This window comes from Sturnira hondurensis, unplaced genomic scaffold (genome assembly GCF_014824575.4).
Source record: "Sturnira hondurensis isolate 20B ecotype Veracruz unplaced genomic scaffold, ASM1482457v3 Scaffold0014384, whole genome shotgun sequence".
Lineage (NCBI taxonomy): Eukaryota > Metazoa > Chordata > Mammalia > Chiroptera > Phyllostomidae > Sturnira > Sturnira hondurensis.
In genome coordinates, this window is record NW_028087015.1 from 37,945,563 (window position 1) to 38,017,651 (window position 72,089).

The 72,089-nt window shown below is 40.9% G+C and overlaps 1 protein-coding gene across 1 annotated transcript; it reads right to left on the bottom strand.

The window, feature by feature from the left end:
- Window positions 1–200: 200 nt before the first annotated feature.
- Window positions 201–43,420, bottom strand: RANBP3L (RAN binding protein 3 like). Its single transcript, XM_037063188.1, has 14 exons — window positions 42,861–43,420; window positions 26,531–26,589; window positions 25,647–25,686; window positions 24,110–24,187; window positions 20,865–20,936; window positions 19,880–20,007; window positions 17,067–17,170; window positions 16,083–16,167; window positions 9,622–9,724; window positions 9,141–9,271; window positions 7,585–7,705; window positions 5,777–5,919; window positions 2,652–2,841; window positions 201–1,097 (listed from the first exon to the last, which is right to left on the bottom strand). Exons 1-14 carry the CDS (start codon window positions 42,952–42,954, stop codon window positions 1,054–1,056), a joined length of 1,392 nt encoding a protein of 463 aa, XP_036919083.1. The 5' UTR covers window positions 42,955–43,420; the 3' UTR covers window positions 201–1,053.
- Window positions 43,421–72,089: the final 28,669 nt, after the last annotated feature.

The following is a 72,089-nucleotide window of genomic DNA, read 5'->3' on the forward strand; positions in this document are numbered from 1 at the left end:
ATGTTCTTCCCTCTCTCCTCCCTCTATTCCCCTCTCTCTAAAAATAAATAAATAAAATCTTTTAAAACAAAGTCATTTTGAAGCCAAGGGGTGATCAAACTGGATTGAAAAATGAAATATAGCTCTAAGCACTGAGACCAATTTGGTTGTGTAAAGTATTGTCTCTGAAACAAAAATCAAGAGGAGCATCCAAACTGTCACACAATTGTTGAAACTACTATTGAGTTTTTAAAGAAAAATTGCATTGGTATATTTGTTTAAAAAAGGTCTCTAGAACCATACCAGGTAGAATATTAATAACAATTTAATTACATAAATAAAGCAAAGAACAAGTCAAAATATTTCAGTTTTTGTATACTTACGGTTTTGGTGCATAGATAATGTATTTTGTTCATTCCTTCAACAACTGTTGGAGGGAGACCATGAGGCAAGCACATACAAGATGCAATGGGTACAAGTCCAAGGGCAAAAGCTATCTTTAAAGGAATACATGAACATATGATCTTATAGTATTAGGAAATCCAAAGGCTAAATGAAAGTACACACTTCCCAGAAGACATATATGATTTAATGAAATGTTATTGTGTGATTATAATGGTTTGCAAAGAAATGACTGGATTTTGTAAAAAAAAAAAAAAAAAAAGTTGTTTCATGGCCACACAATGTAGGACTTAAAAAAATTTTAAAAATAGTTATTAAATCCAGCAACTTCTAATTTTAACTACTATATCCATCCATGTGGTGCATAGTGCAAATTACTTATCAAGGCTTATTCTGAATTAACTTCTTCAAAACTGACAAATTTTGAATGCCCAAAGTCCATATATTTCTTAAATTGTCATTTCTCCACAACGCACAATGATCAAAATGCAAAACTTCTGAATTATTAGACTAGAGAAAAACTTTAACTGCAACAAATTATATTTCATGAACTTTTCTACTGAGACTTTTCAAGGGGTGAATAGGATCTTCTCGCTTAATTCGTTAGGATGGCCGAGTGGGTTCGGTTCACGACCAATCTCTGTGGAGATGCCGTTCTACAGCAGGCGTCGCTCATGAACAGGCAACCGACTGCCGGTGGGTCCACCTGGAAGGATCTGTGATACAGATTGAAACTATTTTATTATACAACATTACATTCACCTAATATTGAATTCAACTGAACAGGGCTACTTAAGAATATGCTTAATGTGGAAATGAAATAGGTAGAATTCATATTTTTGCGAGCAACATCTGGAAATGTTGCTAATTTCAAACATAACATTTTCGAATAAACCCTTTCTTAAATCATGGGCAACAAAGTTTTAAATATTAGACTTTTTATTGCTTTCATAACAGTTTAGCCTTTGTAGGCAACACCTGTTGCAGAAGGTACTAAGTGAAAGAGGGGAAGGAGAATGGGGTTCGTATGATTGATATTTACTTTGCATTATTTCTATTGCTTTTCATCTTATCTGAAGATAGTTGCATACTTAAAAATATAGATTGCATAAAGAGGTCATTTATTGATGAGACTTTTGCTATTTAATGCTTCTTTCAAGTATACATTTTTAGTGGATACCAACTCATTTTCTAATAGACCGCATTTTATTGTCGACAGTATAAACTTTATAATAATATAAAAGATAACTGTGTACATTTCATACATTTCAAAGAGTAAGAAGCCATTTTTTAGTGATAAGAAAAATCACATTCACCTAGTTCTCTGACTCGCCGAGTCAAGGGTTTTATGGTCCCAATCTGCACGTTTGGCACATTTTGCTCTTGGTTAACATTTTAGTATTAGGCAAAGGAAGATGTTTCGTCAAGTACTGCACATGATTTTTTTTATGGATTGTTAAATTATGTACGGTAAAAGTAGCTTTAAGATTTCAAATGATCGAAAGTTGGAAAATTGCTTACTCTCACAGTCTTTGTAAGTATATCATTCAGTCCTCTGCAGAGCAAAAGTCAAGGCTAGATAAAATTAGCACTGAAAATATTTGCTGACTCTATTAGAATACCCACATCTATATTACAAAGCTCATTGTGTCCTTGACAATGTTCTTCTCCAAAAAATAATGATGAACTTTAATTCTAAATCCACTCATCAGGACAAACACCGAAACTGAAAAGAATGTTTACTACCCGTTCCACTTCAACCTTGTTCGGCCCATGAATCCTGACACAGTGAAAGGGATCGTCTGTTTCGTACCAAAGAACGTCTTTGGAAAATAAAGCAGTCAGATTCCAAAAAGAAAATAAAGAGGTTTTTTGATATTTCAAGGCAGATTTCCCTAGGGGCTCCATTACAAGTATTTATAATTTATGGCCAACGATAATGAGAACAAATGAAAAGAAATATGAATAAATGGTTAGTCTCAGGGTAGCAATTAATACTTGAAATTGTAAAATGGTCTTTTATACAATTTCTATGGAGATGATATGCAGGCGTCACGATGAGGCTGACTTTTGGTAAAATCCTAACAAAGGCCCAAATAGAAGACAGATTTTCAAACCTGCTCTTGAGACCCAAACACCCTGAGCTCTCACCTCCTCTCCGACACAGGGCAGATCCACTCTTTAAAAATCTACTTCAGGTATTAGAGTTGTGCTTCAGACTTCTTTCTTAAACCCTGAGGTCTTTACCCGACCCAAAGAAACGTCCTTACCTGATCTAGTTTTAGCGGCCTGGATGGAATCATCCTCGTCCTCATCACAGCTTTCGCAGTTCAATTGTGGGAGGGCTGTTTCCGGAGGGCCTTCCACTGGGTTTGCGCCTTTCGGCTTATCCAGGCTCCGGAGAGCGACCAGGCGGTGGTGGATCGCTGCGTACAGAGATGCTGTGTCTTTGGCGTTGGACTGCGAGAAGAAAATGAAGTTGTTAAGACTATGAATAACTTAACAATAGCCACATTTTAAGGATTTTTTTTTTGCCTTTCACTCCGAATAAGGAAGGAATTACATGGAATAAATCTAATATCTCAAAGGGTAAAATGTCAATTTATCTTGAACAAAACTGAATCCCGAACTGGATAATTTTGTAAGACATCCCAATTAGTGTACTTCAAACTGAGAAAATGAAAGTTTTTGATTTAAAATTTCTATTTGAGTTTAACTTTGTGAAGACCACCCTTCTTCCGCCAATTTCGCCCCATAGAAAACTGTAGAATCTGGGGGATGGGAGGAGACTTCCACTCCTTTATCTAGCACAGGCGTTTAGGCTTGTCTGACTTGGTACACTGCTCCTTGGCAAATTGTCCGGCATCAGGAATCCCAGGCTGCTGTCATCTAACTCGGTGTTCTTTAGGGTAACACAGCAGTACTTACAGTTTTGTGTCTCTTCACAATTTCAAAGAAAATCTGGGACATTTTTGCCCTTTGCTAATTCTCCAGAGAGTTATCAAATATTTTAAAACCCCAAAACTGAGGGTTAACAACTATATACCAACTTTTGGGAGAAGGATCTAAAAGTATATTTTTTCATTTGCATGTTCTTAAGTTGCCTTAAGTATCTGTGGATAAAAAACTTAAATATAAGTGCAATAAAACATTTTTGTTTCTCATATTGCATATGATATTACAGAGTAGTTGTTGAGTAAATACTTGTTGACTAATTTAATTTTGCAAAGATGTAATTTTTCTTTAGTAAGCCAATCAATAACAAATATTGAAAGAATATTTCTAATTGAAATATGAATACTATTCTGCTTCCTTAACTTTTTTACCTTAAATTTTAGATATGCCTTTCACTAGTTAAAGTATTTATTTCCTCTTGACAAATTCACTCAGATATTTTCATTTACGAAATTCAGAACAAGAAGTTAAAAATAAAATAATATATTTTTTCAATAATAAATTTGCAATTTAAAAAAATATATAATTCTGAGGAAGCACCATAAGAAAATGCTGGTGAGAATGAAAACTGGTTCAGTCTTTGGGGAGAGAAATTTGTCAAGATATGTACACAGAGAGTTTCTTGAAGCTTTTTTAAAGGATTTATAATAATGAAATAGAGTACATTACCTAAGTATTTAACAAAGTGGGATTAATGGAATGAATTAGGATGCATAATACAATAGAATTCTTTTCACCTGTTAAAAGAATTTTGAAGCATGAACTACTATTTAATGACACAAAACACTGATTTTCACTGATAAGTGAAAAAGCTTACACATATGTATTTTATAGTCAAATATTAGCTATCTAATCTTCTCAACCAGTTTATAGAGTATATTATTATTATCTTCATTTGGCAGATGAGTAAATCAGGTTAAGGAAGGATAAATAACTTGCTTGAAGGTCACACAGTTATGTACCATTTGTAATATACATACTATATATGTGTGTGTGTATGTGTGTGTGTGTATACACACACACACATACATACAGTCTGGACCAAAATGTTAATAGTGACCATCTCTCAGAGTGGAATTTGGGGTAATTTTTATTTGCGTTTGATTTGCTGATCTCTAAAAAGTGTCCTATAATTTTAAAAGGCATTATGGGTCCAATATTGCACAGCAGAATCTAACTGTAGTTAACAGTCTCATTTCAGTCTGTCTCAGGCAGGCTGCTTGACTCATTCATTCAAAGGCAGTGACCTGGGCTGACAGGGTATCATCGCCCTAAATGATAATCAGGTTTTGGGCATCATCTTATTCTAACATCTTAATACTCTACATCATTTGCACCTAAAAGTGCACTTACTGGTAATTAATAAAATCTTTGGTTTTTCATCAGTGGTCACTTGTCAACGTTTTTGCTTTTGTTTTTTAATTTCCATTACTCTATGGAAGCCAATATCCTCGTATTGTTACCTTTTGCCTAAGTCACTTGGGTACTCAGTTTTCTCCAGCCTTCCAGATCTCAGCCCACAGGGGAGACCCAGCCTTTTTTTCCGACCTGGTTCCTGACAGCGCTCTCTCTGGTGCCTGGATATCTTGTGTTTAAGGTCAAGCCCTCCTGTTGCAGGGAACAGCCAGAGCTGTGTTCCCATCCTGTTACCTTGGAGACTGACTCATGTCCAGAATTGGAATTTGCTGCTGGATTGGTTAATTTGCTAGCCCTGTGATTTTCCATTTCTCACTATTCCTTTCCAGTGATCTCAAAGCCTTCTCAATTCAGCATTCAGTGTAAGCATCAGACTGTGGATTCTGCTAGCTTCTTAGGAGCCAGTCTTGACACTAGTCTCTTCAAGATTTTTGACATAATTTCAATTAGCAAAGAAAAATGTAGAGGCTTGATGGCATATGTTGGGAACAAGAAAAATAGTCTCAGCCCCAAGGAGCCTGCGCCCCTAGCAAACATCCTGTAAGTTGATTGCCATCTGTTTAGTTTCAAAATTTTCCTTTCAGTTGAGTCAGACCCCACCCTGTTCCCCACTCTCGGGCTCTGTGAGCCAACAGCTAACTGCCACATCTGCTTCTGTGCAAAGCTTGCTTGCTTGCCTCTATATAAGGACTTAGCTGTAAGCGCTGGGCACAACTCTCGTTTGCAGCCCTTGCGGGTACCGTGTCTCCGGACGCTTTGAGAGTTCGCACCTGCGCAGGTTAAACTTGGCCAATAAAGTAACATCTTTGAAACCCTGAAAGTCTCCAACATTTGTTCTCGAGGGTGGTGGGTGCAACATTTGGAGGCCCCAGCGAGATCTCCCTCGGCGGAGCTTCAGATCGGAGACCAAATGGCAGCCCGGTCTGGATAAGCGTTTGGTGGGGATCCTCTTTGGGTGTTGGTGCTCTAGAGTCAATAACCCCTGAGGGTGGGTAATCCTCTATCACTGAAATTTATTACTTACCTGAATTAAAAACACTTTGATGCTACAGTCTTCTAAATCAGTAGCTGTTATTCGTAAATTTTGGTGGTTCGCTCGTTGAATCTCCATTTGAGCCCAGAGTTTGCTGTTGAGAATGAGCCTCAGGCTGCCTTGATTGCGCATAACTAAAATAGGAAGGTAAATTCATCAGGCCACGGAACAATTGCTTTCTCAGCCTTCCAGGGGAATTTCCCATTGTTGAAAGCAAAGTAAATCTTGTAGTTGTTTTTCAGATTGTATTTTCACTCCTAAATTTGACTCAATTATAACTTGTTTTTTCAAACTGGGCTTTATTGTGTTAAAAGATTTTTGTTTGTTTGTTTTGGTGAAAATGCTGGGGTTATATATTTTAATTCTAATATTAAAAATAATTAAAATTTTAGAACTCCTTTGAGGACCTAGTGGTCTGAAGAATTCATCCAGGCATTGTTTGCAACATAGAAAACTGAACCAAATCTTTAAGCGGAAATGGAGTTATTTAAATAGAGGATGGTGCAGCCATTCAAGGTATTATGAATCCATTGAAAATACAGAAATAATGATTGCTGCAGAAAGGTAATCATGGTATACTGTGTGAAAAGAAGAAATCAGGTTGCAAAGCAGTAGAAATGTCACAAAACGCATTTTTCAATGTATGTGTTCATTTATGTGTATAGAGAACAAAGCCTAGAGGAATATATTGTTAAAAGAGGCGATCACAAGAAGATGGACCTATGAGTAATTTTTAAAAAATTTTTGTTGATCCATATTTTCTGTCATCTGTAACGAATATGTGTTTCCTGTATAAAAAAAAAAATTGTCTTGTGGTTTTTTTGGCAGCTGGTGGAAGGGGTAGAATGGAACCAGAGCAGAAAAACAAGAAGCACCTGCCTTGGGAGTAATACTTGGTTGGATTACTTAGAACCCTGTTTTTCAGTTACAGAACTGAAGACCTTGTTTCTATTCTGTTAGCCTGAATTCTATTCTTTACCTGTTTCTCCAGCTGGATATCTGAAACTCAACAGACACACACAGACCCAGATCCAACTCCTTCCTACCTGTGGTCTCCTCCACGGCTTCAGCTGCCGAATGTTGACTGAGCCTGTCCACCCTGTCCAGGTCTCTGCCTGGGCTCACTTTCACTCTGGGATCCTGAACAAGGGCCGGTGTGTCTTCCCGATGCCAAAACCCTCCCAAGTCTCTCAGTTTGACCGACTCTAGATTCCAACTAACACTCTCTCTGCAGAATTCAATAACCACACACCTTTTCTTTTCTTGGAAACTGACCCTTCCTCCCAACCCGCACACCGTGTTTAGAATGGCAAGGGTAAATTATAAGGCAAATGTTTTCTTTTAGAAAAACTATTTTCACTTTTTAAATAATTTATATCCTACTCCTTTAACTAATAATGAATTACTATTTAGGTATGTGGTTTGCTCTGTCGCAGGTACTTTGCACGCATTATCTCACTGAATTCTCACAATCGCTCTAAGTTATGGAATATTATCCCCATCTTAAAATGATACAGCTAGGTCAGAGAGAGGGTAAGTAACTTGTCCAAGGTCACCAGTTAGAGTGGGAACCAGAACTGGTACCCGTGAACTCTGATACCAGAGTCTACTCCAAACAGGAAGCTCCTATAGTACACTGGAAACAATACTGTTTTCAACAGTCTGGTTTATTGACATATTTTATAACGCATCTCCAGAAGATGATATGCATTTGGGTTGCAAGTTTTACCCTGAGAAACTTGGGTAAAACTAGTGAGAAACTATGCATTTAGTGCCCTGCCAAACAAATGATCCCTTACTTAGTCTGGACTGGGAGACTCCGCAGTCGCCTCCGGCTGTGTCGTTCAGCCTCAGGGCTCCCCGGCCCCTTTCTGTCCAGGACTCTGTTGCTTTGTTGAATACAAAAAGCTTGCAGTTGATCTAAAGGATAAGATTTTACAGTGTCAAGTACATAGAAAGTGTTTTTCAAATTCTTTCCTATACTTTTATTTGTTTGATCTCTTACCAGAGTAACCTTTGTTAATGATTTATACATCTGCTTTTAAATGTTATTTAACTTTTAAAAACATACAAGTTTTGAACAGTTCAAACTTCAAAAAACAAGATGATATAAAAAGGGAGATGTCCCTTCCCGTCCCTAGGTTCCCCATCTGGGCTTTCTATGCCCTGCAACAGGTAATTACTATCGCTAATATTTTGTTTATCCTTCCAGAGATATTTACACACACACACACACACACATATATATAATATATATATATATATATATATATATATATATATATATATACAGTTTATAGTAATGACATAAAATAGTTAAATAGTTAATTCTTGTCTTACTTCTTAATTATCGTATTATTTTCCATATGAACAACTGTAAACTACTTTTGCCTCTGTATATCTATATATACACACCGACTTTTAAATTAAACAATGCTATTTGGGCTACATGATTTATTCAAAAGTAACCATGAAACTACTTGTTATGCTTAAAATATCTTAAAGAACGTAGCATGAGAACTAAAATATGCTACCAGAATACCCTACTACAATTTAAAATACCAGTGCTTTTCAAATACCACTGTGTACGTGAATTGCCTGGAAGACTCACCAGGCTCTCACCCCTAGCAATCACTGTGAGGAGTCTAGGGCTAATGGGATGCGAGGCTATCCTTTGAGATGCACTTGTACAGTAGATGTCTTAGTAGATCATGGAGGATGAGAAGAAAAAAGGGGAGAGTTTGGTAGAAGAGCAGATGTAGAAAGATGAAGGGAAATTGGTGCCTGGTTGAAAAAATGGTTAAGTTGTAGTAATCACTTTTCACACACCCAGACTGATACCTAGACCACTCAACAACCAAATCCTTGTAGGATACTGTGTACTACATGTGTCAAGTTCTTGACTCACAGGAAAATCAAAACTTACTTAAATACTTTGAAAAGGAAAACAAAATTCTTTTACTATCTCGAACTAAAATCAACTCATCAGCACTTGAAAACCTCTAGTGTACGTTGCATTTTTAAATCACATGATAATAGCAGTGACTGTACAAGCCAGTGGAGAAGCATAAAACAGGTTGACGTTGTGTGAAGGGTTCTGAGCTTCCTTCTTCCCGAGGGACTGATGGGAATGGTTGTAAAGCCAACGACCCATTTTCCTGCAAATTACATGTCCACAATGGAACAATACAACAAAATACTGGTTTAATTTTTGGAAGTGTTTAAAATTTCTATCTAAGCAGCTTAGTTTTCTTGAAAACAATATTTCTGCCTTTTTTAAAGATGCCCCTGCTGATGGTAACTTCATTCTGTGTACGTAAGTGCACCCACAAAGAGCAATGCAGGATGTACAGACCTTCAACACATTATGTTCTGCTTCCTCCCCTGTTATTACATCAATCTTCTTCAGCAAACATGTTGGTGATGATTTAGAGGACAGAGCAGCAGCTGATTCAATTAGGGGTATATTTCTAATAGAGTCTGTTCCTAAAAGAAAATGGGGAGAAAAGAACACATAAAAGGCCCCATTTTATTTACTGTATGCATTCTTTGTTGCCCCTATGAAATACTTGTCTCTTCCACTTTTTATAACAATGAGTATTTCAAAAAAACTGAAGTTCTCGAGTTTTGGTAAATCTCTTTAAAGATTCCCCATATCATTAAGTCAACAATTTTTAAAAGCTTCTATATCATGTAACCATATTTATACACTTATCCAACAAATTTTAAAATGCTGAACTATTATTTTTGTATTTTGCAGATATTAAATAAATAATATGGAAAAATGGGAAATAAATGAATTGAACCCAGTGTTTTACAAATGAAACAATTCTTACTTGAGTTTGGAGAGTTGATAGGAAGTTTTAGAGTGGATTTGAGTAGTTTTTCCTTGGTAGAAGAATCATTTTCAAGTTGAAGCTGGGTGAGTTTTTTAGTACCCTAGGTGGGGGAAAAGATATATTACGTAATTTTACCCTCATTTATTCATGCTAAGTCAGAAGACATTTTTGTTCTTCTGTTTTGACAGAGGGGTACACCAAGCCCACTACTGTGCTTTTGTCTGGGCTCCCGACTGCTAAACAGGACACCCCTCCCGCCTCCATCTTTAGAGGGCCTTGATACTGCTCTTTAGGAAGCATAATCCAGTGACCACCAGCCTACTTCAGCTGGGATCTAGTCCCAGGGACAATGCGAGGCATTTCAGAGGCCCAAAAGGCGGTGACAGCTGTTCCACACTACCACCAGGCTAACCTGATACCTTTAAAAAAGTGCAACTATTGTCCATTTCAAGGTATTTCAGTATTCCCAGCAATTCACTGTTTCTTTCCATTGCATTAAATAAATAATAATAGTAAAATTATCCAGAGAACCCACTGAGCTGTCTCAGAGATCATCTTCAGAGATTCTTAATTTTCCTCCAAGACAGTTTTTACCAACCATCACTTTTAAGGCTGCATGTGTGAGTCTGTGCCCATGTGTTGTCAGCAAGGCCTGTGTGAAAAAGACAGGGTAATTGCTCTGCAATTTATGATACTGCATGGCTGTTGGGAAGCGCCCTGCCTGGTTTCAGAAGCTGTAACCCCCATGGCTAAGGCTGAGTGAGCAACCTTCAGACCATAAGCCACTAAGGAGACAAAGTTTATCTCCCTGGCAGAAGTGCCGCTTCCGCTCCTTTTACTTCATCCATAATTGGCCCCCAGTGCTTGATCAGTTAGCCAATGATGGGTAAGATTCCCCAAGGGAGGGATGACCTAAGACAAGCACAATCACATGGAGGACCCAGGACTTGGAGGGCCATGGAGAAAGGGAGTGATGGACCCTTGCTCCTCAGCTTTGACCTAGCCCGAGTCCTCATTCTATCTGTGAGAAGTCTCCTAATCTCTTGGCTACCTTACTTCCCCTGCCTGATTTAAGCCTGAAACAATGACAGAGGACAGTGCAGCCCTGTGCTGGAAAAGGCAGGTTCCCCAGGTGATCAGGCCTGAGAAAGAATACAGAAACTCCTATGAAACCTGCTTTGCTAAGAATGCTCTCAATTAAATGATAAGGGTCTGAGCAGGAAATGAGTTTGTTTCCTAAAGTTTTGTAGCCTTTTAGCTAACAGACCCAGACTCAGAATAAGCCTTAGTAGTTCTTCGTATGTTATCTATTGAACTATCTTAGTAGTTCTTTGTATGATCCTTACTGCCTGACAAGGATTGATGAGCTTTACCTGTATCCTTATGCAAATTAAACCGAATAAAAGCCCACTGAGGAACAGGCCCCTGGCCTTTCTCCTTTGAGAGATTGGCTACCTTTCCTTCCCAAGCAGATCGTGTCTTGGTAGACTTATTCTCATCCGTGGCAGCCGGGTGGGGGGCCTTATGGGTGGGGCTCCCCCCCAGGTGATGCTGTTTTAGAGACAGGCCTGAAGGAAGGCAGAGCAGCGTCTGCCTTGGGCAGGAGGATGCTCGGTACTGACTGAGGTGGCAGTGTAATCCTTCAGGAGTCCCCTCTCGGCAAGTATATTCCCCTAGGCAAGTGATTTTCCTCTAAAAGATAGTGCCCCAAAGTTATAGTAACACTTTTCAGTGTAAGAGCTAGAAGGGGAGAGTGGAGGTTAATGAGAATAAGAAATGGCAAAGATTTTAAATGCAGCTTGTTACAAAAAAGGCTATTGAAAAACTAATTAAAATATCATTATCAGTTGAGCTTATGTAACTATTGCAGTTAATTCTGGGATTTCCTTGTATACCTTTGGTTTAATGCAAGTCAAGAACTATAGACTTCCTGCCAAGATGGAGGTGTAGGTAGACACACTGTGCCTCCTTGCACAAGCAAAATAAGGACAACAAAAATTTAGAAACAACAACCAGTACCAACAGAAAATTGAACTCTAAGGAAGTCTGACAACCAAGGAGTTAAAGTAGACACATTCATCCAGACTGGTAGGAGGGGCAGAGTCAGGTGGAGAGAGCTGGGGGCAAAACAGTGGCGGGCGGACCTTGGGTGCACAAGGAGGCAGCAGGTGGACCCAGCAAAGCAGCGGATTGTGGATGGCATGGCACACAAGGCGGCCGGGTGATCCCACATTTGCATGCAGATAAACCAGGCGAAACTGGGGAGTGAGACAGACCTCGCAACCCAGGATCCCAGTGCAGGGAAATAAAGCCTCAAAACACTGACTGAAAGCACCTGTGGGGGGTGAGGTGCCAGGAGAAACTCCCAGACTCACAGGAGAGTTCATTGGAGAGACCCACAGGGTCCTAGAACATACACAAACCCACCCACATGAGAATCAGCACCACAAGGGCCAAATTTTTTTGTGGGAAGTGGTGAAGTGACTGAAATCCGGCAGAGAGCAGAGCAAGTGCCATTGTTCCCCCTTGGGCCCCTGCCCCACATACAGCATCACAACCCAGCGACTGGGTCACCCTGCCCTGGTGACCATCTAAGGCTCCGTCCCTCACTACATAATAGGTGCATCAAGACAAAAAAAAATGGCCCAAATGAAAGAACAGATCAAAGCTCCAGAACAAATACAACTAAGCAACAAAGAGATAGCCAACCTATCAGATGCACAATTCAAAACACTGGTAATCAGGATGCTCACAGAATTGGTTAAATATGGTCACAAATTAGATGTAAAAATGAAGGCTATGCTAAGTGAAATAAGAGAAAATGCACCAACAGTGATGGGAAGGAAACTGGGACTCAGATCAATGGAGTGGACCAGAAGAAAGAAAGAAACATCCAATCAGAAAAGAATGAAGTAATAAGAATTTTAAAAAATGAGGAGAAGCTTAGGAACCTCCAGGACATCTTTAAACGTTAAAACATCCAAATCATAGGAGTGCCAGAAGGGGAAGAGGAAGAGCAATAAGTAGAAAACTTATTTGAACAAATAATAAAAGAGAACTTTCCCATTCTGGCAAAAGGAAATAGACTTCCAGGAAGTCTAGGAAGCTCAGAGAGTCCCAAAGAAGTTGGACCCAAGGTGGAACACACCAAGGCACATCATAATTAGCCAGGATTAAAGACAAAGAGAGAATCTTAAAAGCAGCAAGACCACTACCTGGGGCACAGCTAACGACCACCCTGTGCGGCACAGCTTAAGACCACCACCCAGGGCGAGAACACTGAAGTTGTTTTGTTTTTTTTAATCCAATTAACTTTTCCCTGAACTCCAAACCCCTTACCTACACTTTGTTCTCCTTATAAAAAGGGCCATTTTAAAATGGAATTTAAGATGGTCTGTTAGGGTATGAACCTGCCATCTTCTCAGATGGCTGGCCATCTGAATAAAGTGCCCATAAAGATTCAATCCCTGTCTCTGCTTATTGGGTCTGGTAGGTGACAGGCAGCCTGAACACCAGTGTCCTTTCCAGTTTCAATTCTAACAACTAAAACTAGCTTCCCCAGAGAATCTTCCCAGTTAAAGAAAATATGCCTTTGAACTCGAGTATGCTCCAGTTGAACATTGTTTTAATTAATTTGTCTTCAGAAATCTGAAGTCACAGCTCTCTACATAATAATGGAAACATTTGCCAAAATCTTACCAAAACTCTTTCTACCATGTTTTCTCCAAAAACGAAGTCAGAACTGCAGCTTTGAAAAGAATACTTGTCTTCATTTGGTTGACATCTAAAGAAAAGAAATAAGCATTTGCTGTTTTATTTATTTTGTGTGTGTGTTTAACTATTTTTTGTTGTAACTATTACTTTTTCCCCCTTCATCAATGATTTATATTTTGCTTTTACATTTGTGTTTTTAATTTTTTTAAGATTTTATTTATTTGGTTTTAGAGAGAGGGGAAGGGAGAGAGAAAGAGAGAGAGAAACACCAATGTGTGGTTGCCTAATTTGAACGCTAGTTCTAATCTTCTCTCGGGTCAAACATGCCTTCATCACTGCTGATACTAGTAAATACTAACTTCCATTTTGCATATTTAGACTGTTTTCCTTATTGTCTCTCTTACTTATGTCAATAAATAAGGCTAAAAAATAATTTAAAAGAGAGAAAGAGTGCCAGAGAAAGAGGAGGAAAGACTAATCCACTAGCCAATTAATTAATGCCTCACTAAATAAAAATTTAGCTCTATCTATTTGAAACATTCTCTACCAAGTCAACAAGACAATGGAGACATCCAATTTTAATCTGATGATATTCAAACAGTAGAGACATTTTGAAAAGCATTTTAAACCTGTGTTTTTATAAAGTCTCCTTTCACACAGAAATATTGGCAAACTACCTCCACCATGTAATGATAAAAGAAAGCAGGAATGAAATAGCAGCACTCACCCTACTGATGGGTCACCCCCAAAAATCTGGTTAGTAGACCGCTGGACTGAGATTCTGGCACTGGGCAAATTTTTGCTTAGCAAACAGGAGTTCCTCTCAGAAATCTGAAAGAAAAGGATCCATCAAAAAGTTCACTTAAACTGCTTACTGTGGAGACATCACACAAGGAAACAATCGTTAAATATATTGAAATTTTACTATGTTCCAGTACTGCCCTAAGCCTTATATGTGTATTTTCATCATTTTCTCCTCACAACAACACCTTGTACATCTATTATTGTCCACATCTTACTGATGGGTAAACTAACCTAAGAAGTTTGAATAACTTGGCTAAGCCTGGACAACCAGGAATGCAGATGACATTTGAGCCTGAGTCTGACACCAGAGACTAAACACCTCATCCTATTATTTCAGAAACCCCATTCCTTTAGNTTCTGGCAAAGGAAATAGACTTCCAGGAAGTCTAGGAAGCTCAGAGAGTCCCAAAGAAGTTGGACCCAGGTGAAACACACCAAGGCACATCATAATTAGCCAGGATTAAAGACAAAGAGAGAATCTTAAAAGCAGCAAGACAAAAGGAGAATTACCTACAAAGGAATGCCCATAAGACTGTCAGCTGATTTCTCAAAAGAGACTTTACAGGGAAGAAGGGGCTGGAAAGAAGTATCCCAAGTCATGAAAAGCAAAGTCCTACATCCAAGATTGCTCTATCCAGCAAAGCTTTCATTTAGAATGGAAGGGCAGATAAAGTGCTTCTCAGATAAGCGCAAGTTCAAGGAGTTCATCATCACCAAGCCCTTATTATATGAAATGTTAAAGGGACTTATCTAAGAAAAAGAAGATAAAAAACATGTACAGTAAAATGACATCAAACTCATAACTATTAACAACCACACCTAAAACAAAAACAAAAACAAACTAAGCAAACATCTAGAACAGGAACAGAACCACAGAAATGGAAATCACATGGAGGGTTAGCAACAGGGGAGTGGGAGGAGAAGAGAGGGGGAAAAGGTACAGAGAATAAGTAGCATAGACAGGTAGGTAGAAAATAGACAGGGGGAAGGTAAGAATAATATGGCAAATGTAAAAGCTAAAGAACTTATAAGTATGACACATGAACATGAACTAAAGGGGGGGAATGTGGGTGGGAGGGGGTGTGCAGGGTGGAGGGGAGTAAAGGGGAAAAATGGGACAAATGTAATCACATAATCAATAAAATATATTTTTTTAAAACAACTATAATATTTCTCACCAGTAATAATGTTACAATTATACAATTTTCTTCCTCTGTGGGCCCCTACCATTCTGATAGGGAACTGAAGAGTTAGAAATTTTTAGTTTAAGTAATAGTCAATACGCTTAGTAATCAATTCCTGTAAAAGCTTTTGTTCCAGGAACTGGAGGTATGACCCACCCTGACTCCAGGAGACCATGAGCAGTTCCACCTTTGTGCCTCAGAAGGATCGCAAGCAATTCAAGTTGATACCTGAGCCGTTGTGCTCCAGCATGAGATGACCACTACCTGGGGCACAGCTAACGACCACCCTGTGCGGCACAGCTTAAGACCACCACCCAGGGCGAGAACACTGAAGTTGTTTTGTTTGTTTTTTTTTTAATCCAATTAACTTTTCCCTGAACTCCAAACCCCTTACCTACACTTTGTTCTCCTTATAAAAAGGGCCATTTTAAAATGCAATTTAAGATGGTCTGTTAGGGTATGAACCTGCCATCTTCTCAGATGGCTGGCCATCTGAATAAAGTGCCCATAAAGATTCAATCCCTGTCTCTGCTTATTGGGTCTGATAGGTGACAGGCAGCCTGAACACCAGTGTCCTTTCCGGTTTCAATTCTAACAACTAAAACTAGCTTCGCCAGAGAATCTTCCCAGTTAAAGAAAATATGCCTTTGAACTCAAGAGTATGCTCCAGTTGAACATTGTTTTAATTAATTTGTCTTCAGAAATCTGAAGTCACAGCTCTCTACATAATAATGGAAACATTTGCCAAAATCTTACCAAAACTCTTTCTACCATGTTTTCTCCAAAAACGAAGTCAGAACTGCAGCTTTGAAAAGAATACTTATCTTCATTTGGTTGACATCTAAAGAAAAGAAATAAGCATTTGCTGTTTTATTTATTTTGTGTGTGTGTTTAACTATTTTTTTGTTGTAACTATTACTTTTTTCCCTTTCATCAATGATTTATTTTTTGCTTTTACATTTGTGTTTTTAATTAATTAATTATTTATTTTTTAAAAAGATTTTTATTTATTTATGTATCTTTAGAGGGGAAGGAGAGAGGGAGAGAAACATCAATGTATGGTTGCATTTCGTGCATCCCCTGCTGGGAGTTGGCCTGCAGGAAACTGGCCTGCAATCCAGGCATGTGCCCTGACTGGGAATTGAACCTCGATCCACTGGTTCGCAGGCCTGTGCTCAATCCACTGAGCTACACCAGCCAGGGCTTGTTTTTAATTTTTTAAAGATTTTATTTATTTGGTTTAGAGAGAGGGGAAGGGAGAGAGAAAGAGAGAGAGAAACACCAATGTGTGGTTGCCTAATTCGAATGCTAGTTCTAATCTTCTGTCAGGTCAAACTTGCCTTCGTCACTGCCGATACTAGTAAATACTAACTTCCATGTTGCATATTTAGACTGTTTTCTTTATTGTCTCTCTAACCTATGTCAATAAATAAGGCTAAAAAATAATTTAAAAGAGAGAAAGAGTGCCAGAGAAAGAGGAGGAAAGACTAATCCACTAGCCAATTAATTAATGCTTCACTAAATAAAAATTTAGCTCTATCTATTTGAAACATTCTCTCCCAAGTCAACAAGACAATGGAGACATCCAATTTTAATCTGATGATATTCAAACAGTAGAGACATTTTGAAAAGCATTTTAAACTTGTGTTTTTATAAAGTCTCCTTTCACACAGAAATATTGGCAATTTACCTCCACCATGTAATGATAAAAGAAAGCAGGAATGAAATAGCAGCACTCACCCTACTGATGGGTCACCCCCAAAAATCTGGTTAGTAGACCGCTGGACTGAGATTCTGGCACTGGGCAAATTTTTGCTTAGCAAACAGGAGTTCCTCTCAGAAATCTGAAAGAAAAGGATCCATCAAAAAGTTCACTTAAACTGCTTACTGTGGAGACATCACACAAGGAAACAATCGTTAAATATATTGAAATTTTACTATGTTCCAGTACTGCCCTAAGCCTTATATGTGTATTTTCATCATTTTCTCCTCACAACAACACCTTGTACATCTATTATTGTCCACATCTTACTGATGGGTAAACTAACCTAAGAAGTTTGAATAACTTGGCTAATCCTGGACAACCAGGAATGCAGATGACATTTAAGGCTGAGTCTGTCTGACACCAGAGACTAAACACCTCATCCTATTATTTCAGAAACCCCATTCCTTTAGTCTCTTGTACCCTTTTAGTCAGATGGAGTTAATTCTCATTTCTGGATTAGTAAATCTATCTTTCAGGTCTACTGAATTCCTGGAAAAACCCTAAACGCTTCACCATCACCACCATCTAATGTAAGAGGAAACTTTGTCTCTTTTTCTAGAAACTTTGGACTGGGAATTTAATCAGTTACTATGATCTATATATTCATATACCGCACAGCACCTGCATCACTGGATACGTGAAGGAACGAGCACCTTTCGGACTGGAAGGAACCCTGCAAACAATCTCAGTTAGTGTCTCCAGTGTTTCATGGGGACCTCCCTTCCCCTACCAGAGACTGGCAAAGATACTGTAGGGACTTCATGTCTTTAAAGGTAGATGGGGTGTGTTTCCACTTTAATCTTACATCAATCATTATAAGTAATTCCTGGTGTTTCCACTGTTATAACAGAATTTGAGAGCTGAGAAACATGTATCAGGAGAGTATGTGTGCAAAGATCAAAGTACATGCTCACGACTCCATCACTCAGAGGATTTCTTTCTCAACCAAACTCGTAGCTTTTACTCTTAGTTGCTTAAAATAGTTTTAATTAGGCATATATTGTTTAAATTATATATTGTTTAAATTAATTATGTTTAAATTATACATAATAAGTGACCACTGATCAATAATAGGATGAATAAAAATGTCCCTGATTTTGATACATGAATTACAATAAGGAACATAAAATGATTGTTCTACAAAATTCACCTAGAGATAATTTTCACTAGATCTATAAATCACATTAATTTTGTCAGAATTCTGACATAACATTGAACTTTTCTTTAGGTCTTCAAAGGTCATCATTAAATAGAAAGTTCAGTGATGGACATATCCAATTAGGCTTTTCACTAATGAAGAATAAGTTCTATTCATAACCTTAAGTTATTCAAGAATAAACACTTACAAACAATAGCCTAAAAATCTCTCCTAAGCTTAATCACTTAAGAAGAAAATTCAATAAATATGTTTAATTTTATTATTTAAATAAGCAATGATTTCAAAAAAATCATGCCAAAGAAGTAATATTGATCTACTTTTGATACCATAACATGTAATACAAATTTTAGTATTTAATTTATGGTGATGCCGTTGCAAAACCAAATGCAACATAACATTTTTGAAATCAGTCAACACATAGTATTTTTTCTTATAAACTTAAAAAATTAAATGACATCCATTACTACTTAAATAGATAAATAATATGAGTAATCTGGTCTGATTATTAGAAATGAACATTATTAATCATATACTGGTTAAAATTTAAAATGTTTTACTTAAAAATCACATCATAAACCATGCATAAATGGTAAAATAATTTTTCAAATTCACAATGGGTCTCATGAAACCATATCTTAACCCCCCAAAGATATAAAAATATACAAATGTTAACAAATGCTGACTAAGTTCAACGTCCTAATTCAGTAATAGAAAGAGAAGGTTGGGTGCTTTTTTCCAAGAATGCAGACATAGTAGAGCAGAGGTAGGGTTACTGCCAAGTTGGTTTTGGGTCATTGAATTGACGAAATCACTGGTATTCTTAACACTCCCTGTGTTGCCCTTGTGATCAGTATGGAAAAACAAAACAAAACATAACTAGGTGGCTACCCCTCAGTAGTTTAGCTATAGATAAATGACTGATGGAATTAACTATCAGATTCCATCGAACTGCTCCCGGGTCTCGTTCCTCCGAAGTGTTCGTCTCTGAAGGACGCAGCGAGAAGACAGATCACCCCAAGCCCATGTCTGCATGGCCTGAGCAAATGAGTGTCTCCTCAGAAATGCCCATGAAGTGTGGTTCAGCCCTGCACTACAGTTGGAAGCGAGAGTTCTTCTCTCCCTCTAATGGCTTCCCAAGCCCTCCCTTGAAATCACACTGTTCAGATAGTTCTCTGCTCCTGCTACCCATATGAAGATGGGTCTGGAGAGGATCCCTGGTGTGACCTAAACCAGCAAAGCCATGGGGGATGCAGAAAGTCCCTGCCCTGGTTTTGAATCACTTCTGAATCCCAATGCCTGCCACCTCATTACTCTCCCTACTGTCACGTGGGATGAGTGTACTGGAACAAGACCACAAGTGTTCCCACCTTCTAGGACTCAGTTTTGCGGCTTCGGAGAGACCACAAGACTTGATGCTGGGAGCAACCCTCCAACTTAAGAGGGCACGTTGAATGAGGTTACTGAGGACTCTGTTCTGTAGTCCAGGTGTCCCCCAGCTCGGCTGCAGGCTCTGCAACACTACAGAACTCCAGCAGCCCCGAATTCTGGCTGTGGAGCTGAGAAGCACCTACCAAAATAAGGATGTGGGACTGAGGTCAGTCCTACAAAAGGAAGGTGTTTTTTTTTTACCTTAAGTTTTGTTTTTTCTGTAGTCTTGCAGTGTTCCAATGCATTGTGTTTTACTTTTTCACACCTTTGAGTTCGAGGTGGCTGCAAAATAGCAGGCCTTAGGACATGTTCAGAATGTTTCACAGGTCCTTAACAGAACAGAATTAAAAGGTCAATATATCTTTAGTGAAATATTCCTCCTCCATATTTTTTATTAACATAATGATTATTTTCCAAAGTTGGCATTAAATGAGGGGTTCATGCTAACTAATCAAACTCAATATAGCAAGTGAATTGCCTACTACATACTTCCAGCCTAGATTTTACCCAATAACTAGTATTTTTGACCATGGTGATAGGAGACTTAAGAGTTGGAAAATTTTCATTTAAGTGATAGCTAATAAGCTCAGTAATCAATGCCTGTAAAAGCTGTTGTTTCAGGAACTGAAGGTCTGACCCACCCCGACTCCAGGAGACCATAAGCTGTTCCACTTTTGTTCTTCATAAGGAATGCAAGCAATTCAAGATGATATCTGAGCCATTGTACTCTAGGATGAGAAGACCACTGCCCAGGACACAGCTAAAGACCACCACCCAGGGAGAGGATGCCAGAGTTGTTTTTTTAAAAATTTAATTAACTCCTCCCTGAATTTGAAAACCCCCACCACACCTTGTTTATTCCCTGCTATTAAAACCTAGGCCTAGAAAGAAAAAACAAGATAGTCTGTTAGGGTACAAACCTACCATCTTCTCAGGTCGCCCACCATCTGAATAAAACACCATGAAGATTCAATCCCTGTCTCTGCTTCCTGGGTTTGCTAGTGACAGGCAGCCCGAACTCCGGTGTCTTTTCCAGTTTCAATGGGACTTGGCTTGTCAAATGTGTTTTTTCACATTCTGTCACTCAGCCCTACCTCCAAACCCCCAACACACATCTACTTGAACGCAGATTAAAATACAGATGAAGTATAATGTTTGAGGATTTTGTAATAGAGAAACTACATACCTTGTTCTGCACTGTTCATGTCAACATTCCTTTGCGCATGATTTAGTTTCATAAAGAGATTGGTTTCCTCCACTGTAAGAAAAAATATTTGGAAAAATTCAAATCTATGAGAGTGGGTCACTTTCTGAACGGTGTGAGTTTTAACAGTCCTGTGCCGAACTCACCAGTAGAGGTCACTGTTGGCATTAACAGAGTAGCAGGCAGTGCACAGGAGACCACTCATTCTGCTAAAAATGCGTGATGGCAAGATGAGGTTTGCTACAGTCGTCTGTTTACTCTCATAAATCTAAGTGGAAACTAGCTCATTAACAGAATAGGTCATCTTTAGTATCATGAAATAGAGTACTGAGACAAATTCTACAGATTATCAAATCTAAATTGATAACGAACTCTTTGTGTACATTAATATCTATTTCTTACAAAATGTTAAAAAAATTGTTAGGGAATTCTGTCCCCTCCCCATTCTAATACCTGAAGACAGAAGTAAACCTGTTATTATATGTCTTCGTTCTGTGAAATGTGTGTGAGGGGTAAGATTGCGGTGGTGGCCACAAGTCCAGAATTATTATGCATTTCAAAAAGCTCCCCTCTTGGCTGCAAATCGCAAAAGGAGCGACCTTTGAGCATTTAAGTAATGGAGATGAAAAAGAAAATTGCTTCTTTTTTAAAAGATTTTATTTATTTATTTATTTTAGAGAGAAGAGAAGGAGAAAGAGAGGGAGAGAAACATCAGTGTGCGGTTGCCTCTCAGGTGTTCCCCATTGGGCACCCGGCCTGCAACCCAGGCACGTGCCCTGACCAGGAATCAAACCAGTGATTCTTTAGTTCGCAGCCCATGCTCGGTCCACTGAGCTACATCAGCCAGGCAGAAAATTGCTTCTTTAAAGTATTATAATTTATTGTACATTTGGGGGGTAGAATTGCTTGTCTAATTCAAAATTCAATGAAATGGTATTTATAATCTTTATTATTGAAAACCAACAATGAACGGACCATATAAAATCATAAAAATTTTCTGTTTCAACATCATCAACATTCTGCACTACAGGCAAAGGCCTGGTNACCCAGGCACGTGCCCTGACCAGGAATCAAACCAGTGATTCTTTAGTTCGCAGCCCATGCTCGGTCCACTGAGCTACATCAGCCAGGCAGAAAATTGCTTCTTTAAAGTATTATAATTTATTATAAATGTGGGGGGTAGAATTGCTTGTCTAATTCAAAATTCAATGAAATGGTATTTATAATCTTTATTATTGAAAACCAACAATGAATGGACCATATAAAATCATAAAAATTTTCTGTTTCAACATCATCAACATTCTGCACTACAGGCAAAGGCCTGGTGCTTCCTGATATGGATGTTTCTCTGTCCATTCTTTCCTTTCTGTGTGTCTGATTTTTTTGTCTGATTAAAATGAAAAGAATTAAAACAGTTACCTAGATAACTTAAATCCATCCCTTTGCTTTATGCACAAATACAATAAACAAATCCTTTAGGGTCAGGTCTGGAATAGGGGTCCTCACGTCTATAACATCTCAGTGCGGCTTAGGGGGGGGTCTGTTGGGTCAGAAACCCTCTCTCCTGCATCTGAAAGGTTTCTGGAATATTGTTGCTCAGTCATGTTTGGAATGATTGACAAGGATATAAATTCATTAATGTGAATATTTGGTGGTTCCCAGGTAGATGAGCACCAGTTAAAAGGAAGTGAATAGTCTATGTTTCATTTCTAGTTGGCAAGCTTTACTTGAAAAGGGCAGTTCACTAGAAACAAGAACACACAAGGATATAAAGAATAATTTTAATGTAAAAATATTCCAGCCACTTCAAATACTTTATTATGATAAAATCGTTTTACTTAGCAAAGCATTATAAGTTTCAAACTTATAATTTCAAAAAAAAAGAAGGAATGGTTTAAGTAGTGAAAAGTATAAAAAGGATCATATTCTAAACTTTAAAATATAAACCTAAAGCATAAACTTTATAATAAGAAACTAATGCATAGTTGTATATTTTTAATACTATAGACTCTTATAAACCATATACATGGACAATAATAAGAAAAAGAAAGCAAGTTATTTTATAAGGCTGCCTTATACAATATATTCCTATCATAAACATGAAATCCTAAAAAAATCATTAAGTTAAAACTTTCTACCAAAAATCAACATATGCTTTTTGGGTTTATGGCATTTTTAAGTATTCTTCCATACACACTCTGCCGAAATCTCTATTTTATTTGCTGCTAAAATGTCAGCATTTTATAGCAGCTGAGAAAGAGAGATCACCATTAATGAGAATGGATTTGGAAAAGTCAGAGTGTCAGGCTTGACTGAGGTTCTAGAAGCTCTTCATTACCTGGCCCAGAAAGGGGGGGGTGGGGTTGGGAGGTTGGTGAAGGGTGAGGATCTGGTCCACCCCTGGGACCGAGGTCGGCACTAAAGGCAGATTGCAAACTGCTCGTAGTGTCAGGAAGGAAGTGGGCTTTTGTGCGTGTTTTGATTTGGACTTTTGCTGTTTCAGAAAATTTTCTACATCCTTGATTTAGAAAAATCTCTTTTTATCAGTAAAAATAAAGTGTGCCTCTGGTGGGGGTGATAAATGAAGGCCCGTCCAGTTCAGTAAATGTTTGAGTGCTCCCTGTGTTGAAGACACCCGATCAGGCAGGAAGATGACCTCAAGGAACGTACAGCGCAGGAGGCAGGCGTCTCAGCTGCAGGGCCAGGTGGAGGGCAACACCATCAGTTACAAGAGGAATCACCGAGAGGGCTTTCAGCGTAGAGACAGGCAAACTAAGTCACTGATTTACTCGGGATGCAGGGCTCTGGTGAAGTTCTCAGAATAAACATCTTTTTTAAAGACAGGCATCTATTTATGTAAGTAGATACTTACTTAGGAGAAAATGGCCACTTTTGGTACAAAGCTAATACCTACTTAATGCAGAAACTTTGGAAACAGCAAAATACAAAGAGAAGGAAAACAAAACCCAATCACTTGTGATCCCATCACCTAAAATTACCATTGCTAATGTGCTGGCTTATGTTCTTTTAGTCTTTTTCAATGTGGATCAGTGGGATGTACTTAGTGTACAACCCATTTTATAGTCTGCAGTTTTCATATAACCACATACTATAAACACTACACAGTGGGTGGACTTTTAAAAATTATCCATTTGACAAGTTTCTCAGAAATTTTACACTCAGAATAAATGTAACAGTGAACACTCAACAGTCAACACCATACCTACCTCCTTGAGACTGAGAATCTGTAGTGTGCAAAGAAAAAGATGAAGACCGTATGCGTTTTCTTGAAAAACCATTACATTCTGCAAGAAATTCAGTGAGAATGGTAAAATTGCTTGCAATCACAAATTATCCTCAACCATGATATGGCAGGCTAGAATTTCCTTTTATCTATACAAATTATCATTTGATAACATGTTAATGCCTCAAGCGGGATTATAAATATCAGGGTTACTTCACTTCACTTAATCACTTCATTCACTTATTAACTTATTCACTTCACTGCTTCACTTATTAACTGACAGTCATATCCTCCTAGGATGAAACCATCAGAAACAAGTAGTTTCAGCAAGAAATTGCACACGAATTCTAAGACTGTTATAGAGAGTGGTTTGGGCACGTTGAGACGCAGGCAGCAGAGAATCATGGGATTTTCGAGTTGTTCACATCATTGTTCCCAGGGACCCTCGTGTCATCTTTCAAAACAAGCCAGCCTACTTTCATGTGTGCTTGTTTGTTTGTTTGTAATTTTATTTTAATTTGAAAACAATTTCAAATTTATACAAAAGCTGGACAAGTAGTACAAAACATTCTCATATGCCCTTTAATCAGATTTATCAATTATTAACATCTTGCCTTATTTGACTTTATTCTCTATCTATATACATATTCTTCTGAATCACTTCAAGTTAAGCTCTGTGTATTATGCCCCTTAACACCTAAAGATTACAAGGTGTATTTCCTCAGAATAAGGACATCTATTATATTACTCCAGCATGCCGATCAGCTCTAAGAAATTTAACACAACACTCAATCCTCTTACCTAATCCGCCAACCATAATTCTGTCCATTGACTAAAAATGTCCTTCACAACATTTTTCTCCCCAGTCCAGGACTCAGCCCAGAATCATATGCAGGACTGGGTTGTCACGGGTCTTCTATCTCTTTTATTTATTTTTAAAAATTTTTTAAATTTTTTAATTTATTCATTTTTACAGAGAGGGGAAGAGAAGGAGAAAGAAAGAGTAGGAGAGAAACATCAATGTGTGGTTGCCTCTCATGTGTCCCTACTGGGGAGCTGGCCTGCAACCCAGGCATGTGCCCTGGCTGGGGATCGAACCAGTGACCCTTTGCTTCACAGGCCCATGTTCAATCCACTGAGCCACCCCAGCCAGGGCTGTCTCCTTTAATCTGGATTAGTTCCTCATGCTTTCTTTGTTTTGAAGAATTTAGCCCTCATGTTTTAATAAAATCTTTTTTTCATTTTGAGTTTTAATGCAGTTTAAGCTATATTTTCCTATAGTTGAAGTTTCTTAAATTTAATTTGTTGGAATAATATTTGGTAATAACCTTAAATAAATTTCCAGTGTGTAGTTTTATAATACACCTGTACATCCATTATGTGTGAGCACATAACACTTTCGTATTTCAACCCAGGAAAAGCACTAAGTTGTACACAGTCTGTGTCACACGCCAGATACTTGTGCCTGCTTATTCTCTTTGTACAAAGTTGATTTTGAAATACAAGAGCTGAACGGTTACCATGTTCTGCGGCTTCATTCCGGGCTTCTTCGGCAGGTCTCTGGAAGGAAACGAAGCTGCGTGTGAGAGCTGTTCACTGCTGTACCTCCAACCCGTCACTTCATCACTTCGTAAGAGAATTCTCTAAAGCCAGGCCTATGCAGGTAGGCCAGGACCAAACTGCTCACTAGGCAGGTATTCAAGAAAACGTCCAGCCTGGCCAGCGGTTTCTATCTCAGGGACTAAAGGATCCCTTGGGGGAGCCTCTGAAATACTGGCCCTCGGGATTCGGAGGCTGTCACCCTGAGATGGGGCCCACGGACCTGAGTTTTGAACAAGGGCTTGGGGGTTAAGCTTTCTTTAGCCAGTTAGTTTTGTGGGTAGTGACGGACATTACCTGCATAAGCAAGAATGCATAACAAGGAAACACTAATTAAGATAAAAGTGGGAACACTACAAATCTTCTCTTTCGTCTTTCAAAGCAGATGATCTTCGTATGATGATGGGAACAACAGGTAAGGTCCTTAAGGTCCCTTTTTAAATCAAATGTCACAGTTTACAACTTATTTAGCACCCAGTTTTAGCCCGGATGGTGGTGGAGACCCACAAGGAGCCTTGGCCCTTCCAACCTCTTTCAGTTCCCCTCTTTCCCAAGTCACTCCAAAAAAATGTGTAATGTAGTAAAAATGGCATCGCTTGAAGACAAGGCCCCTGGCTTCCCATTTCCGCCAAATTGCTGTCAGTAAATTCCTACTGTATAAATAGTCTGGAGGTACTACTCAGCTAAGTGAAGAATAAGAGAGTAAGCTAAATCAGCAGAAATATGATTCAGTGTAGCTAGCTTCTTGAAATACAATTTTCTTCGTCAGAGAAAAAGCAAACAAAGGGAAGCAACTTGATCTTACCTTAGAACCTTGTTCTTTCTTCTCGAAAACAAATATTGGTTGAGCAATGACAGATTTTTCTGTAAAAGAAAAAGAGCAGGTGTTGGGGACCGCCCTGCCTTGTTTCAGGAGCTGTAGACCCCCATGACCAGAGCTCAGTGAGTGACCTTCGGACCATGGGCCACTAGGTCCGAAGCTCACTCACTGAACAGGGCTTGTTTCCCTGGCTGGAGCGAAGCTTCTGCTCCTTCTTCCATAACTGGCCTCCAGTGCTTGGTTGGTTGGCCAGTGACAGGTAGGATTCCTCAGGGGAGGATTGACCTGGGATGGGTGCGACCATGTGGATGCGCCAGGGGAGGACTTGGGGGGCTATGGAGAAAGGGGGTGATAGACCCTTGCCCCTCAGCTTTCACGAAGCCCGACTCCCCTTAGTCCGAGAGAAGTCTCCAAAAATCCCTTGGCTATCTGCCTCCTCTGCCTGACTTAAGCCTGAAACAATGACAGAGGGTGGTGCAGCCCTGTGCTGGAAAGGGTGGGCTCCCCGGATGATCAGGCCTGAGAGAGGATATGTAAAATTCTGTGAAGCCTGCTTTGCCAAGAATGCTCTTAGTTAAGTGATAAAGGTCCAAGCAGAAAATGAGTTTGTTTTCTAAAGTTTTGTGGCCTTTTAGCTGATAGACCCTGACTCAGAAGAAGCCCTAATAGTTCTTTGTATTCTATCTGCTGTTTGATCCTTACTGCCTGACAATGATTAATGAGCTGTACCTGTAGTCCTGCGCAAATGAAACCCAATAAAAGCATGTCTGGGCAAGGGTCGGGGTGCTCTCCCATTGAGAGAGTTGCCAGGCCGCTCCGAGGCGCTTTCCCCTTGAGGGAGTAGCCATGCTGTCCCTTTCCCTCCACAGGACTCCATAGTCCATGTGAATTTGTCTCATATCGTATCCATAATGCCGCGGGGACTGCAGGCCAGTGCACATGTCAAGCAGGTAAGAAATGAAACCATATTCTGACATTTCTAATAGCTCAAAGCATCTGGTTTGTATTTTTTTTCTGCCTTTGGGTAAAATGTAAACTGTTTTACATGAATACTATACATTGAACATGTACAAATAATTTTAATAGTTAATTACAGAAATAAATACTTGGGGAAAGTGATAGTAATGCATTTCCATAAATACAGAGATCATCCTATTAAAAGAACATGCATTAAGTGTTTAAGGCAAACAAAATATAATTACCTGCCTTTAGCATCTCACCAGGACATAGCGATTAACACTTTTACTTTTCCAATAAAAAGTTTCAAGGGGTGAAAAATCTCATTTGATAATAGTATTCCCACTTGGATCAGATCTCAAGGTATAGATGTACTGCATCCTATCCTTAAAAATGATCTAGAGCCCTGGCTGGTATAGCTCAGTAGACTGAGCACGGCCTGCGAACCAAAGGGTTGCTGGTTTGATTCCCAGTCAGGGCACGTGCCTGGGTTGCAGGCCAGGTCCCCAGTAGGGGGCACATGAGAGGCAACCACACACTGATGTTTCTCTCCCTCTCTTTCTCCTTCTCTTCCCCTCTGTCTAGAAATAAATAAATAAAATCTTTTAAAAAATGATCTAGAAATAATTCATATTCCTGGACTAGAGTAGTCATATACCAAGTCATGCTTTCAATATTTAGACCAAGAATCAGTCTCAGTGTTATAAAGTAGCTGAAGTTTGCCTGTAGCCCTCCCAATCTCATTCATCTTTTATATTATGTCCTATCTTCGGTAGACCAGTAGAGTTACTCATTCACTCCAGGGTTTAAATGAGTGATAACAGCTTTAAACTCAGCACTCCAGAAGTCTTGGGGAAAACTGTGTGGTTCTGAAGAGCTTGGGCTCTGGGCTAGGTAGGCACGTGTTGAAATAGAAGTTTTACCGCCACTGGCTTTACAGTTAGGGAAACAGTATGTCTGTACCTTAGTCTCCTCAGCTGAAAAAAGAAAAGATCATAACAGTACTTACCTCAGAATTTATGTGATGATCAAAATGGAGTTTTAAATTTAATTACTCAGATTTTAACAAAACAAACAAAAAAGCCTTTAAAAATGACATTAAATACGCAGCATAATGACCAATCCCCATTTCAACACTCATAACTGACACTGCTAATTTATGACAAGACTTTTCTGATCCATACACGACCTTGGAACTTCTCTCGTTATAGGTTCCCAGAAGCCGTCACAAATACTTTGTCCTGTCCCACAAACTGACTTAATTTGCCCAGGGATCTCTAGCTAAGGATCTGAAGGAACTACCAGACAATGACATCTTTTACATGCCAGGAAGGGATTCTCAGTGTCCCACCATGCTACCAGTAAGGGTGCCATCAGCTCTGCCAGACCGCCCTCCACCAAGCTCCGGGGGCCACGGGGAGCTGGTTACCCTCTTTCAGCCCAATGACACACTCCGCTCACTTCCTACCCAAGTGCTTATGCCCCATCTTCCCTCGCAGCCAGGTGAGCCCCAGCACAGATGCCTGGCAACACACTGCCAGTCCCATGGACGTCAAACTAGAGCTCCATTCTTGGTCTTCCTCAGACAAGCTCCTTTTCCAGCAATTACATTAGATTTATGAAGGGAGCTCGCTAGTGACTTTGAAAGGAAACAGTCTTTGTGAATATGGAGGGGAATGCTTAAGAATTAGAACAATAAACGGGCCTCCTCTGAACTGGACTTAGGATAGTCGTTCCTAAAACAGCACATACTTGGCCTCTTCCAAAGCATTCAGCTAAACACCAACCTGTCAAAGCGACCTGTCATGGCGGCATTAAGGAGAAAATCACAAAGTTTTACTCAGGGCTTGGAAGGCAGGTGGTAAAGTAGGAAGGCCGCTTCTATTCACTGATTCAACAAATATTTACTGAACATCTTTGTGTGTGTCAGCCTCTGTGTTAGGACGTGGGTATACATTATCTGACTGAAGGTGTACTAGCCTCAGAGTAGCCACCGTCTCTCCCTAACACTGCCCAGCACATTAGTTACAGCAGACAACCTCCTAACCCCAGCCCCCCATCTGGATTTTTCTCCTCCTCTTCCAAAATATTCTCTAGGCTCCAAAGACAAAGCCAAAATAAGCATTTATTAAGCCATTGGGTCTATACCAGTTTTCCCACCTGACTCAGTAGAAAAAATTGAAAATAAAAGCAAAGCCCTTGAAATTATATTTAAAAAATTTTTTTAAAATATATATATATTTATTTATTTTTAGAGAGAGGGGATGGGAAGGAGAAAGAGTGGGAGAGAAACATCAATGCGTAGCTGCTTCTCATTTGTCCCCTACTGGAGGAGACCTGGCCTGCAACCCAGACATGTGCCCTGACTCAGAATTGAACTGCGATCCTTTGCTTCACAGGCCCATGTTCAATCCACTGAGCTACAGCAGCCAGGGTGAAATTATATTTTTAAAAATTTATCCTTTATTCTTTATATGTATTAATCAATCATTTACTTAACGAATATGTACTGAGGGGTGACTTTGGACAAGACATTTCATAAAGTAAGGGAGGACAGTGGTACAAGATGAGGCTGAAGGCGAGGGTGGAGGTTTGGGAAGCCATGCAGCTTGAGCCAGGAGTTTTTTTTACTCCAAGAAAAATGGGAAACCAGTGGGAGATTTTAAGCTGTGGAGTAATTCACTCTGAGGTCCATTTTGTTTTTTAAGATTCCTTTGCCTGCTGGGTGGGAAAGGGATTATGTGGAAAAGGAATTGAAAGAGAAGAAAGAATTAAGAGGCTTGTCTAAATTCTAGAAGAAAGCTGACTAAGTTGCTCTTTATTTCTTTGTTTATCTTGCACTTATGATTTCTTGAAGAAAATGGAATAACAACATGTTTAAAATACAATGTTCTGTTAAAAGGAGTGAAGATAAAGAAAGGGGAGGAGAAACTAAAAAGACTTAAAGATTAGTTTAGATTTTTGCCCTTTTTAAGGTCCATGTAGCATTTAATGAATCCCGATAGTCATTGTTCTGTTTTGAAATACTTCATTGAGAGGAGTCGTTCATTCGCCACCCCTCCCCCCCCAGGTCTAGGTCAGTACCTGTTACACACAGGAAAGGACCAAGGTACTGTTGATGCAACTCAGTCTCCACTCACCTGTCATTCCGTTCCATGGTTTGACATGGAACAAGATGCAATGGTTCTGTTCCAAGATGCAACGGTTTGAGGGGGATGGGAGGAATAGAGAGTACGTATGTCTGTGGTTGGAGTGAGAGTAGGGTCCAGAGGACTCTGTGAAAGGGATATAGATTCATTCCTAGGGGTAAGTCAGTAGTGCCTAAACATAAATACAGGGTCTGGCGGAAGACCTGCTTCAATGTGGTTGGTAGGGTAATAACATAGGTGTAATAATTTATAGTTTTAATTTGAACATTTACCTAAAATGTCATATGTTGTGCTTGAGTGTGATATTGTTATGTTACAGAATTACATGCTTATGTTTTTGTAATAAAAAAGGGGCGCTATTTGTGCTGGACCCTGTATAAAGCAATAGCACTAAAATGCCAGATATTTAGAGATTCGGAGATTACCACCTAAAGAAAGCTCTGCGACTTGGATGGGCTTGCCTCTGGGGACCAAGACAAGAGAGAGCAAAGGGCAAGGAGGAGACCGCTGGTTTTCCCAGAACTGTAGAACCATTTGGTCCTTTAAACCACATAAATATATATAGCTAAATATATAAAAAATAAAATTTAAAAATAATTCCTTCCCACTGGAGTGTCAGACACCCACAATTAAAGGACAAATCTCATGCTCCTTGACAAAAATAGACTTCTTATTGAGTTACACTGCCTGGCAGGCAGGCATCCGATATTTTATTTCTGGGGCCCAACTGTTTTTGCATAGAAATAAAGGTATGAGCAAGATGGATTCACTGAGTTCAGAATGCACATTTGAGAAACATTTTATGTTCTCCCCCTTCACCTTTATTCAAAATACTCCTCCAAGTCTCCAGACAAAAATTCAGCTAGAAAACTATGCCTATGTAGAAGAGCTTGGTTCTTCAGAATTCTAGAGTGTTTACAGTGAATATAAGTTTCTTTTTTTCCCCCTGTAGCACGTATGCCACAATTTCCCCCCCAGACTTTGGGTGGGTGTTAAGGTCTTGTCCTTCCACTTTATTCCCCCAACTTTCCTTGGCACTCGGTCTCTGACAAACAAACTTAGTTCACAGAGGAAAGTAACTGGAGGATTTCTCGATGAATCATCTCCATGGAGGAGGTCTGAAAGGATCCACTGAGCCGGACACAGAAGAGGGGGAGGAGACTGAGCGCAGACACCTTTGGCTTGGAGTCCCAGTGGGAATGGAGCAAGCAGCTTCTGGGGCCCCACGTTTCTGCTGGCCAGCGTCTCCCCCCTGGAGCCCTGCAAACTGCTCCTTGCTGCCCTTGGAGTTTAGGGGAGGTGAAAACCGAGTTCCCACTGGACAGAACCAGGTTACGCCAGCCAGGGCCTGCAAGGTTGTGGAAGCAGCCTTGGCAGGACAGAGGGTGACAGCAACCCTGCTGCCAACTGGGTCACCTCCACTTGCTCCCAGGCCTGGATCTGTCCACTGGGACTGCAGCCCTGGCAGGCCCTGCGTGTTCCCATCTCTTTCTTCCTGGACCTCTCCCCACGTCACTGCCACATCCTCTTCTCTAATTCTCTCTCCGTGTGGACTCCCTCACGGGGGCTCCGAGACTGTCCTTGGTGGCCTTGTCCTCCTCCCCTCCTTCACTTGTGTCCAGGTGTCCGGCCAAAGCACGGAGTTTGGATTCTCCATGAAGTCAGAGAACCCTAGAGCTGTGTTTTAAAAAGCAAAGAAAATTACCCCAGTCCTCAGCCTTTTCTCATCTCTTTCTGTGTATACTTTTAAAGGGTTGTTAAGATTGAAACAATGCATACATGTGAGAGCCTCTACCATAGCCTCCTCTTCAAACCTTACTGGAGTAAAGCAGAATCTCGGTGTCTGTCTATCTATCTATCTACCTCCGCCCATTCATCTCCTACATGGACACACATCTCTGTAGCCGGACAAATACATATGTACACATACAGAGACATATGTACACATACAGAGACATACGGCAAATGTTAGACTGCAGGTCACACAGAAGACACTCCACAGAAGGGAGCCTCCCCTCCCTTGTCCCCTCCAGTCCTCTGTCACATGCGGTCACCCTGCCACTCTTCCTCACTCTGGAAGAAATGCCTTGTTCTCCTAGAGTCCAAGGACACAGGCCAGAAGGAGAAGCTTGATTGCAATGTCTCCCAATTCCCGATCTCTTTTCCTTAAAAGTGTCCGTTCCCCTTTGTCCTGAGCCTCTGAGCAGGCAAGAGAAAAGGCTCCTTGTTTTCCCACCTCCACAGGAGTAAGTGGAAGTTATTCCAGTGAGAACAAGACCTTGGAGGTGAACGCAGGAAAAAAGGAGAGAGCTGTACCCAGGCCGCTCACCAGCGGGAAGGCCCCGGCCTCATTCTCCTCCTGGGAGCTCGCAGAAGGGGCAGCCCGGGCTCCGCCTTCCCTGAGGGGGGGGCCTGCCGGCCACAGGCACGGACCTGCAGCAGGGGCATGGGGCCACCTCAGGTGGCTCTGTGTAGACAGCTCATCACACTGGTTCAGGGCTGGGTTCGCCCTTTCCAGAACCGTTGTTCAGCATGCTGAAGAAAATTCCAAGTGAAAAACTTTGACTTTATATAAAATTTAGAAATTCATAAGGCTTAAAAAATTCTCAAGAAAACAGAAAACCATCCTTTATGTTTATTTTCCTCCCTTCAGGCCTTCGTGATCATTGAAGTATTGTATAAGTCAAGATGAAAGATTAGAGGAGATACTGTAAGTAAATCTCTCTCTGAAGTGTTTTTTTATTGTGGGAAAATATACCTAACACAAAGTGTACCATTTTAACCATTTAAAGGCACAGTTCAGAGACACAACATGTGTTCACATTCCACTTTGAGAATTTTTCATCACCCCAAACTGAAACTCTGCACCCACGAAACACTAACACCCTGTGTCCCACCCCTTAGCCCTGGGTAACCACGATTCCACTATCCTAGGGACCTTGTGTAAGTGGAATCACATAATATTTGTCTGCTTGTGTCTGACTTATTTCACTTAGCATAATGTCTTCGAGGTTCATCCATGTTGTAGCATATATCAGAATTTCATTTCTTGTTAAGGCTGAATAATATTCTATCCCATGCATTTACTTTTTTTCCCAGTCAGCTTTTCCTCAGTTGCCTTCCTCTGCTTTCTTTGCTTCCATTAGGCCCCGTACTTCTCTCCGACGCCACCTTCTTTGCCTCCCTTCGCAGATATTCTCCCGCCCCTCTTCCCCCTTCTCCTCCCCCCGCTCCCTTACACACTCATCATTTTCTCTGGAAAGTTAACGTTAGGGTACTTACACACCAAGTAACTATTCTTTTATGAGTATTTTTTTAATGAGGTAAAACAATTTTTTCTAGCTTTAATTTTTTCAAATTATTTTAAATGCTTTTAATAGCGTTCACCCTTGTGTCATACATTTCTTAGACAGGTGTAGACAGCAGTTCAGTCCCAGGCTTCTGCAGTAATGGCTCACTTTGAGTAGTTCGCTTCTCTCCTCTGGTCTCGGTCTGCCGACGGGAAAGTCAGGTGTACTACGTGAACTTTGAGGCCCTAACATTCAGGGGCTTATAAATATCAATCACTCCAATGAACTTTTGAGGAGGAACATATTGATTTACTCAGCAAACATTAATTGCCTGCTGTGAGCAGGGTAATGGACAATAACCGTATTGTGCTTTTAAGCCTTAACGTGTGAGAAATGCTCGCAAAGCTAAAAAGAAGTTTGGCACATACACTATGGTATTTTTTCAAGATTTGTTCTCTGTTTTTTGTCATTAAATTTCTGGCTAGTTTCTGGCAAAATGGTAAACCTACTTTGCTACATCCCAATATCAAAGTAATCACTTCTGCTAATTAATTTTAACTTATTCAACTTCTGAAAAAAAATGATTGAGGTGGAGGGATTGAGCAATAAAAGAAAACAAAAGGGGAAGAAGTCATGGACACGTAACAGGGTGGCGACTGCGATGGGGGGTCAGGGGGCTGCATGGAGGTAAAAGAGGGTAGAGGGGAATAAATGGTGATGGAATTAATTTAAAATAATAAAAAAGAAAACAATGACAAATAACACTTGAATCCATACTAGAGAATGAAGCTCTTTATAACACAGTTGCTCTTATTAAACAAACGGAACCTCAGAAATCTGTATGCTAATATGTATCTTACTCACACTCAACTTATAAAAACATACATACACACAAATTTTTATCTGTAGCTTAATTTCTCTACAGACAACTAAAGTTTCACATAGCCAACCCCAGACCAAAATGGTCCATTTCCAACATTCAAAAACTTTCTCTTTTTTTTATTCTTTTCTCTCTACATGGCAACAGCATCCCCCGCCTGTTACGAATTACCTCTTTTCTCACGAGAAAGGATTTGTTTATATTGAATTCCTCACATATTCTCATTATACGTTCTTTATCAGATCAATGTGTCATAAATACTTTCTCCCATTCTTCTTTCATTAATGTTTCTTTTAAAGAACTGATATTTTCATGATCGTTTAATTTATCTATTAAATTAGAGCTTATACTTTTTGTGTCTGTTTAAACACTGCCTATTCAAATTTGGGGCAAATAGTTTTCTCTGTTTTCTTCTAGAAGCGTCTAGACTTAGATTTTGTGTTTTAGTCATATTTTATCTCCAGTTAATTTTCGTGTGAAGTAGGGAATGAGTTTCACTTTTTGGTGATGAGGTTTCCTGTTTGTTCCGGGACTATTGCAGGAAAGAGTATCTTTTCCCTCTTTGAATGATCTTGATACGTTTCTCAAAAATCTACTGACCAGGTGTGAATGGGCCGATTTATGGGCTTCCTTTTCCATCTCAATGATTTGCTTTCCTTATACTGATATCATACCATCTTCATTATTACAGCTTCAAATCCAAAGTATAAGTTGTCAACTTTGCTCCTCTTTTTCTAGGTTGACTTAGCAATTCTAGGTCCTTTACATTTTCTTATACACTTTAAATTGGCTTGTAAATTTTAAAAAAATATCCACTGGAATTTTGACTGGGATGGCTTTGACTCTCTGGATCAATTTGAGGAGAATTGACATCTTAATAATACTGAGCCTTTTGATTCATGTATTCAGCTCAGTCTCCCTCTGGCTTCTCTCTGTGATATTGCTTTAAGTGTATAGGTCTTGCACATATTATGTTAAATTAATTCATAAGTATTTCTTTTTTTCCATTAAAATAGTACTTTACTGACAGGCACCAGAGGGGAGAGGGGAGGGAATTTCAGGGGAAAGGGGGAGGAAGGGTTTACAGGAACAAGTATAAAGGACACATGGGCAAAAACGAAGGGGAGTGGAAATGGGAGGGAGGTGGGGAGCACTGGGGGGGTGAGCTGGGATGGGAGCAAAAAACAGAAAACTGTACTTGAACAACAGTTAAAATAAATAAATTTTGAAAGTATTACTTTAAAATTTCAATTTTTATTTTATTTACTTTTTATTTATTTATTTTTTATTATTCTTTGCTAATATATAGAAATATCATTCTGTTTTTTCTATATTGATTTTGCATGCTGTTATCTTGTGGCCTTGGTAAACTCATTTATCAGTTTATTTTCTTCGTAGATTCCTAAGGATTTTCTACACCATCAATCATCTGTAAATATAGATTGTTTTACCTCTTTCTATTCAATATGTAAGCCTTATTTTTACTTTTTCTTACGTTAGTACACTGGTTAGGACCTCCAGTCCTACTCCAGGATGTCGAAGAGAAGTGATTATATTGGACATCCTTGGCTTTTTTCCTGATCTTAGTAGGGAAGTATTAAGTATTTCATCGGTAGTGAAAGTGCTACTATGTTAGCTGTAAAGAACATCTTGCAAATGTTCTTCATCAGGTTGAAGAAGTTCTCTTCTATTTCAAATCCTTCTAGGGTTTTTACATGATTTGGTATAGAAAAAAATGACAGGTGTATTGTGGAGAAGGAAGCCAACTTCAGAAACACAACTGAGGATGGCTTTGGGCAGCTATGGCTTTTTTAAAAATTGTGGTAAATCATACATACCGTAAAATGTGCCATCTTAATTATTGTTAAGTGTATAGTTCAGTAGTGTTAAGTACATTCATACTGTTGTGCAATCAATCTCCAGAACCCTCTTCAGCTTGTGAAACAGACTCTGTACCATTACAAAATAACTCAATACTTTGCCTTTTATCCCTGTGAATGACTACTGTAGATATTTCATATTAGTAGAATCACACAATATTTATCTTTGTTTGATTGACTCATTTTACTTAGCATAATGTCTTTGTGGTTCACCCATGTTGTAGCATGTGTCGGAATTTCCTTTATTTTTAACACTGACTAATGGTCCATTGTACACATGTACCACCTTTTGTCTATTCATTCATTTGTCAATGGACAGTAAGTTGCCTCCACCTTTGGTCTGTTAATACCTAGGGCTGCTAGGAGCACCGGGGCACAAGTCCCCACTTTCACTCCTCTTGGTTATTTCCCCAGAAGCAAAATTGCTAGGTCATGTGGCAATTCTGTCCTTAGTTCTTTAGGGACTGCCATGCTACAGGGTCCAGTACAAACAAAGCCCCCTTTTTATTACAAAATTTTTTTATTATAATATCACAGGCATGTAATTCTATAACATAACAACATCACACTCAAGCACACCAGATGACATTTCAGGGGGAATGTTCAAATTAAAATTATGAATTATTACACCCATAATATTACCCTGCCAACTGCACTCACCATACTTCTGATGGACCCTGTATTTCCCACAGCAGACGCACCATTTTTACATTCCCATCAATGTTGCATAAAAGTTCTAATTGCTCCCCATTTTTTACAACACTTGTTCATTTCTAATTTTTTGTAGTAGCCATTCTAATGAGTGTGAGATGGGAAAAAGAAGTTTAAGCCATTATATACATATTTTCCAAATCTTCACATATGTGCCATTTACTAGGGAGGCTTATTACTGAAAGTATTTCTGTACTGGGTGGGAGCTTGAACATGACAAAGTCTAATAGAATATAAGTTTTTTAATTATTTTTACATGGTCTATGTTTGTTTCTACCAATCTGTGCCTTTAAATGCCAGTAATGACTTTGCAGATAGAGCAAAGGTGATTTGAGCCTCTTTGAGAATCTGTTCTGGTGCAAGAAAAACAGAAATATGTGTAGGTCTTCTTCCTTTTGTTCGAGTTCATTTAACTGTGTATCGCCCCAAAGATGTCGTGTTGTCTGTGTGGCAGACCTACCTCAGAATCGCACCAAAAAAGGCAAATACAAAGCTATGTTAAGAAGCAACTGTAGTGGCATAATCAATAAAACATATTTAAAAATAATAATAGAATTGTATATACAAAATACATCTATAGCACAAAAAAGAAGCACACTGTGTATATTTTTTCATGTTACCTTTTCACATAAAAGGCATTATTTAGTTATATACCATTTATGGGTTGCCTTTCTTATGGCTGTGTCTCCATCCCGCAACACTTGAATTCTTCAGGAGTTCTAAAGCAAGTGCATTCATGAATGTGTGCGGGATGTGTCTAAGAAATCGTGCATTCACAGCTATCTAAATGCAACTTGATTTCTGTGGTTTAGATTCAGAGCAAATTTCATGGCAGAGTAAATCATCACTGCTTAGCTTTTATATTTGTATTTGCTAAATTCTCAGCTAGATTCAGGGCCCTCCGAAACCTGCAAGAGGAGGGTGGCTAAATACAAAGATCATCAGATGAATGCAGCAAAGTCAGAACATTACGAACTCAAGTCACTTTTTCCTTCACCCAAACAATAGGAAAAGTATCAGCAGCTCAGCTGTTATTACTGAATTCCTCAAAAAAGACATGATAGGAAACAACCTTGGCAGAAAGTCATCTTCGCATTTGTGGCATATAGGATAGCATCCAGTATTTGCTTAGTATTCAGTAGAAATGTACTGAATAAATAAATGGTTAAGGGCATTTATCTGTGTTTCATAACTTGCACAGATACTCCCTTGATATTAAAAACAGAATATATCCAGAAAATCATGGCCAAAGTGTAGCATAACGAAGACTATATCTGGTCTTTGCCCCCCATTTCTTGCACAGAACTTCAAAGACCCTTTGAGTTTTCAGACTGACAGCCGTGTGTCTTTGTGATGCTGTTGAGGTGACTCATAGTAGGCCCTCAAACAGTTTCAAGGGAGGAGGTGGACCCATCAGGAAGGCCCAGCAAGTACTTAGAGGGTAGGCACTTCCAGCCCTACCCCCACTCTCCACTCATGGCCAGTGATTGAGTCAAACATCCCTAAACGATGAAATCTCATATAAAAACTCTGGACACTGAGCTTAGTGGAGCTTCCTGGTTGGTGAACCTACTGAACTGCTGGAAGAGTGGTGGTCTCTGACTTTATGGAGACGGAAACACCTGTGACCCACTTAGACCTTTCCCTCTGGACCTCTGCATCTGGCTGTTCACTTGTATACTTTGTGATAAAACAGTGCTTGTGAGCACAGAGCTCTGTTGAGATCTGTGAGATGTCCCAGCAAATGATCAAACCTGAGAGTTATGGGAGGCCTTGAATTTGGAGATGTCCAGACAAAAGTGCAGGTGGCCTTGGAGACACTTGGAATTTGTGGCTGGCATTTGAAGTGGGACAGTCTTCTGAGACTGAGCCCTTAACTTCAGGAGTCTTCACTAACTCCAGGTAGTGTCAGAATGAAACTGAGCCGAGGGAACCCCAGCCGGGGTTGGAGCATTGGTGCCACAGCGCACAAAGAAGACCGAGAGGAAAGCCAACACATCTTGAGTGTCTGCAGAAGAGTTGCTCTGATGCGGATCAATGGAAAAAGTTAAACACTGTAACCCTAGGAATCGTGGACTTAAGAGACAGCTGTGTGCAGCAGACAGTGCATAAAAATTAAGTCTTAATAACTATATAACCTTGGGAAAATTACTTGACCTTGAAAATTCCCAGTTTCCACATCTTTAAAGATGAGGATAATAATGCCTACTGGTAATAGTCCATTTTGCGCTAACTTGGCTGCATCACAGTGCCAGATATTTGGTCAGATATTATCCTGGATGTCTCTGTGATGGTAGAATGAGATCTACCTTCAAAGCAGTGGACTTTGAGTAGAGCAGACTGTCCTCCATAATGTTGGCGAGCCCCAGCCGACCTGCTGAAGGGCTAAATGTCTGGCTGGAGCGGAAGACTGAGCTGCCCTGAGCAAGAGGCAGTCCTGCCAGCAGACTTTAGCCACAGCCTTGGTCAGCTCTTTGCACGAGTGTACAGACTCTGGATTTGCCAGCCTCCATGACCATGTGAGTCGTTCTGTCAAAACAAATCTCTCTCTGATATATACCTTTATCTACTTATCTATCTATCTATTTATCTATCTATCTATCATCTACACACACATCTTAGAAATTGTGTTTCTCTGGAAAACCACTACTAATATACTACTTCACCTGGTTGTTTTGAGAATTAAATGAGACAGTGTATTTGAAACCAATTTGTAAATTTTAAGCTTCACAAAACATAAGAATGGTTATGTCTGCCTAGTACATGATAGCTGTACCGGACTTTGTTGAGGCTTTATAGACGTATAAATTAATGTTTATAGATGTAGTCTTAGGTCAATGTTACAGATAAATGGATTTAAACTATTAAAGGGGACACTAAAAGACAGCACCCAGTAGGGAGCAGAGCCTGTTGGGCTTCCGATGCAGTGTCTGTTGCCCTAGCGTGTAACGCCATGTGGAGTAGAAACCACAGCTTAGCTGGCTTAGTTCTACTAATGCACTCAGCATCTGACCCAGTGCTTTGTACAGTCATCGTCCTGAACATTGCTGAAGAATAAGTGACTTTTATCTATATGATTGCCCAAAAGTTCATTTTTGTGAGTGACTAGGTAGCCAGAGTTCAATGCCTCTGAGCTAACATTGGAAAGGATGTCTGTGTTGAACCTGGTAACGCCCTTTGAAGAGCTGAATGTCAATCATTCATGGTCTGTGTAAAGAACAAAAGAACTGGAACCCTGACTCAGGGGAGCAATGCCATGAACGTCAATGTCTCTGCGAATAAACCAGCAGCCCGAACTTACTCTGAAACAAACAGCTTTGCTCCCTTGAACTTTTCTGAACTTTACTTGAGGAAAAATCAAGGCCACTGCCCTGAATGAATATTTTTAAACAGAATGGTCACTGGACTGCTATTTAACAACACAGCAAACACTGCCCAGGGCCATTTGTCAACTCAGATTTCTAGGTGACACTTCTCATAGCAGTCAGCTGTCAGTCTGGATTGCATTAGTATGCCTCAAAACTTTGTGTATTGTGGTTTGCGTGGGCAGATATTTTGAGACTCAGCTGCGGAAGACTATGGCTGCTTTTAAAACTTTCTGGGCAAAGCTTCAGTCTGAGAAAGGAGATCAGCCTTCCAGTCTTGTTGGTATTTTGGGAAATATGTCATCATAGCGACATTTCCAGGCTGCTCTGGATATGACTGGTCAGGGAGAGACCATCGGGACAGCCTGCCTTAAAGGAAAATGGTAGTGGGACGCTCTTCTCTGCTTAGAAAATTGGGAAAGAACTTTAAAAATAACACCCAGTTTACTGAGAGTAAATTCCTACACAGCTAATTGGAGGGCCACTTGGCCAAACAAAATAACCAAAACAACAACAACAACAAAAACCCCAAACTTGAAAACTGTGTGTATTCTTTTACTCTACAATGTCCCCTTGAAGAATGGACTCCGATAAAATACTTTTATCTCTGGAATGATTTATTCATTAATTTATGTTTAACACAGTGTTGTTTGTAATAGTAAAAAATTGGAAATCAAAAAATGTCTAACAGCAGAGAATTGCCTAAGGAATTCTGCGGCGTCCATGTGAAGGAATAGCACACAATTGTTAAAAATAATGTCGCAGAAGATACATAAATACAGAATGACATCTGCCTGATGACACCTGCCCCCCCAAAATCTTATATGAAAAGTATTACATCATTTTTAAATATTTCAGACGAGAGGAGCAGCCAACGAAACACCTACAATGAGTTGGAATTCATCACAGGGGAGAAAGCATGATCTGTAGCCCCGGTTCATACCAGGACTTTAATTCTAAAGAAGTTAGTTCAATCTAATTTACATGAGCCCTGATGGCACAGACGGTCTTAAAGATTTTCTCTGTTTTTACTAAATATGAGGTACTTTCTGCCCACACTAGGCCATGCCTTTTACAGCATGCGGTTCACATGCAGGGGGGGGGCCTGACACGTTCACACAAATGGTAGCACATAGATGCCACCTTGGAAACGGGAGGTTTCGGTCCATGAGCCAACACTCTCCACGCCACTGAACTCCCAACTGTGTCTGTGGGAAAATGAATAAAGACCTCGTAGCCTGGATGCCTACGTGCACAGATGCACCACGACTTGTTGAGCAGTTACCCATGTCTGGGGTACATCCTCCATCTTTGAGGGCCGATGGGCCATCGGTGACGGCACCCAGCCTTTTGTAGTGTCCTTTGCTGTCCCTGACAGAATGGATTGGCAGGATCATCTGGTCCGTTCATGTCAACCACCTGCCACTAACTGAGGCCGCTGGCTGACAGTGGACTTGAAGATTTGAAAAGACTGAGAGTGAAAAGGGCTGCAGGTAGGAGGTTTAGCATGAACGAGTGCCCCCACGTGAAACGCGATGCTTCTCCCAGTGCCCCTCCAGCTGTTCCTGGACCACACGAGGGAAAGAGCCAAAAACGTGTGCATTCGGCCCACAAGTGAGTGAGGCAGAGATCCAGACGAAAGTAAACTTAAACGCTAAGTCTAAAAGTGCACCGTTAGGGGGAGGACGGGGGAGAGAGTTCCAGGCTAACGTAAAGCTACCCTTAGTAAACTCCCCTGCGGCTGATTCAGTCCTGCCTGAAGGAAGTTTTGAACTATACAAAATCTAGCACACTCTAGAAAAATGGCAAAGGCTAGCCATTTCAGTACGTAAGCTTCAGAATGACGACTCCAAGGAATATGCATTCTTGACAGTACTCCATAGTCCCTTAAAAACCAGTAGCGAATCCAAGTTAACCCACCCTCATGTATCACCATTATGACTATTCTCGGAGCTTAAACATGGAAGATTGTCAAGCATTTTACAACCAGAGAGTCTCCAGGTACTCCCCAGCCCACCATTCTTCCCAGAATGAATACAAGGGCAGTTACAAAACACACAGCTCATTAGCCTGGCTGACTCACCTTGCTGCCGCCGGGCCCCCGGGAGCTTCAGTCTGCAGGTGTGCAAACCGTGGCGCAGGTGGCTGCTGCCTCCTTCCCCGTGCGTGGCAGACATGGCGCTGGCAGGGTCACTACGGCTGCAGCATCACCAGGGCATTCCCTTCCCCTGGCCACTCGCCACAAATGGTCTTCACAAGACCCCCAGACCCCCAGAGGCTCACGCAGGTCCTGTCCCTGTGGATAAAACATTTACTGCTCTAATAAATTTCCACGTGTTTCTCAGTCATGAGTCTTAAAATAAATGTTCACCAATATAACTAAGCCTACTTATTAAGACGCCAGTGCATTTGAGTAAAAACACAAAATTCTTATTTCATTTCAAAGCATCCTGACATTCCCCCCTTATAGTATAAAATCCTACACAGTAACTATTTCTAATAGATTCCAGTTTGGGCACTTTTTCATTCCTTCTGCTGATATGGAATCTGATGCCCTGAATATTTAGAGAGGAGTGCTAGAGTAATGTATAGTCAAAGGAGAAAAAGTTCTGCTGAGGGATTTCTAAGCCTGGTCTGTGTTACCCTCCCAGACAGCTGAAAGTGAACAGTTCTTAAGGGAGGCTGGAAGGAGGAGGAGCCCAGTGGGCTGGGCTGATTAGCATAAAGAGGCAGTCAAGAAATAGCACTGGATTTGCTTTGAATAATAGTAACCACAGCAGGGATTCTAAAAAGATGTCCTGACGTTACAATAATCACATATATGATATCTGCTGCTTTGCTGATAATTAAAACAAAAGCTCAAAGCAGGGGTTTATGCTGCATGGATATTCATTTGTCGAGAGGAAATCTGAAGAGGGTAATTGGTAGTAAAAATGAGCTCATGGAAATGTACTGCTGGGACTTTCAATTTCTGTAAACACCTTAGAGTCTTCGGAGATGGGCAGTTAGAGAGCAGCCTGCCTGCCAAGGTAACTATTTGGAGTTCTGGAAGAAAAATAAACACACAAAACGTTATCTTTCCAGAGATCTAGCTCCGTTTCCCCTTAGATTTTCTATTGCAGCTTCCAGGTCATAAGACCAAGTTATTTCCAGTGGGGTTTTAGGAGGGGCAGTGCAGAAAAAGCATATTTCATCGGAATAATAGCATATTCATTAATGTTTTAAAATAGTTCCCAAACAGGTTTCACTTAACTTGGGAGCTTGCTACCTCTGAGGTCACAATGAATGTAGCAGATCCTTCCCTTCCAGATTCACAGCTCTTTGGAGATTCAGAAAGGAGGTGTGGGGAGTAAAGGAAGAAGGCAGAGCTCATTAGCCTGAATATCTGGATCCTGCAAGTTCCTGCACGTATTTGGAAATTGGTGCTAAAGTAAAAATTTACCCCCTGGCCGGATCTGGGTGGACATCCTTGTTTTATTTTGAGGCATTAACAATTTCCCAAGTGTACTCTGAGCTATGAGAACTCATAAAATTGTGATTGCTCTTTTATAATTTTTATGCTACAAAAACATATAAAATAACATTAGATCTATCAGCCACAGTAAGTAACAGCTCTACTCAGCCATGGCCCTTACTTTGCAGAAACACTCCTAGGTTAGTAGCTTATAGCGTGCACATTGTACTTGGCTTTTTGCTTGTAAATAAAAGCAAGAAGTCAGAATACAGAAGGTAAAGTCTGGTTGTGTCAACACAAAAGGGAATAAGATTAGACATTTTTACTTGCGATTTGACTGAACATTAATGAGAACCCGATTAAAGTCAAATTTCTTCCCTGATCAACTCTCTGTGATGCAAAAAGATGCCAGTGGTGTCCCTGGTCTAGGTTCTTTCCTCTGCCCCACATTCTCTCTGCCCGTCCTGTGTCCCTGTGTACCCACAAGGGTAGAGTGGAACGAGGTGGTGCAGACAATCGGTCTTATAAGCTAGTGCTTTGGGGGTGGGTGTGGACAAATCGATATCTTATTATTAGACTTTATGGCTCCGAAAGCATAGTGCTTGGTTGAATAATGTGAGTGGCACTATGTGTATAGGAGGGCTTTCTTCTTTCAGTGGAGCCGTGTTTAAAAAGCTGGAACACGTGCATTTTACATTACGGTACAAGCTTAAAGAATAAATCTGCCTTATTTCAAAAGTATTGATGATATCTCATCTATGAGTATACACTTTTTGAAGGTCTTCAAGACTGCTTTGAATGACCAGGATTATACAGAAAGGGAAAAAAAAGCAGTAGGATTGCATTTATCACTCTTGTAGCCAAGGAACAGGACGAAAGAGCCTCCACACAATGCAAGTGAGCACCCCGGGGCGCTGGCCCAAGCCTCGCGATGGTCCCACGGCACCACTAACTCAAGGCTGAGGAACTGGGGTTGAGGCTTTAGTGTTGATTTCCTGTTGCTTTTAGTGTCAATTCCCGTTCCTTCATATTATCCCGTGGTAGACTTTGTTCCTAAGTCACTCTTTCTTGCACCAAAGATATAGTGGATGAGGAAGCTGAGTTTGAGGATCTCACTGTGGCCTACGCAACATGTACATCCATCAACAAGCTCCAACAAGGTGGGCTTTGTGGCTGAGCAGAGTTGTGTTACCCTGAGTTGTGGCATGTGTTAGCTCAAAGTTTAGGTAGCCCAGTTGGCTGGATTTCCATAACTGCTCTTTGTAAAACATAGGAAATGCAAAGGTTATATTACAGACTGTTTCGCCTGAACACTTGCTCCGTGGACTCAGGAGGCTACTTCGGCATGGCGTTATGTGCTTACTTAGTCAGACGGGCTCACTATTTCAGTTGCTACCATTGATTCAAATTTGCTGAAGACCAAACTTTCCGTCTTGGTTATCAGAAATACTGCTTCACTCGTAAACATTGCCTTGGCAGTGCAAACTAATTTGGGCCCCCTCTTACAGATGAGCCTCAGATTTGGCTGCCCCAGGGCTCCCTCTGGAGGTCAGCAGAGTCCAGTTAGCAGAGCAGCCTTGGCCTCAGGGCAAGATAAACCCAGGTCTTCTCTCCCAACGCCCACAAGAATGGCGTCTTGCATTTGTGATATCAGAAACTGATCATCTGGGTCTGAGATTGCAGGAAAGTTTCCTGACAATTCTCCTGTGGGTAAAATTTGATCATTGCTGTGTGCAGGTGTTTAACCTCTGCAGCTTTACATTTTTCTATCTTTATTGAAGCCTTTTGGCCAGAGTGAAAACAAGACAAAATAAAACCAAATGTGAGAAAAATGTGGAATTTTATTTTGTTTGTTTTAAGTGGCAAGGGAACCGGACTACGGTGGTTCTGGTTCCATAATGTCCCCCATCCGGGTGGGATCAAATGATCCCAACGAGCCTGAATTCCATCTAAAAGTGTTTGAAGTACCCAGGAATTGGGGTCAATGGGTCTGCAGCAGGACTGAACTCTGAAGGTAAATACTTACTCACTGGATCGTTTCCAAAATAAAGCAAATGAACTTGCACCTGATCAAACTTTAGTTACTTGAGTTGAGTATGTACTTACAGGAATAAAATAGCAACCAAACTATGTTTTTCCTTCTCTACCTCCCTCATATTTTTGTCCTTCAGTAGTTCCTACCTTCCTTCTTCCCTCCCTCCCTTCCTCCTTTCCTTCTCTTTCTCTCTCCTTTCATTCATTTTCTTTTATGTTAATTAGGTAGAGTACAATGTAATTTTGATCTATTAAAAATGAAATTATTTTATATGTGGAATTGGCTTCAAAACAGTTTGGGTAAGGAAGCCATCAGGGGTACAGAGGAAATAAGATTTGCCATACATAGGTAATGGTTAAACTTGAGTGATGAGTCCATGGCATTTATTATATGTTCATGTCTACTTTCACATATATATACTTAAATTTCCATACTAAGATGTTTCAAAATATAATAACTTGTAGTATATCTAATTCAAAAGGTACAAGGAATAGGCAAAGTGCTAGCTAGATTTATTAGGATGTGGAGAAACTCTTCAAATGTATTTTCCTATTTAATTTTTTTACTTCATATATTGTTGAACATATAGAAAGGTAGAAAGTGTTAACATTCACACTGTATTCGTGGGCCAGAACCTGAATACGATTTATAGACAAAGAAAGCAATTGCACTGAGGGACGTCCTCAAACATCACCAGGGCAAGGCGGCAATCACTGGTTATTCTGCGACCGCTGCGGCGGAGCAATGGGCCGAGCATGAAGATGGCATGCACGTTCTTAGAAAGAACCAGTCATTTTACTTACTACTCCTGAACTGCACACATGTTCCCTTCTCTACTGTATTTCCATACTTCCATTACTATTTTATTATTTCTATTTCTAAAAATACAGTTGGGTTGTACCTTATTCTGGGCTGCTGTAGCCAGGACTGTAGACTGGGCAGGTCACTTACAGCAGTGCGTGGTACAGGGGAAGTCAAGGAAAAAATCAAACTTCCACTTCTGATTCTTTCAATTATTTACCACCTATTGGGAGTTTGAAGTTCTCCCAGGAACTCTGAAGTCTAGATGTAGATATTATTGGCATAATGACATAAAACTACTTGTATGTTCTTCTCCTCTCTCTTTCTGTATATTACATATATTAGCTACACAAGCAAACATATACTTCTTCATTGTAAGCTTTTCAAAGTGAAAGTATATACATAGTTAATCCTAAATAGGAATTTGAAGAAGACAACAGAGAAAAGATGTTTATAAATCACCTACAGGAAGGACTAATCAAAATAATAGGCTGAGCACATGCCTCCAAATCCATTCAGATGGTATGAAAGATTATACAGATATAAATAAAAGTATGGACAATATATTTCAGAAAGTTGTCTTTATGTATTTGTGATCATTGGCTGAACAATTATAAGGAATTGCAAAAAGATAAAAAAGATGAAATCTGAACAATAAGAGTGAAATAAACCATAGTGAGAGAAGAAGCATGGAGTTAATACATACAGGTAGCATGGCAATCATCACATGTTAATAAAATTTTTTTAAAAACACAATCCCAACAAAAGTATCCTTTAAGATTGTGAGTTAACCTGCCTGGAAAAGGCTTTTAAACTGAATGTAGAAAGAAAAGCAGAGCTGGAAATGCCCTAGGTCTGCTTTCTTTCCACCTCCAAATGGGAATTCACAGGGAGAGAGACTGGAGAGGAAATCTGATCCATTCAGGAAAGAAATACACAGCCTTCCATGGCCAAAGTCAAGTCCTCCTCTGTGGTAACTGGAGGATGTCTTCAGGCTGCCTGTCTGGTCTTTATCCATGAACCCAAAAGTGAAGTCTGTCAACACAACTGGTGCCCTTACACAAAGCCCACAGTCAACCCTCAAGAGAAGCCTGTTGGGGGAAAAGACCCACATAGCTGCCGACGAAAATTATGTTAACTCCTCATACAAATCAACCTCAATTTTACTCATAAATGTAAATGGCAAATGCAAGATCATCAGATATTTGAGGAAGACCAGTAGAAGAAAGAAAATGACCAGGATAGGCAAACATGGTGATGCCGGAGAAAATAGAATAAAGAAAACAAAAAAAAGAACTATAAAAAAAATAAGTTTTAATTAGTGTCCTCGTAGATAGAAAGAATGTTACATCCATAATATAAGAATAGATTGCCATGAAAACAATGAGCTACCAGGGTACTAGAAAAATTCTGCTAAATTAAAAATACAATTATCAAATTAAAAAAATTTCGCTGAAAATTGAACTGAATAATGGACATGATTAAAGATAGAATTAGTCATCTGGAAGGTAAAATCAAAGAAATCTCAAGAATATAGAGCAGGAAGGCAGACAAAAGTGCATGAACAGGTTGAAACATGGAAGGTCAGTCTAGGAGGTCCATCTACTCCTCCACTGTGTGTGGGATTCTGCCTACAAGCCCCCCCCCTGGCTGCCACAGATGAGAATAAGTCTGCAAGACATGATCTGTTTGAAAAGGAAAGGTGGCCAGTCTCTCAAAGGAGAAGGGCCAGGGGCCTGTTCCTCAATGGACTTTTATTTAGTTTAATTTGCATAGGAATACAGGTAAAGCTCATCAATCACTGTCAGGCCGTAAAGATCAAACAATAAATAACGTACAAAGAACAATGAGGGCTTATTCTGAGTCAAGGTCAGATAGGAAAAGGGCCATAAAGCTTTGAGGAAACAAACTCATTCAATGCTTGGACCCTTATCATTTAATGATAATGATAATGATTTAATTTTAATGATAATGGTAAAGATTTAATTGAGGGTATTAGCAAAGCAGGTTTCATAGGATATTATGCATTCCTTCTTAGACCTGATCACGCTGGGGAATCTGCCCTTTCCAGCACAGCCACACCCACCTCCAGCATTGTTTCAGGTTTAAGTTGGGCAGGAGAAATAAGGCAGCCAAGAGATTATGAGACTTTTTGCAGACAGAATGAGGACTCAGGCTATGTCAAAGCTGAGGGGCAAGAGTCCATCACCCCCTTTTTCTATAGCCCCCAAGTTCTTCCCTGAGGGCCCCCTTGTGACCATACCTGTCTTAGGTCATCCCTCATTTGAGGACTCTTACCCATCATTGGCTAACCAGTCGTCTGCCCGGAGTCAAGCAGGGTGAGGTGAAAGGGGGCAGAGGCAGTGCCCCTACAAAGAAGATAAGCTTTGTCTCCTAAGTGGCTTATGGTCCCAAGGTCCTTTATTCAGCTTTAGCTTTGCGGGGTTACAGCTTCTGAAACCAGGCAGGGCAGTTCCCAACACTCCATACTAGCTGTGACCTTGAGCAACTTGTATCATTAATATCAACCTTAAGTGTGTGTTTACCCTTTGCCATTATTGTTCTAAGTCCTTACACATGCTAATTCATCTAATCCACTCAACAGTCCTCTATCTGTAGTATAGCTTTCCATCTGACATGGTATATTATTTCCTTAATTTGAGAAGATGGGTGGTCTGCAGTACTTTTTATTGATAAATTAGTTTTTTTATAAAATACCAAATAAGTGACACAGAGTCCACAACCACCCTTTCATTCTTGTTTTCCAGTGTTGGCCAGGGATCCTCTCCATGCCTCCCTGCAAATCTGGCTGTGTCTGTGCTGTAGTGAAAACATGAGGCAGACACAGAGGCATCTGGTGATCCCGTCAAGCAATGTTGGAGAAAAGAAGCAATGCCAAAGGGGCCATTGTAGGGCGCCAACATGTCATTTTGAACTAAACAGAGCCTCAAATAATACTGAATTAATAGTCAACCTTTAAAAAAACCTGTAGATTTTATATAAAATTCTAAATTTCAAATTATTGTGACAGAATTGGAAGATTTGTCTCACTCCCCTGCAAGAAAGTCAGCAAGCCTATTAGTTAAGATAGGCCATCATGAAACCAGAAAAGACACCAGAGTTCAGGCTGTCTGTCACTACCAAACCAGGTAAGCAATGACAGTGATGAAATCTTTATGGGCACTTTATTCAGATGGCCAGCCACCTGAGGAGATGGTGGGCTCTTACCCTAACAGAACACCTTAAATTCCATTTTTAAGTGGCCCTTTTTACAAGGAAAACAAAGTGTAGGTAAGGGGTTTAAAATTCAGAGAAAAGTCAATTGGATTAAAAAAAACAACTTCAGCATTCTCACTCTGGGTGGTGGTCTTAAGCTATGCCCCAGGCAGTGGTCTTTAGCTACGTCCTGAGCAGTGGTCATCCCACCCTTGAGTACAATGGCTCAGGTATCATCTTGAATTGTTTGCCGTCCTCCTGAGGCACAAAGATGGAACTGCTCATGGTCTCCTGGAGTCAGGGTGGGTCCTACCTTCAGTTCCTGGAACAAAAGCTTTTATAGATATTGATTACTAAGCTTATTAGCCATTACTTAAACTAGAATTTTCCAACTCTTAAGTCCCCTATCAATTGTAACCAACAGACTCTAAACTATAGTGCCTCAGTGGAGACAGAAATTTCTTTCTTTCTTGCATAATAGTCCAGAGATGAGCAAATGGTCCAGATTGGACAGGTGGCTCTATCTGAAGTCATCTGGGAACCCTGGTGGCTTCCATTTTGTTGTTCCAAAGAAAACATTTTTGTTTACCATTTTTAATTTTTTTAAAAGACTGCCTCCACAAGAACACAGATTTTTGGCCTTCTGCAGGTATTCAGATATTAAATGAATTAAGGCAAATTTAAATCTTGCAGATGACAAATAGAAATTTAACAGCACTAATATTTATGAAGCACTGTTTTGAAGGTGATAAAGATATGGTAAAACAAAACAAAAAATAATAAGAAGTCTGCTGGAAAACATATGTGACCTAAACGACATGTAAGCTGCTAAAGAAGAGAGAACATATGCAATGCTCTTTCATCAATGCACAGACGTCCCATCTGTACTCACTGCAAATGTCAATCAGATATTCGCTCCCCGTGCCCATTCACTCTGCAGCAGATGCTGGGGAGTGCTGCCCAACAATCACCTCCTCCTTCTTCTTTGTTGACAGAACTCTGATCTTGGGCAGCCGTGTGCTTCCGGGGAGATGGGTTTCCTCCCCATCCTCAGGGATTGGTCTGAGTCATCAGGAAGGCCCCATTCTCCTCGCACTACATAGTTGTAAGAAAACCAATACTCTGCAACACAGCCTTGCTCTAATTTGGACCGCGTTAATGGTTTTAACAAAGAGAATGGTCCTGATAAAAAAATCAACCATTTCGTGTCATAGTTTCCAGGAGAGAAGAGTCGCTCCATCAGCATGGATTGGCCAGGCGCCATCCCTGCAGCTACCTCACCGGCCACCACAGCAATGCTGAGAGCAGCAGGGTGTGTGTCTTTGGAAACAACACCCACTTGGCCAATGTCTATACAATACTTGTTCAGCTCAGACTTTCTACATCTCTGTTCCTCTTCCTAATATTGCATATAGCGGTCACTGACCCCTGGGCTTTTCAAATTCTGTGCTCTCTTCCCAAATTGCCCTTTCTCCTGCCTATTCATTCTTCAACCACCAGGTCAAGCGTCTTTTATGTGAAACACTCTCTGGCTCCACCCTAAAGTTAACCACAGTCTCTTCTGGGCTGGAACTGTATTTTTGAATATATTTCTATTATTGTAGATATTATATTTCTTGATAATTATTTATACACATCCCTCTCCTCACTAAGATATGAGTACACTGGGCCTAATATAGCTTTCAAATTAGGAATAAAGAGAAGAGAAGAAAGGAGATAATAAGAAAAGAAGAAGAGAGAGAAAGAAGGCAGGCGGAAAAAAAAAATGTTATTTCTTTTTTTTTTTCCTTAATGGGTCCCTGACGAAATAACCAATTTGTAGCATGCTTACATCCCAGCAGACTGTTCCCCAAATTGGGAAAATTTCTGCTCCGAATGGAAAAAAATTGCATTCAATGTTTTTGAAAAATTGTTTGGAAAGGGTAAATTAGATGACCTGAAACAAGTGATTGACATCTGGAATAAATAGAAAGAAAAAAATGCTACTGACCTAAGAGGCAAAGATAGTAGACTTTCATGTCATTCCAGTGAGAGCAAGGTCGCGGAGCAGGAGGGCTCTGCGCACACACAGGCAGGCCCGCCCCCGGAACCCGGGCTCCACCCCTTGCTGGCTGTGCAGCCCTGAGCCACTCACCATCCTCCAGCTTCTGTGTCTGCGTCACCCAAAATGAGTACAGTAATACCCCCTTGTTAACAAGTAGTCTGCATCGGGTAAGGTAACTGCGTCTAGCTCAAGCCATTCAGCTGGGTAAATGTTAGTATATTTCCATGTATAGCAAACACTAACAGAAATTAAATATTTCTTCCCACTAATATCTGTGTACTTACATTTAGTGTATAATCATATACTAGTGTGTATTATGTATTATATATTATATATACACACACATATATACTTAGATGTAGGAACTGGCACAAATAATGCCTCCTTTTTATTACAAAATCATAAGCATGTAATTCCATAACATAACAATATCACACTCAAGCACATCATATGCCATCTTTAGGTGAAATGTTCTAATTAATACTATAAATTATTACACTCAAGCAGGCTTTACTTCTGCCGGACCCTGTAGGTAAGTATACATACCCTTAAGACAAATATATAGTGTATTTACACATACAATCTACGCACACATACAGTGAGCCAGAAGTGGGGATACTGGGTGGCGAGTGAGAAAGGCGTTGGTAAGAGTTGAGTTAGGTCAGGCATATCCTGATTTATAGCCTGTTGTGATTTGTTTAGGGTGTGTCAGCTCTCCCCGGAGGGAACGTCCCTGGGCAAACGGGTGAGAGAGTTTCTGATCCACCTAACTTGAGGCCTGTGCATGGCGGGGCCTTCTCAACAAGAGGACAAGAGGATTCTCTGAGGACAGGGACCACGTCTAATTCAACTCCGGGTCTGCAGTGTGGAGCATAGAGGTGGGCACCCCAAGGCGGCAACGGGGTTCACTGGATGAACAAGTCCACGAAATCACACCGGCATCCCAGCTGAGAGCCAGACTGCTGACATTGACATCAACAGAGCCCAGGACTCCTAGCGGAAGTTTTCCTTGATGACGTCTTTTAAAAGCCCGCATAATATCTTCCTCAACTTTCCTCACAGTCCCATGTTCTCTGCATGCAAAGAAACCTTTGACAGATCTTGGCTGAGAGACGGCCAGCCTCTGAGCTATGGGGATTTTCCAGTTGCAGGAGGGAACTTCATTAGAATCTGTCTCCACTCTCGCCCTCCCCCCAAAAAGAAGAACGTTAGAAATGATAGTGACTCCCTGAAACAGATATTTGCTTTCTCTTTCCCTGATTTTATTTTTATGGGTTATTAACAGTGTGTTTAAACTTATGTGACTTGTATAACTTATAAAGTTCTAAATCAAATACCATTTACAACTGCATGTGCAAAGCACAAAACACATTAACTAAATACGATGGAAAGATGGAAAGAGCTGCCCAGTGTGAACTCAAGAGGAGAATCCCCTGCGGAGCCAGCTAGCAGGATTTGTTTAGTCAACGTTTGGCAGCTCATAAATTACAAACATAGCTGGTACCAAGTAGAATTATCTGCAGTATATGTCAGAGAGCCAACCATACTTGGTATAAAAAATAACAACTTTATTTAAGGAAATTAGAACTATGAACTAGAGTTAAATATGCAAGTATGGAACTGCCTAAAAACTATTAAGTAAAAATACAGGATTTTCCCCCTTTGAAGCTCATCTGAAACAAACTTTATAAGCTTCATTTTGAGCTTAGAAATAGGCAAGCATTTTGTGGTTTAAAGATACTTATTTGCTTAAATTCCAAAAGTCTGACAGAAAATTAAGACACCCGAATTGTCTGGCAGAACATGCCAGAGATTTGGTTTTAAAATCATTTTAGGTGAGGTGTTATGTTCTCAAAAACTCTTTGTGGTTTGGGAGGCTGCCTCACTGGCTTTGGAGTTAACCTGGTATTATACTTTAGGCCAAAATGAGTCCTGATGGTCCACCACAGCCAGCTGGTGAGCAGTCCTTGGATGGTTTCCTACTGGCACAAGAGAGTCCCCTTACACCTCCAGCAGCAGGAAGAGCTCACCAGGCAACGTCCCTGTGCCGGAGCCCGCCTAAGGGGTTCACGATCTGCCAGGGTGGGTCAGAGGCCAGGCACAATAGAAGCCGGACGCATTCATTCACTCCACGTGCCACTTGTTACCCACGTCAGGAGTTCTCAACCCTGGCTGCACATCCGAATCATTCGGCTGCTTGGGCCCTACCTCCGGGAAATTTGAATATATTAACTCAGAATGGGTCTTGGGAACAAGTATTTTTGGAAAGCTTCCCACCATGATCCTAATTAATAGCTAGGACTGAGAAACACTCTGTCACCTGCACACTCGTTGAGAGCATGCTCCCTCACCATTGCTCACCTTGCATCGCCTGTAATGCCTGGGTCACACCACATGGTAAATATTGCTGGGGGGAAGGAGGTGTAACAACAACGAAGAAACCTCTTCTAAGTCAAGATCATCAATGTTTCTGCCAGTCCTCCTCCATGTTTGTCTATCCATCTGTTTAACTAGGTCCCCAGCAGGGAGCTTAGAACCTTCCACAGACCTGGTCAAGTGGGGCCCTCACTTTGGGGTGCCTCCCTCCAAATACTCCAAGTCTCTTGGGGTGCGAGGTCCTGTGGACAAGGCACCCCGCACCCGGAGCAGAACCTGTGTTTCTGTGCTCTGCGCCTTGCCTGTGGGCTCAACCAGATGCCCCCAGGAGCTTCTTGACTCTGGCCCATGGGACTCTGGTTCCAGACAGGTGGCAGAAAAGTGGACTGCTTACACTGCCCAACATGTACGTCTCACATGAGAATGAATCTGTGAAATTGGGCAGCCAGAATTGTGCTGACATGCCAATTTTGGGTGACTCAAATTATTTAAGTGGACAAGGGCCACACAAAATATACATCGGGGGCTTACCCCTGTGGTGGCTGTGCGTCTAGGATATTAACTCTTAAGTTTCTTAGAAATGAAATTGTGTGCTTTCCTATGCTGAAAGATCACCACGTTAAACATTACTTTCGGGGGGAAAATTCCTGAAGGATTTATGGAGCCAAATCAATCACAGACAGTTGAGCACAATTTCTGGAAGGTTAGCTTTAGTTACAGAGGTATTTCTGCCTGATTTTTAGCAAATGCAAGGTGAGAAAATTTCCAAGTGTCCAAAAAAGAACCAAAAAAAGTGGAGATCAAAGGACCCCCTGTTACCCCCTCTTTTTCTCTGTCTCATCAAGGCAAAGTTATTTTCAACTTAGAACACCCTAACATGCTCTTTAAATGTTTTTTTAAGTAAGGAGAGAAAGAAGACTAGCTATCTCATTAATCTTTCTTGAAAAATTTATCCTCATTAATTTTGTTAATATTGATTAAGTGTTAAAATGATAACATTTTGGATATTTGAGTTGAGTAAAATATTATACTAAATATATTATAATGCTATATTATTACATTAGATAGATTATAAAATGGATTTTACCTGTTTCCTTTTACTTTTATAATATGGCTATTAAAAAGCATAAAATTATATATTTGGTTTGCAATTGTTGTTCACATTATACTGCTTTCGGACAGCACTGAAAGTTGCTAAAGGGATCATGACCTTAAATGTTTATGAACTATGAACACAGACATGGAAGCGTCCTTCAAACTCTCTGGCAACTCTGATTCAGACTAACTGAAGAGAGTAGCCACAGGCCAGAGGGACGGAGGGACTAGGAAAGACATAGGCACGGGCAGAAGACATTGCAGGGCTTTAGACACAGGCCAAGGCATCAGAAAGGAAGCAGAACGAGTCAGGAGAAGTCCCAAATCATTTCCAAGTTTCCCACGGAGCCAAGGTGGTCGTCATAGAGTCCAGGCTCCTGTGGGCCCAGAAGTACTACGAGATGGCTGGAAACACAGGTCCGTTAGCTCAGCGAACCCCGGGCCCTGGACCCACAAGCAGCAGGGCTTCAGTGGGCTCCGCACATCGCCAGTGGGTGCACTTGCAAAGAAGTGCGTGGTGCTGCCACCATGAGGGGTCTGGGGTCAGATCTGGCACAGGCCAACCTACAACCCTCCACATTTGCTCTCCAACTGACACGCCTCGGGGGGAAAGCTCCCCCACGCCCCTACACCCTCTAAACGAGAGGCACTCTGTCCAAAGCCCTCCTCGAGGTCGGTTTGGGGGCTGCTTGGGAGTGTGAGGAGGGTTTTAGCAGCGCGGGGGGTGAAAGCACTTCTGGAAAAACAAGGCAAAGAAATGACCCTGCGAATCCCTCCTTTCAGATAGTGTGAATGCAGAAGATTCTTTTGTAAGGAAATATAGTTCCCTCGCTGTGCCAACTCTCTCTTCTCTTCTTTCCCTTTAGGTGTTAGTTTGTACTTCCAGGGGCTCCTAGGCTTCCCCACTATGTCCAACTGGTAATCTGACAGCTTGAGACATCATTGCAGTATTGTTCATGTTACCCTTAAATGTGAATATATGTAGGCCTCATTATAACATGCACGACGCATGATTTCTATCCTTTACACTGGCAACTTCATGGACATTAAACTCTAGAATTACAGCTAGGTTTATTTTTATAAACATTTTAATAAGATCAATTTAAAATTAATTAAAATTTTGTTTTATTTAATTTTTTTGAATTTATTGGGGTGAGATTTGTTAACACCATTAGATAAATTTCAGGTGTACAATTCTACAACACATGGTCCGTAGGTTGTATTGTATGTTCACCACCCCAAGTCAAGTCTCCTTCCATCACTATTTATCCCCCCTTTACCCTCTTCTACTCTCCCCATCCATCTTTCTGAAAATTAATTAAAATTTTAATTTTAATGAAATAATTTCGATTTAAAATTTGATGAAAATTGATATTATCATAAGTTATAGTTTGCCCTTTAACCTTAATAAAGAATTTTAAATACTTTAGAAGAAATCTTTTTGATATAAAAATGTAGAGATAAATCATTTGTATCATTTTGCACTCACCTTAATTTAAATTTTCTTAAAAATATGTCCAAATTTTACGCACTTTGAATATAATGACATTTTTTAGTTTTTAATTCTTTCAGTCAGTACTGACACAAGAATACAAGCTAGGGCTGTAACCCATGGGACAGGCGTCTGCCTGGTCCACTCACTGCCAGTCTTGCACCTGTGTCCCCAGGGCCTGGCAAGTTCACCAGCCAGCGCCTCGCTCTTCCTTCCCTCCCCACCTGGGTTGTCCTGGTCCAAATCCTGCTAACCAACTAGGTCCTTACCTCCGGTGCCTTGCACAAGAGCTTGTTCACTGATGGGTGTGTGACAGCCACACCAGTAACCTGGGGAGATTAGCCTGCATCCAAGCCAATTAATCTCACTGTTTCTACTCTAATGAAGCCAATCAATTAAGACGACTGGAAAATCCCTGGGCCTGCCAGGCCAGCAGTCCTTGGGTTACAGCACCAAATTCATTCATTCAATAAACACATATATTGAGCAGCAACACCTGTTCTTAGCTCTAAAATTTACCATTTTTTCCAGTCTTTGGAGTTTGACAGGCGAGTCATTTTTTTAAGTCAGAGGAGTTACCAGTTCTTAATTTTGCAAGTTAAAAGAAAAATCAAATGAGTCTTTTTAACACGCAAAAGTAACAAGTATATCACTTCAGCATAAGAAATATCACTTAAATGAAATAAATTTAGCTTCATGAAAAACTCTTACACTATTTTTTTCCTCAGGAAAAAAAATTGCTGCTTCCTAATGGTGTCTTTCTACAAGATTTGTTTAAAACCAAATCTTTTCTTTGTTTTTTTTTCTTCCTCTCTTTTTCTTTTCTTTCTTTCCTGACAATGAATAGTGTCCATTATCCTTCTCCAAATAAATATTCTAGGAACTGAATTACATTTCTGGCCAAGATGGGATAACAGAACCAGACTTACCCTCCCACTTTAAACAATCAATAAGTGAAGAAAATATGTGAAACAGTGGTTTCTCAAGACACTGGATCTCCTGCAAGGAAGGAAGGGATTCCTGAAAGAAAGGAGACAAATGGGATGCCCTATGATTACCCCACCCTGTTGTCTTTAGAGAGATTCCAGTCTGTAGTCCAGGAAAGGAGGAATCCAGTTAGAGTCTGGATTTGAGATGGAGCCGAAAGTTGAGTTAAACAAAGGGGTCAGAGTTCATGGGAAAGAGCCCTGCAAAAGGCAACTCAAAGCTGAAGATTTGCAGAGTACCCTCGGACTTTTCAGCTGAGCACTGACTGGTGCAGTGTGTGAAGCAGCTGCCTGGGGCTGGGGACAGAATCACCTGGGACGTCTGCAGGGAGCAGCCTTGTGCCTGGAAGTCATCACCCTGGAGAGCCTCATGGGTCAGGGAGCACTGGGTAGAGTACTCAGTAGGGTGTTAACTTGGTAGTGGGAATAATCAGCCCTATATCAATGCCTGGTATGATCCTACCTAATAAACCATAAAAGCAAGACCTGGAAGGATTAGACTATCTTCGTATACCATAACTGTGTCCCAGAGTCAAGTGAAAAAATATTTGTGGAAATATAAAGCACGTAACAATATAAAATTCACAGTGACTGGCTTCCAGTAAAAAAGTACCAGGCATGTGAATTAGTACTAGGCATAAGAAAAAGTACATGATTTGATATACATGTATATTGTGAAAGAATTTCTCCTACTGAGTTAATTAACATGTCCATCAGCTCACATATTTACTTTTTTTTGGCGAGAAGATAAAGTACATGGATTGATCATCACTTTTTGTCTTTGTTTTATGAAGTTCATTTTTTCAGATAATATTATTTTGATGTCCAGTTTGTCCAAATTCAAAGACATGAGGACATTCTAATATGGCGATTTGCTCTTTTCCTCTGCTGCTAGCATACATCACTTTTTCCCCTTTGAACATGCCCATGCATTCACATAATTGACCTGTAGTTAACAGAATTTAGTTTTTATCAAATTCAGTGTGTTGGTACCAGAAATAAGAAAAATAAAACTCATCAGAAGACCATCTTTCTACTGTTTTTCCAGCTGTCCCTCTGAGAACCGGCTGCCCGTTGCTTGGGACAACATTTTTCTTCCTGCCTAAAAGGTCCGGAGATGCTGGATTTGGTGTTTGTTTACATATTCTTTCACTGAAAACATCAAGAACGACATCTTTGGGCAATTAAAAGGATTATTGAGGAGCCGGCAGTGAGCAGCCCAGAGCGCCTGCTTTTCGGAGCTTTTGCAGGGTGAGGGGTGTGAAGACAGTGTCAACACCGAATCTCAGGTCCAGGGGTTCCTTGTGCGCGCTCCTCTAGTCCTGGGCAACCTTGCAAAGGGGAAGGGCGGGGCCTCTCAGGAGCCTGGCGGGTAAACTCTTGGTGACTCGGCCTTGGGCTGGTGCCTCACCTTCCACAGCAGTGGTCCCACCTCCTGGGGTAGGGACCCCACCAAGGACCCCAGGCAGAGCTTCCCTTAATCGTGTTTCTCTTCTCCCGCCTTTCTGCCAGCCTTCGCCCACTTGCTGGAGAGAAACTTCGCTCTTTTCTTTGATTCTTCACTTCCCGCTTACTTGGTTTTATTGAATGTTTTGATGACTTTTGAACATGAGGGTCATGTGCCTAGAACCTTTTATTAAACCTAAAAAACCGTGTGTTTTGAAGTAAAACGCAGGAAGGTTAATAAACAGTGACAGAACCTCTCCGCACAGCCCTTACAGGCTCCTTCGGGAAGTCTCCACCTGCTTTCACGTCGTATTTTAATCAGCTCCCTTTTCCAAAGCTGAGCCACGTCATCCCGTGCACGGAGTTATTCCCACCCTGGTCCAGGTCGTGGCTGATTCAGACCACAGGTGGATGGAGTTCATGGAGTCCAGCCACACTCCCGAGATCGGGTTTTACTGCTGACGGAGAACAGACCTCACTAGGCTGAGGTCTGTGAATGTGCCTTACCACTACCGTGTCTTTTGGAAGACCCTTCCAATAGCTCTAAGGCATGCCTTAGTTTATGAGCTGTTGTGACAAAGACCATCTACTTCCAAAGTGAACTATTTCAGTATCACAAGACACGTTTATTCAAAAAGCTAGTTTCCTGGGCTTTGCATCACATTGTCAAAAATCTCTAGCGTTGGGTCCTGGAACTCTGTATTTTAATCTCCTCATGCTTTTCTGATACACACTCCTTACAGTTCTCAAATGCAGCTCAAATTTGATACATTGGGATACATTTACATGTATATATACCATTTAAACAATTGCTGTTTTGTTTCTCTGAGTGAATGGGAGCAGAGGAAGTAAATTAAATGGAAATCCCCTTCTCAAATTACTCTCTCAAGAAGTTAGTATTGTGAAACTTCTCATTCATGTGACTGAAACTTTCATAATGCATCTTCTCCATGTCTGTACAATGAATGTAAGTTCTTCTTTACACCTCCACGTAAACTTGGGCTATGATATTTCATTTCTACCGAGCAATTGTCTGCACATTTACTCGGTAAACACCTGTGGAGGACCCTCGAAAGGCTGGGCACTGTACTCAGATGGGGAACGTCTTTGAGGACCTTACAGATGAAGAGAGGGTGGCCGAGGGAGTCTTGGAGTCAAACAGGTAGCTAGGAAACTAGGATCAGTAAGGCCGGCCTCATGGCGAAACGTGCACAATAAACTGCAAAACGAACTGCAAAACAAGCCGTTTTCTGACTGCAGTGTTGATCTCCTGGCTTTGGCTGCTGTAGTCACCCAGGCACAGGCATGGCCTGTGGTTTTCTGCCACCGACAGCAGGCTCAACTCAGTGTCTCTACGAGGGGCCACCAGCGAAAGGAGTGTTTCTACTTACGTATAGAAGAAAAAGAATCAGTTCAGATGGAATTGTAACTGGAATGAAAAATATCCCCACTCTAAGGGACTTTTTCTAAATAGGAGAAGTGTAAATGGTTTTACTTCTCCCCTTACTTAAAAAAAATGGTAGGCGTAATAACTTTACTTAAAAATCTAATAAGGATATGTTGAAGAAATGTTTGCTGATTTTTTTTATAGAACCAGGGTAGAGTCTTGGAGTAAATGGTTCATTATGGAGCTGATCACCTTAATCGGAATCCAGATTTGCAGACATAACATCCTGATGCCAGTTTGGTTGAGGTGGGTTGGAATGCGATCAGGGCTTCTCGACATCCACGTTACTGACATTTTAGGCGGGATAATTCCTGGTTATGGAAGGCCACCCTTTACAGAGTAGGATGTTCAGCAGGATCCCTGGCCTCTGTCCACTAGATGCCAGCAGATCCCCCTGCTGAGTCATGACAATCAAAAGTGTCTCCAGACAGTGACAAGTGATCCCTGTCCAGGGGAGGCAAAGTTGTCCCCAGTTGAGAACCACTGGTTTAGACGATAAACTGCTCTGCACTAGAAAGTCAGAGCAACGTGGGGACGTTAAGCTCCCACCTAGGGAAAGAGGACAGCAGAGGCAGTTCCCTGCAGCGGAGCGGCAGCCCGGGCTTGGGAAATTCCCAGTGATAGGGAAATCATTGGTTTCCTAAGAAGGGTAACAAGTTCTCATAAAATTGTAAACTGCAAATTGCTTCCTGTTTTGTGCTGAACTGAAATTTCTCTTTTTAACATCCAGTAAAATTCAATTGCATAACAATAGCAGAATTGTGGTTTCCTCCAACTGACCCCCTACCCGTGGTGAAGTCGGTTGGCACTGCATCCCAGAATTCTAGGCACTGACCAACAGTGAAATGAACAGCAGCCCCAGACGATGCTAGGGGCTGAGGGTAGCAGCCAGAGAACCACAGAGAAGCTGCACTGACTTAGATGTAGATTTGAAACATAGTCCTCTTTCTCCAAGTACTTCAGGGAGGAAGGTAACCAAGGTTGGGAGGGGATAGTCAGACACAGGAAAGAGTAACTGATGGCAGTGAGTTGTGTCTTTCTCTTTCCCAGAAATGTCTGAATGCAGCAGCAGGTGCTCATATTTCAGACAGATTAGGCACCGAATTCTGTGTATGTATGGGAAAGGATCAGACAACCTCTTGGAAGTTATTTCTAAATTGATGATTTTGAAGAAAGACATGAATATCAAAAGGATGAAAGCTAAGTGCTTTTGATTTTAATGATTTTTAAATAAATGATTAAGATTTTTAAAAATGTATAAGAGCATACAAATAAGTCCTTAGATTTTTTTGCACATGGTTGAATTAGGATGGTGGGGATATATGGGTAATTCTTTCTTTAGCCAATTTATGTTTCAAATGTATTACTACCTTTTGGAATATATATAGAGATATACACAGATATATATATCTATACACACACACACACACACACACACACACACATATATATACTAACATTCATTTCCTAGATAGATAGACAGTAAATGTTAGGTGACCTATATACTATATAGTAACTATATAGTAACTGTATGTTAGGTAATAACATCTATAGTATGTTAGGTGACCCCCTTGCAATGAAGAAATTTAAGCAAATGCATTCAATATAAGCTAGGTGAGATGAACTTCATGCAGAAGTCACTGTAGCACAGGAGGGTTTCTTTATGCTGAATGTAGGGACAGGACCTCCAATGTCACCAAGACTTGAACAAGTGTGAAGGGCAGAGAAGTGGACCCTAGCATTTTCTACTTCTGTTAGTCTGGAGAGATGCTTTGAGAAATCAGTCATTCAAAATGTGGGAATCGACAGTTTAACTTTACTCAACCCCCAATTTTTCAAGCTTATATGTCATTCTAGGGGCTATACTTTGCCAAACACCACTGTAGGCTAATCAATGGTTTTAACATCAGAGGCAGGAATGAATAAACAAAAATGCCTATGGTAGAGAGGGGGAGGTTGGCATGGACTCAAGAAAGTGGGAAATCCCCAAGATTAAGAATGGGTTAGCCACCTTCAGCCCTGGGTGTGAAGGCTCTGACTGGTGGACATGTGTACTTTGGTTTGATTGGTAGGTCCCTACCTGCTATGGAGATGGACAGGCCAAGCCTTTTGAGGTTGACGCAGTAGCCATTAAGATCATCCAGCAATCCTCTGACTCCACGCTCAGCAAGCAGCCTTCTGGCTATGACTTGGCTTTCCATGTAACTTTACCTGTGGGGAGAAGAAGCAGTCGTGTTGCTCCACTGTTCCTGATAATTGCTCTTTGAAAATTAAATTAGTCCCTGGCATGGGCCTCTTGTGAGCTTCATCAGCTGAGTAAGTCCAGCTAATCCTAACCACTTCAGGGAACTCTGGGAAAAAAATCAGCTTTGCACCTGCAAGCACAGGACTGATCTTTGGTTTTGCTGACCCCCTCCTATGTATTTGTACCTTTCATTCTGAGGCCCAGATCAAATAGCCTCCTTTATTTATTTTTTTAATGTATTTATTTTCATTGTTCAACAAATAGCATCCTTTAGAAACAGCTTCTCTTCACTCCTATTTAACTACAGTGAAATGATGAAGGTGTGTTCTGGAAAAAAAGATCTTAACACAACAACAAATCTTATTACATAAACCTGTGTTTCTCGAATGGAGGCAGGGGCCGGCGCGGGGGCAGGGCGGGGCGGGGCGGGGTAGGGGGGCCGCAGAGCTGCCTGACAATGAACCAAGATATATGCAAAGCCCTAGAGCAAATACGGTAAACCTTCTAGGAGTGTTCATTTTTTCTCAGGTTAAAACATGAAACAAGCATGGATACAGAAGAAAATCCCCCTGACCTTTGAGGTTAAAATTCAAAAAGTTTCACACTCAGGGAAGACCACTTTGGACTTTGTCCTCAAGACTGGCCTGGGAAAGAGGTGATAATAATCATCACTGACCTTGATGGCAAAGTGTGTGTGTGTGTGTGTGTGTGTGTGTGTGTGTATTAAGGATATTTTTTGAGAGTCTATTCAGGTGGTTGACAGCTCAAGGAAAGAGAAACGAAGAGGGAGTAGCAAGATCAAGCAGAATATAGTAAGCAGGAAGTACATACTTGAAGGCTAGGAAGAAGAGGCAGGAAGGACACAACAGAGAGAGAGATTTTAAGGAACTGGCTTCAGCGGTTGTGAGGGCTGGAACATCGACCTTGTGCAGGGCAGGCCGGCAGGTGGGAGACCCAGGGGAGGAGTGAAGTGCCAGCCTGAGACTGAATGTGGCCTGGAGGTAAAATTCCTTCTTCCGAGAGACACTGTAGTCCTGTTTTCCTAAGACCGTCAGCTGATTAGATGTGGTCCAATCACACTGTGGAGGATAATCTGCTTTTTTCAAAGTCTGCTGACTGGAATATTAATCGCATCTAAAAAATACCTTCATAGCAACTTCTAGACTGATGTTTAACCAAATATCTGGGTGCCAGAGCCTTGTCAAGTTGACACATGAAGTTAACCCTCACACCACTTCATTGCTAATGAACTTCCTTTCCCCTCCTCTAGTCCTCCACCAATAGGGGAACAAAGGTGTCCTGAAGTGTCTACCTGGCTTTCTGAGTATTTTTTGTACTCCTCTCAGCCAAATTAAAATTTCCTCAAAAGCAAATGTAGCAGTCAGAAAAAAATTTTGAATTTTATGTTTTCTTTGAGAATATTGGAAATAACCACTTTAAAAACACAGCTTCAGAAAACTTCTGCCAAGATGGAGGCATAGGTTGAAACTCTGTGCCTTCTCCCACAACCAAGTTTGAATACAATAAAGGTTTAGTAAACAAAGACACAGCCAAAGAACAGAAAACTGAACTATATGGAAGTCCCACAACGAACCTTTTGACTGGGACTGTAAGAGGGGTGGAGCCAGCAGCGGAGCAGGGTCGGCAGGAAGGATCCCCTGACCCAGGCAACCTAGGTGACCTAGGTGACCCAGGTGACCCAGACAACCTAGGCGATCCAGGCGCTCAGGCAGCCGGGGTAGCGTCGCGGACTCAGTGAGGGTGCGGGGCAGGCTGAGCGAGGTCACGCGTTCGCGTACAGATAAACCAGCAGAGGTGTGAGCAGAGAGATGGAGCCCCAGCCCCGAAGGCCCCAGAGGCGCAGGCCCCAGTGGCAAACCCAGTGAGGGTGCGGGGCAGGCTGACCCACGGTTGCACATTCACGTGAGTAGATAAACCAGCAAAGGAGTGAGCAGTGAGACGGACCTCGCAGCCCCAGCAGCAAGAGGAGGCAGAGGGGACCGCCATTGCTTTCCTTTGATCCCACCCCCACATACAGCGTCACAACCCAGCGACTGAGTTGCCCCGCCCTGGTGAACACCTAGGGCTCTGCTCCTCATACGTAACAGGCACAAACAGTCCAAAATATGGCTCAAGAAGAACTCAAAGCTCCAGAGCCCTTAACACTGAGCGATCGAGAAATAGCGAACCTCTCAGATGCACAGTTCAAAATACTGGTGATCAGGATGCTCACAGAACTGGTTGATCATAGTCACAAATTAGAGGAACATATGAAGGCTAAACTAATTGAAATGAAGGGAAATGTCCAGGAAACCAATAGTGATGGAAAGGAAACTGGGACTCAAATCAATGGAGTGGACCAGAAGGAAGAACAAAATATCCAACCAGAAAAGAATAAAGAAACAAGAATTCAAAAAAATGAGGAGAGGCTTAGGAACCTCCAGGACATCTTTAAACATTCCAACATCTGAATTATAGGGGTACCAGAAGGGGAAAAGAAACAGCCACGAGTGGAAAACTTATTTGAACAAATAATAAAGGAGAACTTTCCCAGTCTGGCAAAGAAAATAGACTTCCAGGAAATCCAGGATGCTCAGAGAGTCCCAAAGAAGTTGGACCCAAGAAGGAACACACCAAGGCACATCATAATTACATTAGCCAAGACTAAAATGAAGGAGAGAATCCTAGAAGCAGCAAGAGATAAGGGGACAGTCACCTACAAAGGAGTACCCATCAGACTGTCAGCGGATTTCTCAAAAGAGACCTTACAGGCAAGAAGGGGCTGGAAGAAAGTATTCCAAGTCATGAAATCCAAAGACCTACAACCAAGATTGCTCTATCCAGCAAAACTTTCATTTAGAATGGAAGGACAGATAAAGTGCTTCTCAGATAAGATCAAATTCAAGGAGTTCATCATCACCAAGCCCTTATTATATGAAATGTTAAAGGGACTTATAAGAAAAAGAAGATAAAAAATAGGAACAGTGAAAGGACAGCAAACTCACAGTTATTAACAACCACACCTAAAACAAAAGCAAACCAAGAGGACAGCTAGATCAGGAGTGGAACCATAGAAATGGAGAACACATGGAGGGTTAGCAACAGGGGAGTGGGAGGAGGAGAAGGGGGGACAAGGTACAGAAAATAGCATAGAAAGTAGGTAGAAAATAGATGGGGGGAGGGCAAGAATAGTAGGGGAAATATAGAATCTAATGAACTTGAGACACGTGGTCATAAACTAAAGGGGGGAAATGGTGGGGGAGGGGAGTGTGCAGGGTGGAGGAGAATGAAGGGGGGAATAGAACAACAACTGTAATGGTATAATCAATAAAATATATATTTTTAAAAAGCACAGCTTCAAATACAACTCATCTTTGTTGATTGTATTGAAATGGTTGGCATCTATTTTCATCTGCTTAAAATGCCCCAAAATTCCTGGCACGAAGGGACAAGCTATAAAAGAAGATAAATTTTTCATATTTGCACGCATATAGATTTCAATTTCCTTATCTGCACATTAAGGAAATTAAACTATGATCTCTAAAATCCTTTTGAAATTCAGCCCGTAACCATGATAAGTCTAAAATCACAATGAGTATACTAGCCATCTGTCTGGAGGAAAGGGAGGGTGCAGGTGTGAGAAATGCAGAGCATACTGGGTATTTGTGCATGGCAGTGATTCTGGACATAAAGTATGGGTTCTTCTCTTTTACCTTTGTTGTCAACCCTCCCCAACCCACTCCTGCCATTTCATCATGACTACCAAGAACAAAGACACTAGATTGTTAATAGCCAGGCTCAGTGGGGACCATGCCAGGCATTGGACAAAGTTGATTTGAGCAAACCAGAAGATCTGATGTGTGACCTTTGCCACCAGGATATATTAAGAGGGTCTGGAGGGAGGTGAGGCTGCCTCTCTTTGGAGAAGTGAGAGTTTGTGGAGCCCTCTGATGTTATTTATGGAAGAAGGCAGACACTGAACTTGCCCCTTCTCAAGTTAGAGGTACCAAGAGAATCCACCCTGTGAGTTTTGAAGGAATCATTCTGGAAGAGGGGGTTGGCTTGCATGTATCATCTGGAGGACCGGGATGCACAAAGGGGTGCCACATCAGCCAGTACAGGTGAGGGGCAGGGAGAGAGTGTCTGGCAACAGCCCAAGTCCCCATGGTGTGGTGCAGTGAAGGAGTGTGAGCTTCCCATAGGCTCAGCGTGAGTGCTAGAGGCTGGTGTGTACAGCTCTGGCTAGCTGCTCAGGCCTGGATAGCCCGATGAAGAGCCAGAGCATGGGAGACTGGAGATGGGTTTCCGGAGGGAAAAAAGTACATTCCTGTGGGAGTGTGCATGCCCAAAGCTACACAGAAGGTCGCATCAGGTTCACCATACCTTGGAGCTCTCCACAGACAAGGACACAAGGGGCTGGGACCAGCTAAAGAGTGACCACAGACCGGATGCTGAACCTCCCATTCTCCATATTCAGCCAGCTGCCTGAGGTCTCTCTCTTCCCCCGCTGAGGCCAAGGCTGGGGACTGTACTGCACAGCTTTGTAGGCTCTGCCAACTCTAAGCCCCCACAGCCCCATGATTACTAGAGGATACGCTGTAGAAAGTATTGTAGATGCCTTCGAGTCCTCAATCTCGGCAGGCACATCTCAGAGCCTGCTCCAGGCTCACTCTTGCCTTCTGGCTGTTGCAGCGGCTCTGGGCTCTGCTGAAATGCTCTCCCACACAGCTACCCCAACGGCTAACTTCTTGTCTCCTTCTGCTCTTTTCAACAAAGCCTGCCCTGAGCACACTGTTCAGAATTGCACCCCACAGTCGCCCCACCAGCACTCCCCACTCCTCTTGCTATGCTCTACCTTATTTGTTTATTTTTTTGGTCACCACCTAGCAAACTATGTAATTCTCTTTGTTGATTCATTACTGATTATCTCTCTTCCTTTGCCAGCTTCACAGGGTCAAGGGTGGCCACCTCTCTTGCACTGAGGACCTAGAACAGTGTCCGCCTGACCACAAGCAGGCAGGCAGGCAGTACTGAGTGTAAAGGGCAGAACAGGGAGGGCAGCCTGAACTCGGGCTCTGCCGGGACCTCGCTCAGTGACTTCGGGCAAATCACTTACTCACTCTGGGTCTATTTCTTCTTAAAGTCTGTACATTTCTAAAAATAATTGTGCGATTTAAAACTCCTGTTGGGTGGTTTGTTGTTTGCCTCTTAAGAACATACTGAGTAATTTCAAATGCACACCAATACGAAGACAAGAATATACCTCAATCACCCCTTTGAACCACACTTTGTTCTTTATGTAGCTTGGATGCTCAGAGTCTTCATTGTTCCAAGAACCATGTATTCATGGAAACCCGCCATTGAGAGATAACTCCAGCGACCAGCACGTGTTGGCTGCACTTCCTCACTGAACCTTCCTGCTGGGGATTTCCCACTGCGAGGTTGCTGCTTAGGGGAAAATTTTAAAGCAGCAGGAAAAAAACTTCTACGATCCGCTCCTGTTGTGGCTCTAATTCATCTTGATTGGCTTCGCTAAGTACACTTGGGACACATCAGCTGGTGCTGATGGTTTGATGACTGTTTTTTCACCCACACGTATTTCATGAGTTTTGCTATTGTTGTCAGATACACTCTGATGGTTTCACATGAATACGAGGAAAGTATGATTTAGGTACTATACGAAAGTACATTGGATAAAACATAACTGATATATTTATTGCATCTAGGGGAGCACAAACAGGTGATAAACTGAATATTTTCTTTCTTTTTTAAAATTAATCTTTATTATATCTTTTTCCATTGCCATTTAGTGTTTTGTACCCCCATGCCCCTAGCGATCGCCACATGGTTGTCTGTGCCCACGAAGTGATATTTTCTAGCTAAAAAGCTGGCACTGCACAATGGAAGTGTTGTTTTCTCCAGCTTCCGGTAGCAAGCACTCTGCCGCTGTTCCCACCCCCGCTAGTCTCCTCGCCATCCTTCCAGCTGCTGCCTTCTCATTGGTACAAAACCAGTTCCACATACTCTCTTTATGGCCACATCCTGTTTCCAGTGACCAGTTTCTGTGTCAGTTATATGTTGTTGTGTAACAGACAACCTTAAATCTTAGTGACTTAAAAACTTTAAATGTTTTTTCATGATTCTCTGGGGGACCTCAATGATTCTTCCCCTGGTCTCGCCTGTTAGTCATGAGACTGTATCGTCTGGCCACTGAGCTGGAGCTATGAGCCACGTGGCTTCTCCACATGGCTTGCTTGGGCTCCCTCCCATGGTGGTTTCAAGGCTCTATTTCAACATGTATCTAGCACTTTGTTAGAATGTCTGGAACGGCCAGGCATCTCTCTCTCCAGGTGTTCTCTCCAGCCCAGAAGCTGGACCACTGTACATAGTCACTGAAGGTACAAGAGAACAAAGACAGAAGCTGCCAAGTTTCTTGAAATCTTGGTTGTGAAGCCAGACCTACAACTAGCACGTACAAATTCTGCTGCATTTATTGTTCAAAGAAGGTGACAAGGCCAGATGTAGAGGGAGAGGAAAATAGATACCTCTTTTTGATGGGAGTAGTGGCTAGAATTTGTGTGTTCTTGAATCCATGAAAATTACACTGACTTCAAGATAGTGTAAGATCCTCCAGTGCTTCTGGTTCTTAGATTTTGCTTTGTATCATACATTCTACCTTCCACGAAAGACTCAACAGTTCTTTGAGAGCATAGATGAGAAGAATAATTTATGTATCCTTCTAAGTCCCTTACATGGTCTGCCATATGATGGGTGCTCAAGAAATGATTTCTGGATAAATGTTGGCTGAATGAGATTCAGTCCAACTTTTGTAACATGTGTATTACTGTATTCTAATTCTATGTAAAATGGATTTCCATTGGTAAGTTTTCCAACTTTCATTAACTAAGATATTTAATTAACCAGCTGCTGAGTATCCTCTAACTGTTGGTTTGACAATAATCTTACTGTAAGTGGGATCTTCTTTAATTAAATGGAATTTCTTATAGTTTTTCTCTAGGGTAGCCGTTCTTTGCCCTCACTCCATTATAGAATCATTTGGCATGCTTACAAAAAAACCATGCCAGAGTTCATCCCCTAGACTAACTAGATCAGGATCCCTAAATGCATTAGGATTTGTCTGTAGGTGATCCTAAGATACAGCCAAAGTTGTGGGCCATTTTTCTAGAGCTAAGACTTTTGAACTATCTTGCATTCCAAAGAAGAAACTTTTACCTAGTCACAGCCAGCTTCAACCACCATAGTCCAGCTTTTAAAAAAATGATATATGTTTATATTGGGAACAATTTAGTTCAAGAAAAGGATTTGATGCTAAGATAAAGTTTGAAAACACTAGGATGTTGTGATAGCCTAAGACTCTTGGCTTTGTGAAATAGAACAACAATCAATGAGATATTTTTCTTGGCATTTTAATGGCTGATCTACTTGAACAGCTTTGAAGTTTTGATTATTTAATAAGAGGCAGGATCTGCCTTCCAGCACTTCCAGTGTGTTTCTCTGTGCAAAGTCTTCTGGCTACACAGCAGAACTGAAGCTCACTGGTCATCTTCTGTGTTTACACAAAAGTAACATAGGCCCTAGTGTCCATGGACAGCAGGCCAAGAGACCCTTTCTTCACTCTATGGTGGGTGCTTTGCTGGACTCAACAATAACTTATTAACCCCCAAAGCTTGCTTTTCAAAGGAAGAGATGCCAACTTATTTTCCTTGAGCTCTTATGGGAAAATTCTATACTATAGAGAAAGAAGGCCAAAAATTGCTATGGAGAAAGTTTTTTAAAGGCATTATTTCTCTAAGGAGTAAACAGTGCTTTTAAAAAATATATTTTATTTATTTATCTTTAGAGAGAGGGAAGAGAGGAGAAAGAGAGGGAGAGAAACATGGGTAAGATCGATTGGTTGCCTCTCATACACCCCCAACTGGGGACCTGGCCTATAACCCAACCATGTGCCCTGACTGGGAATCAAAACTATGACCTTCCAGTGTGCAGACTGGCACTCTAACCACTGAGCCACACCAGCCAGGGCAACACTGTTTTTAATAATCAAAAGAATCAAGGTTAGACTGTTCTGTTATTTGAATACTTCCTCAAATCATAGGGTCAGATGTGATTATTTCCTACCCTGGTAGTCCAGGCAGGTCAGTTCTGAAGATTAATCTCTACAATTTAGCAAGCCAGGTTCTTCAGGAATAAAAGTTTATTAATAATGTCCATGTGGATTTTCCTTTTTAGGGATCCTAAGCAATGGCCAGTCCCACCCACATTTCCTCTCCTCTCTATCACTCCTCAGTCTCCTGCGATTGGTATTGTACTCACACTATTCTGCTCAAACTTCTTGGCACACATGGCCAAATCAGTGGACAGTTATGGTTCTTAGCTGGCTGCACTTCTCAGCTGTGTCTAACCAGGCACCCTTGGCTTCTCTGATAAAACATTCTGCTGGTTCTCCGTGGCCATTTATTTTCTATCCCTTTAATGAGCTCCTTATCTTCTGTCCTGTCCTTAAACATTAGGTATACTCAGTGGTTCCCCTCTTCTTGTTACATTTTCCAGTGATTTCCTTCACATTCTTCATTTTAATTATTAACAATAACTAATGATTCCTAAATCTCTTAGGGCTCAGATGTTACCTACTCTGGTACTCAACAAATATTTAC

What these genes read in the sequence shown, in the direction of transcription:
- RANBP3L (XM_037063188.1), bottom strand. Translation starts at nt 42,954, where the DNA reads ATGTCTGCCACGCACGGGGAAGGAGGCAGCAGCCACCTGCGCCACGGT. An exon ending in GAATGAAGCCGCAGAACATG is followed by an intron (nt 24,188 to 25,646) that starts GTAACCGTTCAG and finishes AATTTCTTGCAG; the next exon opens with AATGTAATGGTTTTTCAAGA. An exon ending in CAGAACATAATGTGTTGAAG is followed by an intron (nt 7,706 to 9,140) that starts GTCTGTACATCC and finishes CTTATCCTTTAG; the next exon opens with ATCAACTGCAAGCTTTTTGT.